Genomic DNA, 56,609 nt, shown 5'->3' with positions numbered 1-56,609 from the left:
TGCTTTCCTAAAAGCAATTCCAAGAAAACATTCAGCAACATTCAAAACAGAATATAATTTAATAATAATATAATTTAACAGTGATATAATTTAACTTTCGATATGTACATATTGAATACCATATTGCCAAGACTGGCTATACTGCCATTCTTCCTTTACTTCCGAAATCCCTATGGTCAGTCCGTTCACAGTTGATTCACAGCTGATCAATGTTGTGTGTGAAAAGTGTTAATCAGACAGAACTGATCTGATAGGAGGACCAGGATCCAGATGTTTTTCTACATGATGAACTGTGTGTGCAGTAACTCCCAATAACCACCATTTCTCACACCCTAATCTGTTTCACCTGTCTGTGATTGTCCTCACCCCCCTCCAGGTGTCGCCCATCTTCCCTATTATCCCCTGTGTATTTATGCCTGTGTTCTCTGTTTGTCTGTTGCCAGTTCATCTTGTTTGTCAAGTCAACCAGAGTTTTTGTCTCAGCTCCTGCTTTTCCCAGTCTCTCTTTTTCTCGCCCTCCTGGTTTTGTCCTGACTCTGAGCTCGCCTGCATGTCCTGACTCTGAGCCTGCCTGCCTGACCACTCTGCCTACCCTGAGCCTGCCTGTCGTCCGGTACCGTTGCCCCACCTCTGGTTTACTGACCCCTGCCTGCCTTGACCTGTCTATTGCCTGCCCCTGTTGGATTATTAAACCATTGTTAATTCGACGTTGTTTGCATCTGGGTCTTACCTTCATAGCTGATACTATTATCACTAACTCAATTTAACTCCCAGTAACCACCAACTATCACAAACTAAAACTAACTCCAAGTAACCACCACTAACTATCATAACTCAAACATACTACCAAAAACTCAAACGTACTACCACTAAGTCAAACAACAGATGTGGGATCTTAATTTGGTCACCCTTTTGCAGAAGAACTTTCCTACAATGCAGGAAATTKAAAACTTGTAGTGTTGAAGTTTGTKATTTCCACTTTGAAATTTCAGACTTGACTGTACAAAACCTTAACACCTGTTCTTTCCATGACATAGACTCACCAGGTGAATGCAGGTGAAAGCTATAATCCTTTATTGATGTTTACTTGTTAAATTCACTTCATGTTAAAGAAGGAATTTTAAGCCTTGACATAATTGAGTCATGGATAATAATATGTGTGTGCCACTCAGAGGGTGAGGGGGCAAGACAAAAGATATACGTGCCTTTGAACAGGATATGGTAGTAGGTGCCAAATGCACCGGTTTTGTCAAGAACTACAACGCTGCTGGGTTTTTCACGCCCAACAGTTTCCGATGTGCGTCAAGAATGGTCCACCACCCAAAGGACATCCAGCCAACTTGACACAACTTTGGGAATTATTGGAGTCAACATGGGCCAGCATCCCTGTGGAACACTTTGTAGAGTCCATGCCCTGACAAATTGAGTCTGTTCTGAGTAATTGACCATTAATTAACATAAACACATTTAGCATCTCCTGGCTTCGACACTGCCACTGATGCAGACCTTTGAAGCGTCTACACTTTAAAAAGTCTAATAAATCCATGTAATATAGCTTACACTTTCACAATAAATCCAGTATTCATTTTAGACAGGTCTGAAGAAACATGATAAGAAGAAAATGTTGTCTATTTCAGAAGAACAGAATAGCATACTCTGAGTTATTTTAGATCCTGATCTGACTATGCCATATGGCTGTGGGCTACACTCATGTAGTAGGCAAGATTTGCTTACAATTCTGTGGCATTATTTTAGAGTATTTTAGAGTATGAAGAATACAATTGAACAAAGCTGAATAAAATACAAAGGKTATTTTCTCCAAACGTTTTGAGGGAGTGCGCACATGCGGCTATTCTGTGTTGAGCGATTAACAAAGAAACAGGTACTCCTATATGCTTCATTTAGAGTTATTTGTGTAACTTTAGTTGTGATACAAACATTGGGTTATATATTTTATTTTYTATAAATTCTAAGGCTGCATGATGCAACTCTAATGATGATTTGAAAAAAGTTGAATGGAAGGCATGAGATCTGCTTTTTTTGTGCAGGCTGTACACACTTCATCAGTCTCTCATTCACAATTTGAGAAACACTTGATAATGCCTCGAATTAACCCGGAGGCATTGTCACGCCCTGACCTTAGAGAGACTTTTTATGTCTCTATTTGGTTTGGTCAGGGTGTGATTTGGGGTGGGCATTCTATGTTTTGTTTTCTATGTTTCTTTATTTCTATGTTTTGGCTGGGTATGGTTCTCAATCAGGGACAGCTGTCTATCYTTGTCTCTGATTGGGAACCATACTTAGGTAGCCCTTTTTCCCTCCTTTCAGTYTGGGTAGTTAACTTTGTTTGTGGCACTAATGCCCTGTAAGCTTCACGGTTGTTTCTTTCTTTCGTTTGTTGTTTTGTTGGCGACATTTTAAATAAAAAGGCAAATGTACGCTTACAATGCTGCACCTTGGTCTTKTTCCAGCATCGGCCATGACAGCATCCCCTTTGTGTTGTCGTAATGCCCACAAAATAATCCAGGCCTTTTGCAGCCAGTGGCAGTTGTGCCCTTGGGCTGAATATAATAATTTAAATTCCCCTCTAACTGCATGCTGCAAAGCACCTCTCACTCACGTGTCTCTCAATCACGTGATTGGGTCTTTCTCACAGGCTACAAGTGAAGACAAACACATTGGGGACGCATATTGAAGATATTGGAAGAACTGTCCACATTTACTTTTCGTCAGCCAACAAGATGAGTAGGCTTAACGAACAGAAAAATCACTAGCCTATGTCAATCTACCCCCCCCCCATGGTACAAAAGTAAACCTATTATTTTCTGTGCAAGAAACAAATATTCCAAACAAAATCTGGGACAGTTGTGGGGTGTGATAGATCCCAAATTAATACAACCACTAGCATCAAAAACCTTTTTTACGCAATGAGGCTGACACAACAGATCAGAATGTTTAGCTTAAAATGTAGGCTTTTTCTTCACATTATAAGCGCAACAATGTGCACATGGCAGTAGGCTATAAGCGCAAATGTTCCATTAGCGGGAAAACACCATTATCAAAAGTGACCGCAAATGCGATTATGCATGTAATGATTTTATTATAGTTGCATTTTTATGCTGAAATAATCTTCCCCAAACGTAAAACTCACGCACTGTGTATGTATGACAGTTAGACTCTACACCCATTGTAAAGCGGATTAATGTGCTTCATTTGAATAGGTTATTTGGCCACTTTAGTTCTGATACAAACCTTATCAAAACATATAGGCCTATGGGCTAGGCTACATGAGGTGTGGGACTAAGATTTGAAAAATGTGCAAAATAAAGGTATGCATTGTTTCTTGCCTTACACAAGGCATCATTCACAAGTGATAGGCTAATATTGTCACCCATCAGAATATTCTTGATTTAATCYTGCATTTACATATACTAAATAATATGTGTGAAATTTGTTAAGGATTTAGAATGGACCATTATCATGCACCTGTCTCGATACAGGGGCAGGGGGAAAAAATACATGTAATCTATGCACTTAAACAGCAAATGGAGGACACTTTCCCCGTGGTTAATTTTCATGSKAGCCAGGTAGGCRATACTCCTGTTGTAAAGACAAGCAATGTGCTTCATATTAGGAAAGTTGAGATATAAATATAGTAGGCCTAGCCTATAGAAAGCTGATGGGATCCTCCTCTTTTTAAAAGGATCGGCGTTCCGTCAACGGGACATCTTAGAGTAACAACAAATGTCGGTACATAGAAGTGTCTTATATCYGCTGAAAGCTRAYATTCTTGTTAATATAACTGCACTGTCTTATTTACAGTAGCTATTACTGCGTAAAAATGCCATGCTATTGTTTGAGGAGAGCTCCTAAAAACAAAACACTTTTTTCAACGCAATAGGTTTGATAAATTCACCTCTGAAGGTYAAATGTGTACTTACATTCTGAAATCTTGCTCTGATTTATCATCCAAAAGGTCCCAGAGATAACATGAAGTGTTGTTTTGTTAGATAAAATCCTTTTTCATATCCTAAAAAGGTCCATATATCACGCACAATCGATTTTGTATTTCCACTCGTTCAATTTGCAAACAAAGGAATCGGTGAAAATCTCACCCTAAACATTGTTTGAATGAGTCACATCACGTTCGTATCTATTCCTCAGAGATCCCAGAAGGTAACAAGACTTCACTATATCATTAGGGTGTAGTATATCCTATAGGACACCATATTTGGTCAGAGAGCGACGCCTTCATGGCACGCCAATGACGCGGGCGGCCATCTCTTGAACGACTGTATCTTGGTCAACTAAGCACTAATCAGGGTCAAACAAAGCTAGCTAGATAGCCAATTAGATGGGCTTTACGGGAGTATCCGGAAATCATATATCTGTCGTAAAATGTAGCTTCTAACGACAGCATGCCTTTTCATTTTGGACAAAAATTATAAGGATATTCAGAGTTATGAAGTTATGAAAACTGGTTGTTTTGCAAATGTTGAACTTATAATATGGCTACTACTACTTGGAAAGCTAAATCAAAGTCCAAGTATACAGATTTGACGATATTCTTGCAGAAAAATGGAATATGAATGCGAATGTCTGCTTCACGGTTTGCCCAAATGTACCTGGGGACTTCACACCAAAAGTCTTGTTGTCCACTCATTTTTCAAGTTATCCATCTGAAYATTTGCACATACACTGCTGCCAGTTTTTGGACACTATCGGAATTACAACCAGAGTGATGGCTATAACTATGACCTTTCTCTTGCATTTCAAAGATGGTGGTTGAAAAGGACCGGTTGTTTTTTTTRTMTWTTTTCTTCTACCAAATCTATTGTGTTATATTATCCTACAATTCACATTTCCACAAACTTCAAAGTGTTTCCTTTCAAATGGTACRAAGAATATGCATATCCTTGCTTCAGGGCCTGAGCTACAGGCAGTTCGATTTGGGTATGTKATTTAGGCGAAAATTGAAAAAAGGGGGCTATCCCTAAGATTAATAGAAGCCATCACTCTGTTTTCTCATGATATTGCTTAGCCTATAGAAGTGTTGTGCAACATGAGCTCATGGGCTCTCATTAAGTGTTTAATTAGATTTTCGATCACATTTGCATTGATTTCAGAGTYACAATAGAGTGCTGAGTACCAGGCATTTAGCAKGTTTGGTAGCCTACGAATTACCATCAGCAGCATCAGAGCTTGGAGAYGCTTAATTACCGTGACTAAACGGTCAAGAAAAATTTGACTGCCTTCATGCCTCTTGACCGCTGGTGTGGCGGTAATACAGTCACCGTAACAGCCCTAGGTACAACTCAATATTAGGAAGGTGTTCTTAATGTTTTGTACACTCAGTGTATTTAATATATATATATATTTATATTTTTTGTGGTTGGGGTGCCTCCTAGCGGTCAGGGGCCCTAAGCGACCGCTTATGTCAATTATGCCTGGAGCCGTCCCTGCTGCCCTCTCATGGTAAACTCCATTACTGAGGTGTGGCAGTTCCAGGTCAGTGTCTCAATCCATGCTAAATTGGCACGAYCTGGACACAAAAGAACCACTGTTGAAAAACTGGTGAGATCCACTCACTGCTGTCAGTAAACAAAGAGTGGACATTACTCTTTTTATCAATAACACTTCAATAAATAGCAGAAAAGGAGCATCCAAGTTCAGTCAGACATGATTTGACTTCTCTATCCAGCAATGTTTCTTTTTTTGGTCTACAGTCTGCATGATACTTTTAGAAGCCCTATAAAACCCCATCACTCCCACAGTAATGAACAGGTTTCCACAGGATGAATGTAAACTCGGATCCTTCTTCAGTAGCACTTGGCTGCTCAACAGAAGCCTGCTCTAAACTAACTCCCTTACGGCTCTCCAGGCCATAATTGAAACCTTATGTGCATCAGGTGGAATTCTGGGGCTTTTTGGCATCACACCAAAGAATCCCAGAGTGTGTTATTTTTATTTCATTTTTTTTCCATTTCTCTTTCCTCTAGCGAGAGAGCTTGCTTTTACATCAGCCCTTTTCCTCCTTCTTTCACAGAAAGTCTATCCCGGGAAGAAAGTATATTACAGCGTAATAGACTTTGGAATTTTATCCAGTCGATTATGGAATAATATTCCCCTGGACTACTAAGGATTTTGGGAAGGCAGTGAAAAGTAAGTGTGGTCTCTCCTCGATTACTCTTACTTTTATAGAACGTCATTTGGCATTGTATTTTGACACTGCTAGTAGCCACGTTTCGGTGACAGCTATGGGTATATTTGTCATCAATGAAATTGAAAGCTGAGAAAAMTTGAGCTGATACCTCCCAACTTGATTGACATGTAAATATAAATAAGTTGTTTGACAAAAATACGTTACTTTCCATTAGATAATAGTTCACTATTGTATCGTTGTTTTATTTGTWTGAGGAAAAAGTYMAATTCCATTCTCTTCTAATGATTGACTTTATTTTAATGTATTTATGTTCATTTTGATACTTTATTTGAAGACACTAGTAACCTAACTAGTGACCTGTCAGTGCCAGTGTCAGTATTGACATGTAAGTGACACATGGACATTAACATTATTAGTATATTAGCCATGGTGGATATGACCTAAACGCTGATTTTTTTTCTTCTAATTACACATTATTATAACTAGGGCCCAGAGTTTTCTGACCTGACCAGAGGAAAACTCCTGACCCTACACATACACACACCCAACTGAGGTAGAGAGCAGTCCGAGTTTAGCATGATGAAATAGGCCTAACGCAGGTCAGGACCACACAAAAGCACAAAGGCAGCACTTTACAGCAAGGATCCGTGGGCATCAGATAGCGTCCATGTGAATTCACCATCGCACCAGGGCTACACATAACCACACAGTCAGTACTTTTCCCCCCCACTCACATTTTTGGGGTAAACTCACCACATAAATTACTGAAAGTACAGGAGGTTAGCCATGTAGCGCATATTTGTGCAGTAGYCATATTTCACCAAGACATTTACAGGCCTTTTAAAAGATAAATAAGCATTGGGGTCTTATACTGCATGTACTGTGGATGGAGGGGTAGTCAATTACCTGAGTAGACCGTACAAGGGGGTCTCTGTGTATGTCTGCCGCTGGTTGGTACCAATGGCTTAGATAGGTGCATAATCTTAGAACGTGTTTAGGGGGTCTTCTTTGTATACTGTATGCGTTGTTTGGTTGAGGTCCGTTCCATTTCAACTCCATAAAGAGTCAATTTAAAATCCGAATGGCGAATGGGTGCCTGTTTTCATTCCTTGAATTGAATGTCAATTCATCTCCTGAATTGACTGGGTTGAAATGGAATTGACCCTGATGCATTGGATCAATCGATCTGCATCAATTATACCGAAGGGACATTTTAGTTCTTGGCAGGGGACATTAAAGTGGTCAAATATATTCATCATAAATGAAGAGTTTATTTCCAAAACGCTATATTCACAATTTTTTCATCACAAATGATGATTTTTGTGAATGAGGCGGATATATAGCATTTAGCAAAAACCATGATCATTTGTCTCCGAAATGACACCATCAAGTGATATATTTTAAACAAATGCATCTCTGTCATTGAACACCTCCATGCCTTTATTAGATGTGGGGGAAAAAAACACCAATCTCTTTCATCCTTTCTTTCAACAATAAAAGCTCATTTGCCAACATTTTTATTTCTATAGAGAAAAAGGTCGAGATTAGAGAGAAGGCTCGCATTGAACAACGGATGGTACAAGTACAACCCCTACGTAAGTGACATTACATACTGTACATATTGTGGTCGCTGCTGCTGTCGTTATACTGAACTTGTGAAACATTCTGTCAGGTGTTCAGCTCCTGCCTCTGAGATGAAGGCTCATTGTCTCCTGCTATTCCTCCTCACTGCTGTAAGGACCCAAGTCAACCCAGGTACTGTACATGGAGGTCAACTCATAGCCTTTTCACACTGTCAGAGCTGCACTGTGCTGGCTTAGATGGTCCCAGCAACTACAGTGGATGTGTAACCAGGGCCAAGACAGTGCAGCTTGACCCTGGTGACTCAGTAATCTGAAAAGGATGTTAAGTGTTTGTTTACTCATTTTAAGAGGTTACATGTTCGTGTCACGTCTCTGCATTTTCAACAGCCTTTATTTATATAGTACATATGTCTAACTGAAGGGGATATTACCGCATTGTAGTCAAGTCAAGATGTTTGACATGATCGAGATACCAGCACGCCGTAATAGCTAGGTGGGCTGGTTAGGTCATCGCCGTCAATGTGTGTGTGTGTGTGAGGGCGCGTGTGTGGGGTTTAGCCATTGGTCGATTGGTCAAACAGCAAATATGTGAGAACAGGCAAACCATTCACAGGCTGGGGGCATTCAGGAAATGTCTGAAAAGGTGTAGGGGCAGGAGAAAAGAGGTTGCAGGAGGTATGGAGTGAGCTGCTGGTGTGTGCTTGTGTGTGCGTGTGTGTGTGTGTATGTGTGTGTGTGCGTGCGTGTACGTGTGTGTGTGTGTTTGCGTGCGTGCGTGCGTGTGTGTGTCTGTGTGCGTACGTCTGTGTCAGTGCTAAGGAGCAGGGTGACAGGAGAGGCACTCATTCATAACCTACCTCTCCTGGACTTTTCCACTTGAAATAGTTTCACTGTATGAAGCATATTTTGTCCACAAGCTCTCAAAGTCTATTTCTATGTTTCAGTGTTACTCTGAGTTGTAAGCAGATCCAGAATGAAGGGTAATAGGCAGGTAAAGTAAGAGTAGGACAGAGTTAACAGTTATGCACAATAAGTTAACTACATCTACCTACTTGTACACATTACCTCAATTACCTCGACTAACCCGCACATTGACTCTGTACCGGTACCCCCTGTATATAGCCTCACTATTGTTATTTTTACTGCTACTCTTTAATTATTTGTTACTGTTATTTTTTGGCTTTTTTTTTTTTGACTTTGAATTTTTTACTTAACACTTCATTTTCTTAAAACGGCATTGTTGGTTAAGGGTTTGTAAATAAGCATTTCACTGTAAGGTCTACACCTGTTGTATTCATGCGCATGTGACAAATAAAATGTGATTTGATTTGATCACTGACACAGTAGGCGAAGAAGCCATTTGGTCACAACAGCACGCACACACACACACAGACACACACAAACACGCACACACACACACGCACACACACACACACACACACACACACACACGCACACGCACGCACACACACACACACAGACACACTCAAACACACACACACACACAAACACACACGCACACGCACACACGCACACACTCACAGACATGCACGCACGCACGTGCACACGCACACACACACACACACACGCACCTCAATCGCTGTTTTAACAGCTCATGGTTTTTCTCTTTCTTGCTATAATAAATGTTGTTTTAAACCACCGTAATAATATCTTGAGCAATTAGAGTTTTACATTTTTGGGGGAGGGTTCGTTTCCAATGGTTACAGCTCAAGTCTAAAACGATCTGTGGCTTTGGCTCTGGTACAAAAGATAGAAAAAGAGAGGCAAAATAAAGAGGAGGAAAACTGAAGAGGCCCCTCCCTACTCTTTTTGCTTGGACTGGCACCTACATAGTGATGCCTCTGTTTCAGTGGGGCCTCCCAGGCCTAAAGGAAGAAGCTGGGGGAGGGTTGTGCCCTGTCCACTTCAGTTCTGACTCAATCCAGATCCTACCAAATGCATGTGCAGTGTGGCACACTCATGGACTTCGGGAATACGTTCCCTTGCATAGATACACACACACACACACACACACACCAAACATCTCAGTGAATTGTTGATGACATGAGTTGAATCTGTTTCATCTGCCACTGTCATAGCTTTTAACTAGGTCCTGGAGTTTTTCCCTGATCAGGCCACGTGGTCAGGAAAAACACCTGGCCCCCGAAAAACATGCATCTATAACAGTGTATCTGCTTTTAGGTGTGTGTCGGTATCCTCTGGGTATGACTGGAGGACAGATTCTTGATGAGGATATCTCTGCTTCTAGTCAGTGGTCAGAGTCTACAGCAGCAAGATATGGCAGGTATGCTATCTGCATTGTCACCATACACACTCTAAACTCTTTTCCATCAGGTAATCAGAGTACTGACTGTACTGTCTTAGTGAAGGCAAGATTGCCTGCCCTTTGCCCTTCACCAATCCAACCTTGTCAGATCAGTGATTCCTTAAAATAAGGAAGGCATAAGGAAGGCATTTTTATTATTCAATTGACTAAATATTCCCTTCTACTCCTACTACTTCCCCCTCTCCTCCTCAGATTGGACTTTGACGATGGAGACGGTGACGGGGCATGGTGCCCTAACATCATGGCAGAGACGGACGCAGGCGGCCCGAAGGATTTCCTCCAGGTGGACCTGCGTTCGCTGCACTTCATCACGCTCGTGGGCACCCAGGGTCGCCACGCCGACGGCATGGGCAATGAGTTTGCCCAGCGCTACCGCATCAAGTACAGCCGTGACGGCAMCCGCTGGGTGGCCTGGCACGACAGGAAAGGCAGGCAGGTGAGCAGATGCAAGCTAGTGTCCATACTGCCAGAATCCATTCTGACATCTGCTTTCAATGTTTGTCCAATGTTGATTCAATGTCCTTTTGCTCTCTGGGCTGGGTTCAAAGAGTATGAGTTTTCTTTCAAATACTTTGAGTGTTTGATTGAGCCAGCCTGGAGTGCCAGTTGGGGCCCAACTGTTGGGCTGGGTTTTCACTTTTGGGACTACTCCATTGGTTGCACAATCTTGCTTTGATTGGCTTTGTGATTGGTGTGACTTTTCTATAACTTCCATTCTTGTCTGGCTGTGTTTGTTGGCGTTCAATGTTTAGTGACTGCAGTTTTTGGATGAGGATGATGATGCCCTTTCCTGTTCCTGTCTGCAGGTGATCGAGGGGAACATGAATGCCTATGACGTGGTGCTGAAGGACCTAGAGCCACCCATCATTGCCCGCTTCGTACGCTTCATGCCAATCACAGACCACTCCATGATCGTGTGCATGAGGGTAGAGCTCTATGGCTGTGAATGGCTAGGTCAGACACACTACAGTACATCCTATATCTAATCTCATCTCATCCTATCCTATATCTAATCCCATCCTATCCTACAGCCTATATTTAATCCCATCCCATCCTGTCCTACATCCCACATCCTATATCCTATATCTAATCCCATCCTATCCTATCCTATATCTAATCCCATTCTATCCTATATCTAATCCCATCCTACATCCTATATTTAATCTCATCCTATCCTATATCTAATCCCATCCTATCCTACAGCCTATATTTAATCCCATCCTATCCTACATCCCACATCCTATATCTAATCCCATCCTATCCTATCCTATATCTAATCCCATTCTATCCTACATCCTATATCTAATCCCATCCTACATCCTATATTTAATCTCATCCTATCCTATATCTAATCCCATCCTATCCTACAGCCTATATTTAATCCCATCCTATCCTACATCCCACATCCTATATCTAATCCCATCCTATCCTATCCTATATCTAATCCCATCCTATCCTACATCCTATATCTAATCCCATCCTACATCCTATATTTAATCCCATCCTATCCTACATCCTATATCTAATCCCATCCTACATCCTTTCCGTATGTGAAACTGAAAGAAAAGAGAATAGCCTAGATACTACCAGAGTTAGAATGTAAAGCAAAGTTTAGACCAGGCTGATGTAAAATGGCCACTGTCATTGATTGTGACCTTTCCTTTGACCTGTCCCTGGCTGTGTGTTATTGCAGATGGCCTGGTGTCCTACAGTGCTCCGGCCGGCCAGGAGATGACCTACAGAGGCCTGGACGTCCACCTCAATGACTCGGTCTACGATGGATCCATGGGTCTACAGTCAGTTGGGTTTGTTTTAGTATATTTGTACTTCAACAGTGGCATTTTCTGAGTGSAAAACTGTTAAGAAGCGTTAAATGGTCCACATCCTGAGTGACTCTGACCCGAAGGTACTATTTAACAAAGTTGCGAGCCATTCTTGGTCCATGTGAGGATTTTGTGGACAACTCTTGAGCTAAGCGGAGCCAAGCTGTCCTGCCCTGGCCTGGTTTTGTATCCACCATCGTTTTTGGAACCGTGCAGAAAAGAACAATGTGAAAGGAACATATCCAAGCCAGCACAATACGGTTCGGGTCAGTATGATAGTGTGAAATGATGACGTGTAAGACACAGGCATGATAGCAACACAGACCTCTTTTTTTCCTTTCTCCCCTCAGTATGAGTTAGGGGTTAAGTGCCATGCTCAAGGCCACAACCGTAGTGGATGGGAGTAACGGTCCTGTGTAACGGCCCTGTCTCCTCTCTCCCCCCAGTATGGAGGAAGGCCTGGGCCAGTTGACTGACGGGACATGGGGTCTTGATGACTTCCTCCACAGTCACGTGTACGGCGTGTGGCCCGGATACGATTATGTGGGTTGGACCAATGAGAGCTTCCCTAAGGGCTACGTGGAGATGACCTTCGAATTTGACCGCGTRCGCAACTTCACCTCGATGAAGGTGAGAGGTCAACGAGTACAAAAGGAGGTGGATGTGGTTTTACCATGTTCCCAACGGGAAAAACTGGGCAAAACGGGTTGAAATTCTGGTTGTGTTGATGTCATTTCAGACCGACCATAACCTTGTGTCATTGGTCCACTCAGTAGGTGTGCAAGAGATACTGTATTCAGCCATATGTGGAGGTCTGTTTTGTCCTTCAAGAGTGGCTAAATATTTAGGCATATGTCCAACAACTTTAGCCTCCAATTGTTTCGTCATTGGCTGAATAGCACCTGGACATGCAATTTGTACTTCAAACCATGCAGTGACAGACAGTATACCACAGTACACTCTACTCTCAAGTGTTATAGTTCATAGTTCTCCTCCTCTCTCCGTAGGTGCACTGCAATAACATGTTCAGCCGCGGCGTGAGAATGTTTCGGCAGACTTCGTGTTACTTCCGTACGTCCGAGTTGGACTGGGAGTCCCAGCCAGTGTCCTTACGTCTCCCGGTGGACCAGGTCAGCCAGAGCGCCCGGTTCATCACCGTGCCCCTGGGGGGCCGCATGGCCAGTGCCATCAAGTGCCGCTTTGCCTTCAACGAGAACTGGATGATGATCAGCGAGGTGGCCTTCCAGTCAGGTGAGACTTGAGATGCTTGGGTCATGTTCAGTAGGGCTCACTGTAACAAAACATTTTTCTAAGAGGGAACGCAAATCTTCTTGTGTTTTAGTTCAGGTGGTGTCTCCCCGTTTCACTCTGTTTCAAAATAGATGATGACATTTCTCCTCTTTCTCTTTCTCTCTCTCTCTCTCTCTCTCTCTCCCTCCCCCCTCTTTCAGCAGGGACAGCAGTGTATAACACATCTCCGACTCCCCGCAAACGTGGCCACCCGACAAATGTTCTTCCAGGTTAGCCCCAGCTACGTTCTTACCTATTTTGTCTTCGCCAACCCTGTCTCCTTTTGCATTCAATAGTGCCCTCTGCTGCCTGTTCTTAAAATGCTGTTGCATTAGTTATGACGAATAGAGGTTAGTTACAGTGAAATATGAGGGAAATTGCAACAGCATTAATGAATGATAAATACAACACTTACTGAGGATGACGTTTTTATGAAAACCTTACATGTGATGTGAGCACTAAACGTCTTGATGGCAACCCTTTCTTGTAATAAATATTATAATGCCATAAAATGTTTCAAGCTGTCAAATCTTTATATCCTCAACTCCTTCAGTGAGGGATCTTAGATTCTTCGCTCCAATGCGCTTTGACAGGGAGYTAAGGAATTGAGTAAACAAGGACGGAGGAAGCAACGAAGCTCTCTGTTAAACATTTMATACCTTCTGGTACATTAGGAGATAACCCCATCCACAAAGTGGATGAAAGCAACACCCGGATCCTGATTGGCTGCCTGGTGGCCATCATCGTCATCCTTTTGGCCATCATAGTCATCATTCTGTGGCGCCAGGTCTGGCAGAAGATGCTAGAGAAGGTATGTAACAGATTTTTATTCCCTGAGGTGTTTTCAGAGCGGAAATCATTAGGGTTGATCTAATATCTACGAGGAAACTTCTCTGTCTTGTTATAAAATAAATACTGCTGTCAGGCTAAAAAGGAAGTCAGAAACTAAGACTGCAAATGACACTGATCAAAGTTGTTGATGGCCTCTTAGCTAAACTTAAACACAAGATTACAACATCTGTCAATGTTTGACTTGGTGCCAACCACAGTGTTAGAAAAGCTAGAAGATGCACCTCTTATCTTTGCCATTGATTGRTTCTGTTTTCRCAAGAGCGCCCTCTAGCTTTTCTCTCTGGCGCCACCAAACATTACAACACACACAGCTTATAACAGTTGCTACCCTTCCCTCCAGGCTTCGCGGCGTATGCTAGACGACGAGCTGTCGGCCCGTCTGGCCGTCCAAACCCAGGCCTTCTCTTTCCACCACTCGTCCCAGTCCAGCGGGGACGGCTCCAACTCCACCTACGAGAGGATCTTCCCCCTCTGCTCCTCTGACTACCAGGAGCCCTCCCGCCTCATCCGCAAGCTGCCCGAGTTCGCCCAGTCCACTGAGGAGCTGGGTGAGTGGATTAAAGGGAAAGTACAATCCAAAATCAAAGTTTAACAGATGTTTTCAGACTTCAGCGATGGTGAGGGACTTGGACTAATCTTGACGTTAGACTACTTTTGAGGTGTGAAAAAAATATMACAAACTTTGATTTTGGAGTGTAATGTCCCTTCAAGCCAGTGTTTCTCAAATGGTGGGTATAGTGACCCCTAATTACTTTTGGGTTGTGGCTTATTAAGACAGGCCTGTGGCTAGAAATATCAGTGTTGTTAACTTGGAGGGTCACAAGAACATTTCAATGGTCTTGATCAGGTCACATCTTACTGAAGTGTGAACCTATGCTCTGTGTATTCCACAGCAGGGACTAGCTCCTCCTCCAGACCACCCCAGGCCTGTGGATCAGACGGGGCTCCCCACTATGCCGAGGCAGACATTGTGAGCCTGCAGGAGGGGACTACGGGCAGCAACACCTACTCCATCACGGCCGTCAACATGAGTCTGCTCTCTGGGAAGGACACGGCCATGAGGGAGTTCCCCAGGGACAAGCTCACCTTTAAGGAGAAACTGGGAGAGGGACAGTTTGGAGAGGTATGGAATAAAACTGGGGATAAAGGGAGTGTTGTGTGTTCTCTGTGTGTGTGTGTGTGTGTGGTTGTGTGTGTGTGTGCATTGTGTGTGTGTGTGTGTGTGTGTGTGTGTGTGTGTGTGTGTGTGTGTGTGTGTGTGGTGTGTGTGTGTGTGTGTGTGTGTGTGCTGTGTGTGTGTGTGTGTGTGTGTGTAGGTGTGGTTGTGTGTGTGTGGCAAAACATGCAGGAAAGCAATTAAAAAGAACAAAAGTCAGATGACTCTTGCTTTCTTGCTAGACAGATGAAACATCAATTGTAAAATGCCTTTGTTTCTGCCCACAGGTGCACCTGTGTGAGGCAYAGGGCATGCAGGACATTGTGGAGAAGGATCTGTCTGGAGAGGTCAATGACCGTTCAAATGAGGTAGAGGGCAGCGATGACACACCTATTCTGGTGGCTGTGAAGACACTGAGGGAGGATGCCAACAAGAACGCAAGGTGAGAGCACTGGATCTGGAACTGTTTCCATGACAACTGTACTGTCCTACAAGAGCCACATGATAGTACAAGAGCCACATGATTTATAGTTGGAAAAGGAATTTTGTGATCTGCATGACAACAATGCTTGTTCTTGCCTCATCTTTCACTTTGTGTTCCTGGTGTCTTGCCATTGGCCAGTTGTAACAGAGAATGTGTTCACAATAATCTACCAAGTAAGAATAGGTAAGTTGACCAATCAACAAACGGAAAGAGCACTGCATTTCCCAATTTAGCCAGGTGTCACATCGGTTACCATCKGTTGTAACAGCAATGACTTTTTGAAAGTGAAACTACATGGTGTGACAAGGTAAAGTGGGACAGGCAGGTGTCACAGACGTTATTATCTCCTCTCTAGGTTTCTTCCTAGGTTCCTGCATTTCAAGGGAGTTTTTCCTAGCCACCGTGCTTCTACATCTGCATTGCTTGCTGTTTGGGGTTTTAGTCTGGGTTTCTGTACAGCACTTTGTGACATCTGCTGATGTAAAAAGAGCTTTATAAATACATTTGATTGATTGGTTTACGAGCAGGTGTCTGTTATTGTCCAGTGTTAGTTACAAGAATGACTTATTGAAGGAGAAACGACATGGTATATTTGTGCAACTTAATGTAAAGTGTGACTGGAAGACGTCATAGCCGTTACCACCTCGTGTTACAGGAATGACTTCCTGAAGGAGATCAGGATCATGTCTCGGCTGAGGGACCCTAACATCGTCAGCCTGCTGGCAGTGTGTGTGGAGAGCGACCCCCTCTGCATGATCACGGAGTACATGGAAAATGGAGACCTTAACCAGTTCTTGTCCAGCCATCAATTGGACGAATTGGAGGAGATACAATCTAGTGACAAAGCCACGGTCAGGTACGCTACATCTGCATAATTTTACTAGATAATGACATCCCCGTTTAGGGTTATTATGAAAGGTGATACTGTAATCATAACAATAATTAATTTTCTTATTTTTTATTTATCAAGTAAATGTTTTAATCCATATAGTTCATAACAGTATGRGGAAACCCGATGCAATAGCGCAGTATTAAAAAGTTTGTCATGCAAACACTTTAAAATGAGCTAAAATGTTATTTTCTGACCACATACTCTTGCACTCTCTTTGGCATTATATAAAAAAAAGTTCAGAGTTCAATTACTTTTCAATACTCTCATATCCTCTTAGCTATAGCAACCTGATGAGCATGGCTACACAGGTAGCCTCTGGAATGAAGTACCTGTCCTCTCTCAACTTTGTCCACCGCGACCTGGCCACGCGCAACTGTCTGGTGGGCAAGAACTACACCATCAAGATTGCTGACTTCGGCATGAGCCGGAACCTGTATCGCGGTGACTACTACCGTATCCAGGGGCGGGCCGTTCTTCCTATTCGCTGGATGTCATGGGAGAGCATCCTATTGGTGAGGAGTTTTGGAGAGAGCTGATATTAACTGGGAATGTTCAGTCGCATGTAGTTTTCAACCAAACATGTTTCCCTGTGTTTAGATATGAGTCAAATGACTGTGTGCCTTTCCCAGGGTAAGTTCACCATGGCCAGCGACGTGTGGGCTTTTGGCGTGACTCTGTGGGAGATTCTGACCCTGTGTGAAGAGCAGCCCTACTCGCAGTTTTCCGACGAGCAGGTCATCGAGAACACCGGCGAGTTCTTCAGGGACCAGGGCAAGCAGGTGACTACACACTAGTGTATTTACTACACTCTTAGAAAAAAGGGTTCCGAAAGGGTTATTCGGCTGTCCCCCTAGGAGAGKCATTTTTGGTTCCATGTAGAACCCTCTGTGGAAAGGGTTCTACCTGGAACCAAAATTGGTTTCCTATGGGGACAGCTAAGAACCCTTTTAGGTTGTAAAAAGTACCTTTTGTACCGGTGTATGGCTACCACATGTTTACTATGTCGGCATGCAATCAGCACTGTTCTATGGCAGCAACATGTGTACATCCAACAAAACGGGTATAGAACCAGGTTTGTCAGTCTACATGACTAAATATTCTGTTAGGCTGCTGCTCAGCTAAATGTCTTGGAGCTAGCTTAGTCTCACACGGAACCCAAACCGGCTGCGCGCGTGCGCCATCGTGAGTTATCGTGCATACATTTATTTTGTCCCCCTACACCAAACGATCACCACAAGCAGGTTAAAATATCAAAACAAACTCTGAACCAATTACATTAATTTGGGGACAGGTCGAAAAGCATTAAACATGTATGGCAATTTAGCTAGTTAGCTTACACTTGCTAGCTAATTTGTCCTATTTAGTTAGCTTGCTGGTGGTAGGTAATTTGTCCTGGGATATAAATGTTGAGTTGTTGTTTTAACTGAAATGCACAAGGTCCTCTACTCCGACAATTAATCCACACATAAAACGATCAYCCGAATCGTTTCTAGTCATCTCTCCTCCTTCCAGGCTTTTTCATCTTTGAACTTATATGGTGATTGGCATTTACACTTTCATAGTATTACCACGACAACCGGAAAAACAGTTTGTCTTTCAATCACCCATGTGGGAATAACCAATGAGGAGATGGCACGTGGGTACCTGCTTCTATAAAACAATGAGGAGATGAGGGAGGCAGGACTTGCAGCGCGATCTGCGTCAGAAATAGGAATGACTTCTATTTTAGCCCATGGCAATGCAGACGCTCGTTGGCGCGCGCAAGCAGTGTGGGTGCAATAATTGAATAAAATGGATTTCTAAATGTATTTTGCAATGTTRGCGCACGCGACGTGTCCGGTCTGGTCAGCATGTTACAGTTTACTCATTGTTGGGGTTGACAGACATGCACTGTGTGTTGTTCTATGAGTGAAATATGTGTGACAAACATCCCAAATCTGGTCGTTTTGTAAAAATGTGTTTTTCCTGTAATATCCTAAAATGTTGTTTCTTCTCAGGTGTACCTGCCGAGGCCTGCCTGTTGCCCTGATGCGGTCTATAGCAGCCTGATGTTGGGTTGCTGGAGGAGAAATGCCAAACAGAGACCCACTTTTCAGGAGATATACAGCCAGCTTGGGGAGAGCCAGGAATAGCAGCTCATATATAGACCATGATTATATAGAGTGCTGTGGGGTAAAAGTTCCCCTAGGTACAGATCTAGGATCAGCTTCCCCTGAAAAACTAACTGAAGATCAGCATTTAGGGGCAACTTTATCCTACACTTCACCCTTTTTTGTAACATGGACCAACATCTACAGTCCTTCTACATTCAAGGGAAGGCAAAAGTATGGTCCTTCCTCCTTTGAGGACCCCGTAAATTAGAACTAGCACGTGAAAACTGACTGAAAACTGCACGCAATGTTCTATTCATCTCTCTCAGCCTTTTTCTCTGAATTTGAGTTGACTTCCTATCTCTATTCGCCAGAGCCATGTATATTTATATTAACAATGTCTATTGCACACTATGAAAACACCACCTCTCTCTCTCCCTCTGTCTCGCGCCATCTCGCTCTCTCTCAATCTAGTTTTTAGGGTGGTGGACAGTTCTGTAAAAAATGATTCATTATGTCTGTGATGATAAAATGTAGGAATGCTGTGTCAGATTGTGCACACCAGGAAATGTAATGTTGTTTATAATCTTCTATTATGAAGATGATAATAATAATGTGTAGAAAGTCTCCTTTTGGACTCAGATATTCAAGCATGTATCTGTTTGATAGGTTTTTCTTTATTCAGTTGATGTTGTGAAATGTGTTGTATTTTGTCAAAGCTAAATAGTCCTTTGAGTTAAATTTGTGCTTTGAAATAGTGCAACTTCATACTTAACCTGCATTTCTTATTGTTCATGCAAGTTTTATACTCTAATTAGACAAGTAGGCCTACTTATGGTTTCAATTCATTTACTGAACATTCTTCAATGTTCAAAACCATTTTAAAAACGACAAAATGTTCAAATAAAAAAAGATGATGCAGATTATTCCTCTTTTCCTCTGCCTTCAACTCAGTGAGCCTGAAAAAGAAAGACAAAAACAGAAGTAGCAAATAAAACCATGTAATTCACAACTTTTTCTTTTCTTCAACATTCTGTATTGACGGGATGTACTGCTACAATATTTGAGAAATGAAATGCAGAGTAAAAGTACAACCGAGTGCTTAGTAATGCTTAAAGTCTTCTTCTCCTTTCCTCTGCCCTCTCAGTGCTCTCCGGAGTCCCTGGAAGTCCTGTAATCTTCTTCCTCCCACCTGTAGCAGTGGAAAGGCTAGAGGGGGTCATCACTGATAAGAATCTGTAGTTTACCAGGGGCATCAGCCAGCAGTGTGCAATACTGAGGGGCCACAGAGCTCACTGGCAGCTCTCCTGGGGAGAAGGACTTGGCCAATGATCTAGTTAGCCAGACAGATTATGGAGTCATGTGAAGCACAATAGAATAGTCTTGAGGTTGCTTATTGAAGTGAAGCTTCCACTGAGTGAGGAAGGCAGGGAGCTATCAATGTCATATGCGGCATACTCATCACCCAATGACCTTGTTGGTGAGAGAGAAGATGGTYCCATGTTGGGCCCCAGATTCTACATGTACCTCTGTCTTAGGGAGGTCCATGGCAGACAGATTCAGTTGCATTTTGAGAAGTTGGTTCCCACATGTGAAACTCATCAAGGTAAGAAACCTTCCAGTTGGTAGGAGTGGATCTCAGGTGAGATCTGGTCTGAAAGAAACGTCATGGCAACACAAACAAAAATCTGGATACGAGAAATGATTTGGGCATTATAAATGGGGTTATTCTCATTCATGGCATGAATTGTTTTACTATCAGATATTATCAACTCAAAAAAAGTGTTGAAATACTCTACCGTTCAAAAGTTTGGGGTCACTTAGAAATTTCCTTGTTTTGAAAGAAAATAATTTTTTTGTCTATTAAAATAACATCAAATTGATCTACAGTGTAGACATTGTTAATTGTTGTAAATTACTATTGTAGCTGGAAACGGCTGATTTTTAATGGAATATATACATAGSTGTACAGAGGCCCATTATCAGCAACCATCACTCCTGTGTTCCAATAGCATGTTGTGTTAGCTAATCCAAGTTCWTCATTTTAAAAGGCTAATTGATCATTAGAAAACCCTTCTGCAATTATGTTAGCACAGCTGAAAATTGTTGTCCTGATTAAAGAAGCAATAAAACTGGCCTTTAGACTAGTTGAGTATCTGGAGCATCAGCATTTGTGGGTTCGATTACAGGCTCAAAATGGACATAAACAAAGACCTTTCTTCTGAAACTCGTCAGGCTATTCTTGTTCTGAGAAATGAAGGCTATTCCATGCGAGAAATGGCCAAGAAACTGAAGATCTCGTACAACGCTGTGTACTACTCCCTTCACAGAACAGCGCAAACTGTCTCTAACCAGAATAGAAAGAGGAGTGGGAGGCCCCGGTGCACAACTGAGCAAGAGGATAAGTACATTAGTGTCTAGTTTGAGAAACAGACGCCTCACAAGTCCTCAACTGGCAGCTTCATTAAATAGTACCAGCAAAACACCAGTCTCAACGTCAACCATGAAGAGGCGACTCCGCTGGCCTTCTAGGCAGAGTTCCTCTGTCCATTGTCTGTGTTCTTTTGCCCATCTTAATATTTAATTTTTATTGGCCAGTCTGAGATATGMCTTTTTCTTTGCAACTCTGTAGCTAACGTAGCTAGCACAACATGCCATTGGAACACAGGAGTGATGGTTGCTGATAATGGGTCTCTGTACACCTATGTAGATATTCCTTAAAAAATCTGCCGTTTCCAGCTACAATAGTCATTTACAACATGAACAATGTCTACACTGTATTTCTGATCAATTTGATGTTATTTTAATGGACAAAAAATGTGCTTTTCTTTCAAAAACAAGGACATTTCTAAGTGACCCCAAACTTTTGAACGGTWGTGTATATCAAGGCTATAACAGCAAATGTAAAATGCAGTGGTATAGTTTACAGCAAACACAGCCAAAAGTTTCRTGGACCAAATTGTTCCACACTTTGWTATTTTACATATTCTCTTTCTAGGCCTACTCAAAATGCTATTTTCCAATTAATTATAATATTTTATTTTTTAGATAATTCAAATTCAAACGTTCTCACCCGTCATGAAATCATTCTCCATATTTGAAAGTAAAAATGTTTGGTGTAAAAGTCGCTGTCTTCGTTGTTAGTAAAGAGTTAGGTAGACTGCTCTTTAAGTAAATGATTCCATTCCTGATTGTGACGGTCATTGTCATATAATTCTGACCAGAGCCATACAGTACACACTGAGTGTACAAAACATCAGTAACACCTGCTCTTAACATGACATAGACTGACCAGGTGAAAGCTATGATCCCTTATTGATGTCACCTGTTAAATCCACTTCAATCAGTATAGATGAAGGGGGGAGACAGGTTAAAGGAGGAGTTTTAAGCCTTGAGACATGGATTGTGTATCTGTGCCATACAGATGGTGAATGGGCAAGACAAAAGATTGTGCCTTTGAACTTGGTATGGTAGTAGGTGCCAGGTGCACTGGTTTGAGTGTGCCAAGAACTGCAATGCTGCTGGGTTTTTCATACTCAATAGTTTCCAYTGTGTATCAAGAATGGTCCACCACCCAAAGGACATTCAGCCAACTTGACACAACTGTGGGAAGCATTGGTGTCAACATGGGCCAGCATCCCTGTGGAACGCTTTCGACATCTTGTAGAGTCCGTGCCGTGCCCCGACGAATTGAGGCTGTTCTGAGCGAAAAAGGGGGTGCAACTCAATATCAGGAAGGTGTTCCTATTGTTTTATACACTCCGTGTATTTAGATATAGACTCTAAATACATGGCTATGGCTCTGATGGCCCTCTGTCATGCAGAATTCTAAAGGTGCCCGCATACTAGGTTCGGTTAGCTCCTAGCAGAACTCGGCGAGGCGAACGTCTGTGCCTCGCATACTCCCTTTGTTGAAAAATCTAAAAAAGCTGCAATATTACTGTTTGTCCCTCATGAGATACCATAACAACAACATGGCCAGTATACACTTCCTCAAGATAGTCAGAATTCATCTAAGCAAAATCTACAAGCCTGAAATGCATTTTGACGTTTTTGCTGAGGTCTTAGTCGCGAAATTTCACATCTCACCAAGATGTGTGGTGCAGTATTTATCAAGTGAAAAAAATTGCATAGAGACTATTCGGCTCGTTGAATAACAAGAAACACTTAATTGAGGAATCCGAGCTCCCAGTTGTTTTGAACGTGCATTCGTTACAGAACTTCGACTTGTCTCAAGAAAAAATTACGTGCTCAAATACCAAAACGAACAAAAACATCACAAAATGTCAACATAAGATATGCGTGAACTGTTTCTACTGGGAAGCTTGCGACAGGCTATTGCACAACTATTGGAGGCGTTCATGCTGTCAAGAGTAATCTAAAGTTCGGAGTTCCGACAGGGAAGTTTTACTTGAACAACCCTCCAAGTTGTAGGGCGCGTTCAATCAGATCATTTTTGTCAAGTCTTTGTAAGTATGTTGAGCCTACATGCTGATTGCATGAACTTTACAAAAATAATGGAATCAAAGGTCATGAAGTTTTGACTGCAAGTTTCTGCAGCTGCTCTTCACCAACTTCATCGCCTGCATTGTGGGAAGCTCAATTGCCAACCAATCATTAGGGTATATTTTTGTTTGAGCCACGCAAATGTGACCAAAGTGCGATTCAGTGGATATATACAAATTCATGTGATATTTGAAGCTCTCACTCACTGATTGATTGTACACACACATGATTTCAGTTTGTGAGTGTGGGATATGGGGGTTGGAGACATGTTTATACAAACATTATAAAGTAAAACTTTTATAAACAATGGCAACACTGCCATGTTGATCTGAGCCTTGCTGTTGGAAGACCACATTAGTGTCAGACTTCCGGCTGTCGCAGATACACCTCCCCCGACCTCAGTCCTCAACTGTCGTCTACAGTCAGTTGCATTCGCCTTTCCACTCAAACGCGCCCATAATTGCAAGTGGGACTCTGGCATGAAATTTTGGCAAAGATGGTGGAAAAATTGAAGATAGTTCCCTTAGGCCGTTTACCACTGAAAATAAATAGCCAGTTCCAGTTTACTTAATAAGGGGATGGCTCTTCCATAGTGATAGCAGCTGGGTCTGTCTACTACTTAGTTCACTGACTTCCATTGAAACAGAAAAAACGACAAGAGTGGGATGTCTCGCTTCCTCTTCCGTCTCTGTCGTTGCTGAGTTGTGACGTTTCACCTTTCACCTTTTCAACCCAAAAGATTACAACAAATCCGCCTTGATAATTACACATTTATGTTAAGCTAACTAACTTTATTATTGGCAACGTTAAAATCTTATTGGTTTAAGAATTGTTCCGACTTCAAAAGCACTTGAACACAACCATGTTGGACTTACAAATTTGCACTTCCCAATTTCACACTTCCCACCAGCGCATGAAAGCCTAAATAGGCCTACATACCAAGCAAAATCTAAATACAAAAATCTAATGCGCACTTCACAAGAATTACATGCAAMAAATGTACTTTTTGAAGAAAAAAAAATGCATTAGGTAAAACCAAAATGTTGCGACAAAGAAAGCATTTTGATCATAGAATAAAACACATTTTGCATTCCTTGTTCTACATTTCTATTTGAGGTCTTTAAATTGCTTCAGATCTTGAAATGAAACAGCACTTGCAAAATGATTAAAGAAAATAAAAGTGTATTTCCTCTGCCKCCTCTCCTCTGTAGTCCTACAAAACTCCGCATTCGAGATTTTTTTATTTTGCGCTGATGGGAAGGATGATCCGCTTGGCTCTCTGTAGTTAAATCTGATTGGCCGACAGTGATGTGTCGTCATCCAATCACACCATGTAGCCGTGTCTGCATAGGCTATCGTTGTGTTCATAACATCGGACCAGAGTGTTGTACATTGATAGTATTCTTTTCTGTTATCTTTTAACATTCACCAGTTTCCTACAWTTGAAGAAGTGCCATCATGGAGAAAGTGATTTTAGTGACCGGTGCGAACAGGTAGGCAACGTACATTATTCATAAATCGGCTGACTGTCACTGCAGTTAATCTTGTCTAGGCTACTTGATGTGATAGGATAACGTTATTAATGCGATAACGTTACAATTTTGCCAATCATTGCCTGTCGGAGAATTAATGTGTTTGAAAAAAGTTAGGGTAAGCATTTGCAACAACGTTTCAAATGAAGAACCACTTGACGCAATATGGCGTTGTAACGTCATATTGTGGCAAATGTAGGCTACATGTTGACAAAGTTGCTGTTAGTGGAAATACTGCCAAGTTACATTCACATGTCTCACTTGTAATGAAGCTATTGCACTAATAGCCAAGTTACTCTCTACTCTATCTCAGGCCAGCTTGTTGTCATTTAGTCTGACWAATCCATAAACTGACTGATTCACTGATTGTCCACTGACTGTGTAATAACAGTTGACCTATGGAATTAAAATAAGCTTGTGTGTGCGTGCAATGCATGCACATGCAACACGTGTGTACATGAGGGCGTTTGTGTCCTACTCCTACAGTATATGTAATCTCCTATCTATGACCTCTCCATCTCCACAGTGGCATCGGCCTAGCCCTGTGTGAGCGGCTGCTCTATGAGGACAGTCGGCTGCAGCTGTGTCTGGCCTGCAGGAACATGCAGAGGGCTGAGGCGGCCCGCTCCGCTCTGCTGACCTCTCACCCCGACGCCCACATAGACCTGCTGCACCTGGATGTAGGCTCTGTTCGCTCGGTTCTCCACGCCGCCCACAAGATCAAGGCTAGGTATAGACCATCAGACCATTACCCTGTTAACACCTCACACACACGTACACACACATACCGTACACACACCAGTGGAGGCTCCTCATAGGAGGAAGGGGAGGAGTATCCTACTCAGTGAATTTCAGAAAAATGTAAAAAGTGAAGACTGTAAAAAGTGATGCTTTTAGATAAAACTATACAAAGTATATTCACGTCACCAAATAACTGACTAAAACACACTGTTTGCAATGAATTTACAGGAGCCTCAACAAGCATCTTCTGGGGTAGCCACATGTGTAGCCGAAGACAGCTATTTTCATCCTTCTCTGAGCACATTGACTTCGATACAAAACATTTAGGCTCATAACTGACATGTTGCCCACCCAATCAAAGATCAGATAATTAACTATACTGAAAGCATAAGCTACAGCTAGCAGTGCAGTGCGTAAAATTGTGGTGATAGTTGACTCAAAGACAGAGAAAAACAATACTTAACATTTGAACAAATTATTTTCTCAAAAATTGTATTAATTTATGCCACTGGGCCACAGGTGTAACTGCTAAACTGCTTGCTGTACACTGTACTGCGTGATTGTAGTGGTTTACTAACGTGTTAGTTCTAGTAGCTATGTTGACTTTAACTAATATAGTGACAATGATGTAGGCTGGTTGTTGGTGGTTTATGGTATGAAGGTTTGGCTTGAAAGGTTTTTTCCAACTAGTTCACAGGAGTGTGTTGTGCACTGAAGTCCACAAGCGAAGGGAAAAGGTGAGAGGAGGAGAGCACGTTGAAATACCTTTCTTAAATGGAAGCAAACTGAATYAAAATGGGATAAACCTACCAGAATATTCTAGATCAGCTAGATGCAGACAAAAGTGTGCAAGGTGGTATTGAATGTGTCACTGTCTGTCACCTTGATTACTACGAATTTGTCTCTCGACATGTGCACCTGCATTAGAAACTTTAATTCGTAGGCTAGGTTGTAGAAACCGCATGATGGGTAAAGGGAAAATTCAAGTATCATGTAGTAGCCTAAACCTATCAATGTTACATTGAGCTGGGTGAATGGAAAATGAATGACAGTCATCCAATATGCTGTAATAGAAATAAGACCATGCTCATAAAAAAATGAATATATATATAATAAACAGCACCGACGCTGACACACAGACACACAAACACATCTGGATATGGGCTCTGTCRGCTAGGTGGTTTGTGCTGCCACACAGTAGAAGTAATAGTCATTAACCAGTTAACCCCTCACACATATACGTATAGACACACACACACAAATGCATACGTACTTTACATCCTTTTCAATGTGACATCAATAAATAATTTTACTAATACTCATTCCACAGGTACAACAGACTTGACTACCTATACCTTAATGCCGGGATCATGCCAAATCCACAGATTGACATCAAAGCCTTTTTCAAGGGCCTATTTTCTAGGTAAGGTAATCGCCTTCAAGCATTACTCTACTCTAACAACACGCACCATTTAATTTCTCAAGGAACCCCTGCAGTTCCCCAAGGAACCATTGCTAGTCAATGGTTCATGTTTGCACCTTCAGTTAGTTGAGGGGTTCTTGGAGGAACCTTTAATGGTTCAATGTAGCAACGGGTTCCTCGAGGAACCTTGGGGTGGAGGTGTTGCTTAGTAGGGTCATGGCTTTAAGATAGATCTTTTTTTGGAAACCTGTTAGAGTAAATGTCATTACTGTTCATCTGTTGTGTTGTCATCAAATTTTATTGGTCACGTACACATGGTTAGCAGATGTTAATGCGAGTTGTTCAGTTCTAATTCTCGGAGTAAAAACTCAGAGGACATTTAAGAAAGCTTAACCAAGTTTATTCTGCCCAAGGTCAAAACAGCTGCATTCCGACAAAAACATTTTCACACAAGCACTGATATTTAACCGTTCCTCATAGGCTGAGTCTCCTCCTACCCATCTGTACAAACATCATTCTTCACTGCTAGGCAGGACACTAGTGATACGGGCATAAACTTTTATTTCTTCCTTTATTTGACCTGACCTCAACACCCCTCCATCACTAATCCATGGCTCTCTCCCCTTATCAATGCCTGCCACATGTAATCACTTCCCTGCACTCAACACATTCCAAGCTTAGTTGCACACACGATATACCTTCCTCCTATAACCATTAACTTCTGGTGTAGACCCTCTAAACCTCAGCACTCCATCCGTGACATGAATAAGTATATTTCATATTCTCAGAACCCAACAGAGTGTAGAGAAATGCTTGTGCTTCTAGTTCCAACAGTGTATGTACATATAAATATATGGATGAGCGATGGCCGAGTGATGGCCGAGTGGCATAGCCAAGGTCCAATAGATGGTATAAAATACAGTATATACATATGATTAATGTTTTATAACTCGTTTTTCAACCACTCCACAAATTTCTTGTTAACAAACTATAGTTTTGGCAAGACGGTTAGGACATCTACTTTGTGCATGACACAAGTAATTTTCCCAACAATTATTTACAGACAGATTATTTCACTTATAATTCARTGCATCACAATTCCAGTGGGTCAAAAGTTTGCATACAGTAAGTTGACTACAGTTCGGAAATTTCCAGAAAATGATGTCATGGCTTTAGAAGCTTCTAATAGGCTAATTGACATCATTTGAGTCAATTGGAGGCCTACCTTCAAACTCAGTGCTTCTTTTCTTGACATCATGGGAAAATCAAAAGAAATCAGCCACGACCTCAGAAAAATAATTGTAGACCTCCACAAGTCTGGTTCATTCTTGGGGGCAATTGCCAAACGCCTGAAGGTACCACGTTCATCTGTATAACAATAGTACGCAAGTATGAACACCATGGGACCACACAGCCGTCATACCGCTCAGAAAGGAGAAGTGTTCTGTCTCCTAGAGATGAATGTACTTTGGTGCGAAAAGTGCAAATCAATCCCTGAACAACAGCAAAGGACCTTGTGAAGATGCTGGAGGAAACGGGTACAAAAGTATCTATATCCACAGTAAAACGAGTCCTATATTGAAATAACCTGAAAGGTCGCTCAGCAAGGAAGAAGCCACTGCTCCAAAACCGCCATAAAAAAGCCAGACTACGGTTTGCAACTGCACATGGGGACAAAGATCGTACTTTTTGGAGAAATGTCCTCTGGTCTGATGAAACAAAAATAGAACTGTTTGGCCATAATGACCATCGTTATGTTTGGAGGAAAAAGGGGGAAGCTTGCAAGCCGAAGAACACCATCCCAACTGTGAAGCACGGGGTGGCAGCATCATGTTGTGGGGGTGCTTTGCTGCAGGAGGGACTGGTGCACTTCACAAATAGATGGCGTCATGAGGAAGGAAAATTATGTGAATATGTTGAAGCAACATCTCAAGACATCAGTCAGGAAGTTAAAGCTTGGTCGCAAATGGGTCTTCCAAATGGACAATGACCCCAAGCATACTTCCAAAGTTGTGGAAAAATGGCTTAATAAGGACAACAAAGTCAAGGTATTGGAGTGGACATCACAAAGCCCTGACCTCAATCCTATAGAAAATGTGTGGGTAGAACTGAAAAATCGTGTGCGAGCAAGGAGGCCTACAAACCTGACTCAGTTACACCAGCTCTGTCAGGAGGAATGGGCCAAAATTCACCCAACTTATTGTGGAAGGCTACCCGAAACGTTTGACCCAAGTTAAACAATTTAAAGGCAATGCTACCAAATACTAATTGAGGGTGTGTAAACTTCTGACCCACTGGGAATGTGATGAAAGAAATAAAAGCTGAAATGAATCGTTTTCTCTACTATTATTCTGACATTTCACATTCTTAAAATAAAGTGGTGATCCTAACAAACCTAAGACAGGGAATTTTTACTAGGATTAAATGTCAGGAATTGTGGATAAACTGAGTTTAAACGTATTTGGCTTAGGTGTATGTAAACTTCCGACTTCAACTGTATGTAAACATTATTAAAGTGGCATTATTTAAAGTGGCATTGTTTTAAAGTGACTAGTTATTAAAGTGGCCAGTGATAGGGTCTCAATGTAGGCAGCAGCCTCTCTGAGTTAGTGATCGCTGTTTAGCAGTCTGATGGCCTTGAGTTAGAAGCTGTTTTTCAGTCTCTCGGTCTCAGCATTGATGCACCTGTACTAGAGGTCGACCGATGATGATTTTTCAACGCCGATACCGATTTATTGGAGGACCAAAAAAAGCCGATACCTATTTAAATCGGCCGATTTTTCTTTTTTTAAATGTATATATATATATATTTTTTTATATATATTTGTAATAATGACAATTACAACAATACTGAATGAACACTTATTTTAACTTAATATAACACATAAATCAAAATCAATTTAGTCTCAAATAAATAATGGAACATGTTCAATTTGGTTTAAATAATGCAAAAACACAGTGTTGGAGAAGAAAGTAAAAGTGCAATATGTGCCATGTAAAAAAGCMAATGTTTAAGTTCCTTGCTCAGAACATGAGAACATATGAAAGCTGGTGATTCCTTTTAACATGAGTCTTCAATATTCCCAGTTAAGATGTTTTAGGTTGTAGTTATTATAGGAATTATAGGACTATTTCTCTCTCTACCATTTGTATTTCATATACCTTTGACTATTGGATGTTCTTATAGGCACTATAGTATTGCCAGCCTAATCTCGGMAGTTGATAGGCTTGAAGTCATAAACAGCGCTGTGCTTCAAGCATTGCGAAGAGCTGCTGGCAAACGCAGGAAAGTGCTGTTTGAATGAATGCTTACGAGCCTGCTGCTGCCTACCACAGCACAGTCAGACTGCTCTATCAAARCATAGACTTAATTATAATATAATAACACACAGAAATACGAGCCTTWGGTCATTAATATGGTCATATCTGGAAACTATAATTTCGAAAACAAAACCTTTATTCTTTCAGTGAAATACGGAACCGTTCCTTATTTTATCGAAAGGGTGGCAACCCTAAGTCTAAATATTGCTGTTACATTACACAACCTTCAATGTTATGTCATAATTATGTAAAATTCTGGCAAATTAATTACGGTCTTTGTTAGGAAGAAATGGTCTTCACACAGTTCGCAAGGAGCCAGGCGGCCCAAACGGCTGCAAATACCCTGACTCTGTTTGCACAGAACGCAAGAGAAGTGACACAATTTCCCTAGTTAATATTGCCTGCTAACATGAATTTCTTTTAACTAAATATGCAGGTTTAAAAAAATATATACTTGTGTATTGATTTTAATAAAGGCGTTGATGTTTATGGTTAGGTACATTGGTTCAACGACAGTGCTTTTTTGGCGAATGCGCTTGTTAAATCATCACCCATTTGGCGAAGTAGGGTGTGATTCGATGATAAATTAACAGGCACTGCGGTTTTGTAGTTTCAATGAGGCTAACAGAGGTGTATGAGTTCCTCAAGAGCCTATGCAAATCCCGAAGTTGGAGTAGTTACCACTTTATAAGGTTCTTTGGGCTCCCGAGWYGCGCAGCGGTCTAAGGCACTGCATCTCAGTGCAAGAGGRGTCACTGCAGACCCTGGTTCGATTCCAGGCTGTATCAAAACCGTCTGTGATTGGGACATAGGGCGGCGCACAATTGGCCCAGCGTCATTAGGGTTTGGCTGGGGTAGGCCTTCATTGTAAATAGTAATTTGTTCTTAACTGACTTGCCTAGTTAAATAAAATAAATACATGTATTACTATGTGTAATCAGCAATGTTAATATTATATTTTAATATGTAATCTGCATAAATATTCAAGGAAAGTTGTAGAAACTTAACATAATGAAAAGGAATGACATTTACCCTGACGGGTGGCRAAAAAGCCACAACGCCAATAAGCCACATCTCCAATCTGATAGGCTGCCATCTCTACAATKATTTATTAAAAAAGTTCCAAATTTAACCCATCCCATGACGAAAAGGTTCTGGTTTTAAACTTTACACAGGGGTTCCTCGAAGATCCTTTTCAGAGGGGTTCCTCAAGGAACCTTTTTGAACTGGAAAGGTTCCACCAGTGTGGCAACCCATAAGGTTCTTCCAGGCACCTTTACTTCTCTCACAACTAGACTCCAAATACAAATCAGTTTGACCCCCTGAAAAAGTTTGAACTTAACCCTTCAGATATATATGTCTAGTAAGTGTTTAGCGTTGCCCTGTGCTCTGATGTGATGTCATCTTTGTGCTGCAGCAACGTCATCAAAATGTTTGCCACAGCAGAGGGCCTCCTGACCCAGCAGGACCATGTCAACAAAGATGGACTACAGGAAGTGTTCGCCACAAACCTTTTTGGTCACTTTGTGCTTGTAAGTCACTTATCTTATTTTATCCTATCGTATCGTAATGTTTCTCAACAAAGAGAGGTTTGTTTCAAATGGAAACAGAGCCTGGAAATTAAAACATAAGCTAGTTAGAGCCAGGTGTTTTTTCTTKCCTACGTAACCTGACCCGGGCCCCTGTTACAACTAAGGGATAGGGCCTGGGGTTTCCCTGGTCAGGTTTCATGGTCACATGGTGAGGAAAAAGGTAAAGGTGGGCTGAACTCACTGATTTCGCCTCGCTTTTCCACGTCCTTATTAAGAAATGATAGAAGCCATAACGAGAGTTGTCTTGAGGCTTTGGTATGATGTTGGTTGTGTGTTCCTCTTTACTCACCATAGTTGKAATATCCCATACAGCCACTTTACTRTCAACAAGGGYTTGRGTGAKTAATGGCTTTGCAAATGCCGGGTCATGTGCTGATGTGCTCCTAATCAATTCTATATTTTTTTGGGTGCTGCCAAGTAGCGGTCTCGTAGTAGGCATGTGGGAACAATTGAAATCTAAAGCCAACCCAAGAAACTGTGACGTCCGGGATTCCTTAAATCTCACAGAACAATTTTTGGAAAACACTGACATTATGACTCAAGTTCTCCTACTTAACACTTTTTTTGCCAATTGTGGGACTACTATTGATGCCACATTGGCCATTTTCAACCAGATAAGTTGTTTTTTGAGTTGGCCCCTTTGTTAGAGGAAAACCACAAAGGTATTGGAAACTTTAAAAACTCATCTACTTTTCAGAACCACAGAGAAAATGATACCCAGCTCACTGTAACAGGTAGTAACCTCTAGAGACTCYTGCCATTAACTATTAAACGTTTGTTTCTATCTTGTCCATTTTGTTTCCATGCTGTACCGTCCATGCACCTTACTCTCTAGTCCCTTGGACTGGCATTAGACAGTCTCAGTGATAGGACACGCCAGATGACAGGCAAGGGCTGGAATTCAATCAAACCAGGCATTCATTAGCTATGTTTACTTTCATGTACTTTTTCATAGTTCTTGGGGTAATTTCACTCATCATATTTCTTGATTCCCAATTGAACACGAATTTTATTCATTTTCCACAAGACACAAAGACAAAAAAAAATAAGAAAAAGTCAAGTCCAAATTAAACCTACCGTATATGAGAGAGTAATCTTACCTGTCCAGGTCTCCAGACTAACATTTTCCAAGTTTTTTCAGTTTGTGACAACAGCCATGATTTGGTCGCACAGAAATATTTTGCAGCGTCACCAATAGAAACAAATTGGTATCGTTACTGAGATGGTAATAGGGCTGTGGCAGTCATTACATTTTGTCAGCCGTGATTGCCATGCAAATAGCTGCCAATCTCATGGTAATTAACCGTTAATTAAACATAAACACATTTAGCATCTCCTGGCTTTCACGCATAGCCTAAAAGCCATTGGAACAATCTACTTTAAAAACATTTAGTCTAATAAAATCCATTTAATAAGCCCACACCATCACAATAAATCTATTTATTTTAGGCAGGTCTAATAAACTCAGCAAAAACATAAACGTCCTCACTGTCAACTGCGTTTTATTTTCAGCAAACTTAAACGTGTAAATATTTGTATGAACATAACAAGATTCAACAACAGACATAAACTGAACAAGTTCCACAGACATGTGACTAACAGAAATTGAATAATGTGTCCCTGAACAAAGGGGGGGTCAAAATCAAAAGTAATATCAGTATCTGGTGTGGCCACCAGCTGCATTAAGTACTGCAATGCATCTCCTTCTCATGGACTGCACCAGATTTGCCAGTTCTTCCTGTGAGATGTTACCCCACTCTTCCACCAAAGCACCCGCAAGTTCCCGGACATTTCTGGGGGAATGGTCCTAGCCCTCACCCTCCGATCCAACAGGTCTCAGACGTGCTCAATGGGATTGAGATCCGGGCTCTTCGCTGGCCATGGCAAACACTGAGATTCCTGTCTTGCAGGAAATCACGCACAGAACGAGCAGTATGGCTGGTGGCATTGTCATGCTGAGGGTCATGACAGGATGAGCCTGCAGGAAGGGTACCACATGAGGGAGGAGGATGTCTTCCCTTTAACGCACAGCGTTGAGATTGCCTGCAATGACAACAAGCTCAGTCTGATGATGCGTGTGACACACCGCCCCCAGACCATGACGGACCCTCCACCTCCAAATCGATCCCGCTCCAGAGTACAGTCCTCGTGTAACGCTCATTCCTTCGACGATAAATGCGAATCTGACCATCACCCCCGGTGAGACAAAACCGCGACTCGTCAGTGAAGAGCACTTTTTGCCAGTCCTGTCTGGTCCAGCGACAGTGGGTTTGTGCGCATAGGCGACATTGTTGGCGGTGATGTCTGGTGAGGACCTGCCTTACAACAGGCCTAAGAGCCCTCAGTCCAGCCTCTCTCAGCCTATTGCGGACAGTCTGAGCACTGGCCACATCTGCAGTCCTCATGCCTCCTTGCAGCATGCCTAAGGCACATTCACGCAGATGAGCAGTGACCCTGGGCATCTTTCTTTTGGTGTTTTTCAGAGTCAGTAGAGGGCCTCTTTAGTGTCCTAAGTTTTCATAACTGTGACCTTAATTGCCTACCGTCTGTAAGCTGTTAGTGTCTTAACGACCATTCCACAGGTGCTTATTCGTTAATTGTTTATTATTCATTGAACAAGCATGGGAAACTGTGTTTTTAACCCTTTACAATGAAGATCTATGAAGTTATTTGGATTTTTACGAATTATCTTTGAAAGAGGGTCCTGAAAAAGGGACTTTTCTTTTTTGCTGGGTTTATTAAGAAAATGTAGAAGAAGAATAACATATGAAGAACAGAATAGCATATTCTGAGTTGTCCTTATGTTAGGCCCTGAGCTGGCTATGCCATATGGCTATGGGCTACAAAAGTTCATTTAGCAGACAATATTTGCTTAGAATTCCATGGCATTATTTTATGTTATTTTATAGTATGAAGAATAGGCCTACAATTGCACATACAGTGCATTTGGAAAGTATTCAGACCCCTTAACTTTTTCCATATTTTGTTATGTTACAGCCTTATTCTAAAATAAAAATCCTCAACTGTGGGACCTTTTTATATAGACAGGTGTGTGCCTCTCCAAATCATGCCCATCAATTGAATTTACCACAGGTGGACTCCAATCAAGTTGTATAAACATCTCAAGGATGATCAATGGAAACAGGAAGCACCGGAGCTCAATTTCGAGTCTCATCGCAAAGGCTCTGAATACTTACATGAATAAAGTATTTTTGTTTTTTATTTTTAATATATTTGCAAACATTTTTTAAAACCTGTTTTCACTTTGTCATGAAGTGGTATTGTGTGTAGATGAATGATAAACATTTTTAAAATCAATTTTAGAATAAGGCTGTTTCCTAACAAAATGTTGAAAAAGTCAAGGGGTCTGAATAGGTTTTGAATGCACTGTACACACATACTTTTGTGTTATATGTGGACACCCCATCAAATGATTGGATTCGGCTATTTCAGCCACACCCGTTGCTGACAGGTGTATAAACTCGGTTGCAGCACTCACAAACTTCCTCTGGAAGCAACGTCAGCACAATAACTGTTTGTCAGGAGCTTCATGAAATGGGTTTCCATGGCCAATAAGCCTAAGATCACCAAGCGCAATGCCAATTTGGATTGTGGTGCAGTGGAAAAGTGATAAATTAGCTACACCATCTGCCAGTCCGACGGACGAATCTGGGTTTGGCGAAAGCCAGGAGAACGCTACCTGCCCGAATTCATCGTGCCAACTGTAAAGTTTGGTGGAGGAGGAATATGGTCTGGGGCTGTTTTTCATGGTTCGGTCTAGGCCCCTTAGTTCCAGTGGAGGGAAATCGTAACGCTACAGCATACAATGACATTCTAGACGATTCTGTGCTTCCAACTTTGTGGCAACAGTTTCAGGATGACAATGCCCCCGTGCACAAAGTGAGGTCCATACAGAAATGTTTTGTAGATCGGTGTGGAAGAACTTGACTGGCCTGCACAGAGCCCTGACCTCAACCCCATCGAACGCCGACTGCAAGTCTGTTCTAATCACCTAAAATCAGTGCCCAACCTCACCTATTCTCTTGTGGCTGAATGGAAACAAGTCCCCGCAGCAATGTTCCAACATGGAGGCTGTTATAGCAGCAAAGGGTTAACCAACTCCATGTTAATGCCCAGGATTTTGGAATGATATGTTCAACGAGCAGGTGTCCACATACTTTTGGTCATGTAGTGTTCCTAAATAAAATATAAAGGGTAGGCTTCAAATAAGGGACTGCATACATGCGGCTATTCTGTGTTTGAGTGGTTAACAAAGAAACAGTTCCTCCTATATCCTTTATTTACAGTTATTTATAGAAATGTAGTTGTGATACTAATGTTAGGCTATGTGTTTAGATTTTTTTATACATTCTAAGGCTGCATGATGCGACTCTAATGATAAGAGGCATAAGCTCTGCTCTATTTCTTGRGCAGGCTGCACACACTTCATCAGTCTCTCATTCACAATTTGACAAGCACTTGATAATATTCACACCCATCAGACTATTCTCAATCTTTAATCTGGTCTTTACATATAGCCTACTAATATACGCTACCGTTCAAAAGTTTGGGGTCACTTAGAAATGTCCTTGTTTTTGAAAGAAAAACACTTTTCCCCCCCCATTTAAAATAACATCAAATTGATCAGAAATACAGTGTAGACATTGTTAATGTTGTAAATGACTGCTGTGCTTTTCTTTAAAAAAAACAAGGACATTTCTAAGTGACCCCAAACTTTTGAACGTAAATGTATGTGTGGAATTATTTTTTATTTAGAATGGCTCACAATTTTTTTTTTATCCGTAGCCTGCACATAGCAAATGGAGGTTATGTAGTACGTTTTTTAATATGCAGGCATAGGCACTATGTCCATAAGACTAGGGGAAGCTTTCCCTAAAGTAAATAGAATTAAATTGACAAAATTATATAGCCTAATTAGCCTACTCCTGTCGATACAAAAATAAATAAAATCATTCAAAATAGGCTACTAAAACATGATTTGGCCTCAGACGATCATTACTTAAAAAAGAAATAMTTGGTCAGGTTATTGTTTAGTTGTGACTGTCTGTGAAAAGTAGAGAGGCCAAGCCAGGCATAATAGAATCGAGGGAAAACATAGTTTGGAAAGCAAATGGTCATTGCTGTAAAGATAAGACAATGAAGAGACTAGATGGACGTCATATTCTATTTGTCTCCCCTTCTTGTAGGCCTATTATATGGATCAGACATAATTTTTATTGATCTGTTTGTCAGTGTCAGCAGAGTAGGCTGCCTTGTAATTTGTTGTAATAAAAAAATATTCTGCTAATGTCTCCAGTCATATAAAATGTAGTAGAATTGCATGAAATGTGTTTAAAATGCCACATTTTTCCCATGCAAAGAAAGAAGAAATATATCTGATATCGCCTAGGTCTACGCAATACGTGCTCAGCCATGCATTGAACGCTTTTTTTCAAACAGTGATTGAGTTCTGTTATTAGCCTAAATTATGACTATCCAATCTACTCATCACATTGTGAATAGTAGGCTATCTTACATAAGTCTGCAAATGCCATGATGCATGGAATGCTTTCACAAGCCGCCTGCAGTGGCTTCAGTTCTTGGGTATGCCGCTACAAGCATGGCACACCTGTATTTGGGGACTTTCTCAGGTTGGATAGTAGCTGCGCAGCTATTTTCAGGTCTCTGGAACAGGTTTTCATCAAGGCTTCCTTTTTGTGCTTTGCTCTGTTCATCTTTTCCCTCGATCCTGACTAGTCTCCCAGTCCCTGCCGCTGAAAAACACCCCTACAGCATGATGCTGCCACCACCATGCTTCACCGTATGGATGGTGCCAGGTTTCATCCAGATGTGACACATTCAGGCCAAAGAGTTCAATCTTGGTTTCCCATGGTCGGAGAGTCTTTAGGTGCCTTTTGGCAAACTCCAAGCGGGCTGTCATGTGACTTTTGCTGAGCAGTGGCTTCCGTCTGGCCACTCTACCATTGGTGGAGTGCTGCAGAGATGGTTGATTGGTGGAGTGCTGCAGAGATGGTTGTCCTTCTGGAAGGTTCTGTCCTCTGTCAGAGGACAGAGGACTCCACAGAGGAACTCTAGAGCTCTGTCAGTGACCATGGAGTTCTTGATCACTTCCCTGACCAAAGCCCTTCTCCCCAGATAGCTCAATTTGGCTGAGTGGCCAGCTCTAGGAAGAGTCTTGGTGGTTACAAACTTCTTCCGTTTAAGAATGATGGAGGCCACTGTGTTCTTGGGGACCTTCAATGCAGCAGACATTTTTTGATACCTTTCCCCAGATCTGTGCCTCGACACAATCCTGTCTCGGCGCTCTACAGACAATTCCTTCGACCTCATGGCTTGGTTTTTGCTCTGACATGCACTGTCAACTGTGGGACCTTATATAGACAGGTATGTGCCTTTCCAAATCATGTCCAATCAATTMAATTTACCACAGGTGGACTCCAATCATGCTGTAGAAACATATCTATTTATTTAATKAATTTTAGAATGAGGCTATAARGTAATAAAATGTGGAAAAAGTCAAGGGGTCTGAATACWTTCTGAATGCACTGTATATGTAGGCTACACCGGTTGTAAAATYGATTAATGTGCTTAATTTWAAAAATAATTGTTGCTATTGTTGTTATATTTTACTGTTKAAATTTGGCTCCAGAATTTTATGATTTTTCCTTTGTTCAATAGAGATGAATCTTTATGTGCACTAATATCATATGCAAGTTTATTTTGGGATAACTCCCCAACCGAGTAAGTGGAAACCCAAAACACATTAGCTGGATCACTAACTAAATATAATACCTACTGCTAGTAGCCAAAATGAATTTAACTAGCGCTTGTATTTCGTCTCGCTACGCCCTCCTGTGGGTGCTAGCAATCCAGTAGGASCTGGYAGCTACAGTGAACTTCGATTGTTCAATAGTGCCGCAATATCACAGAGTATTTGCATAAAGTTAAGCTTTCRCCAACTTAGGTTCCGCACTGTTCACACTCCCTTGCCCATGCTCGCATCGCCTAATGGTCCCCCTGTTTTCCCCGCAATTGGATTTTTAAATGTTATACAATCAGAAATATATTGTTTTTCTTCTTCCGGAGCATTTTTTACTGCGGGAAAGTAGTGGCTCGCTCGACTCAGCAGCAGGCCCKTGCAAAACAGGATGGAGACTTTCATTACAGGAATAATGAGAATTTACTGTTTGACAAACTCATGGTTTTAGCCTCCTAAAAAAATAGGACGTTTTTAGTGAGGTGAGCATGTACAARGTGTAGCTCGCACCAATGCGGTGTCAGAGGGTCGCAAAATGGAATTAAATGGTCGCAGTCTGGAGCCCTGCTGTCTCATTGGTCCAGGTTATCTGTCCCTTCAAACATTGTCATACTTTCCGTCTCTATGTTCCAGGTCAGGGAGCTAGACTCTATCCTTTGCCAGGCTGGTCAGACCTCCCGGGTAGTGTGGACTTCGTCCAGCAATGCCAGACGCTCGGCCTTCAGTCTAGACGATGTCCAGCACAGACTGGGGACCGAGTCCTACGCGTCCTCCAAGTATGCCTCCGACCTCATCAGCCTTGCCCTCAACAGACACAACAACAGCCAGGTGAGCCAAAATGTTCACTCAGTTACACATGGCAGTATTGGGCTATGAGCCACTGGTGGGTTGTGGCAGATCCATTTTGGATCCTTGCAAGAGATGTGTACTAGTTTAGGTTCACACTTATTCAGTTGCACATGGCTTTGTTTGCCTAAAGGCTTCTTTATATTCCAAATGTTGCATGCGTACGCACAGCAGTCTTCTAGAATATTGGACCGTTGGCTTACTTTTCACATTCTCAGAGCAACTCAAGCAATTTCTCCAACTGTCAACACGTTCAAATGAATAGAGGACGCGTACCGGGGTCGCATTGGTTGGGAATTGTGGGAGGTAGGCATTCGGGCTGTGCGTCCCCCACGGATGTTGGTCTCAAGAGAAGCGTAGCTATGTCACAATGGGATGCCGGACTATCGCGTCTCAGCGTCTATGGACTACGGTTTACCCTTAATCATAATTCAGGAGCAACTGGTGGGTTGTGGTGGGTTCGTTCTGGGTCCTGGCCTGGTGAGAGACTGGATTGTCTATGCTTAGATCCTAATGCAATTGTGAATGCTGCCCTCTCTTTGTTCATAATGTCAAGTTGCATGACATTTTATATTTAGTWAAACTCTACCTCAAAAGTCAGTGCATGTATCGGATAATCAATAATAATACTTTTTTTTTTTTTTTTTACACGATTGACAGGGGCTGTACTCATCAGTGATTTGTCCAGGGCTGGTGATGACCAATCTTACCTATGGCATCCTCCCCTCCTTCTTCTGGACCCTCATCATGCCTATCATGTATCTTGTAAGTTGGTTTTACCCTTTAGTCTTCTTTTACTGTTTTGACATAATTTTTTGTGGTCTTGTGATTTCATCAGAAAATCTCATTTGTACAACTTGTATTGTTACTTAACATGTTTGTCTTTATGAACAGATAAGAATCTTCACCAACACGTTCACACTGACACCGTACAATGGAGCTGGAGCATTGGTGTGTCTCTCAGAAACGAATCTAAACAGTTCAGATATGTATTATTTACATATTAACATCTAATATTATACATATTTATGGGCTGGTTTCCCAGACACAGATGAAAAGCTTATTCCTGGACTAAAAAGCATAATCTGTGTCCGGGTAACCGAACATGTATCGTCTTTTTTATGTAATGTTACTATCAATTAACTTGTTTTTACATTCTGCATCTTTGATCTGTTTGGGCAATTATTGGATATTTTACAGCATAAGAATATTTAAATATGAAATCAGTATTTTCTTAGTATTTTACAGTTAATTACAACTGCGTCCTTACAACAAACATTGCGGTATATTCATAGTATTACTGCATTATCACTCTAGCCATGCTTATCTGATGGTTTTTGTGTGTTTATCCGGGAGATGCTTTTACGGTTGAAAATGTCACTCTCAACAGCTTGAAATGTTTAGATAATACATCCTTTGAGTCATATTTCATAARCTGATATGTCATCCTGCCTTTAATAGCACTCGCTGTTTCTGAAAAAACCAGAGTCCCTGGATCCGAGGGCAAAGTATCACAGTTTGACGTCAGGCATGGGGAGCAACTACACGCAGCCTCGACAAGTGAGTGTGTCTTTCACGGTCTTTATATAATCATACCCCCCCCCCCCCCCCCCCCCCCCCCCCCCCCCCACCAAATCATATTCAAAAGACAGTAAGCAAACACTATAGAAAGCTAGGCCCCAAGATAAACATCTATAATATTAAAGTTGAGAATAGATTCTATATTACTGTTTCGGTCTGATAGGGTTGTTCTAGCTTTAGGGGCGGCAGGTAGCCTAGTGGTTAGAGCGTTGGGCCAGTAACCGAAAGGTTGTTAGATCGAATCCCCGAGCTGACAAGGTAAAAATCTGTCGTTCTGGCCCTGAACAAGGCAGTTAACCCACTGTTCCTAGGCTGTCGTTGTAAATAAGAATTTGTTCTTAACTGACTTGCCTAGTTAAATAAAAAAAATAGGTTTATTTGATAGAAAAAAGTAGCCTTTTTCTCATGGCTTTGGTGTTTTCTGTTTTTAGATGGACATCGATGACGACATGTCAGAGGCCCTGTATGTGAAACTGCTGGAAATGGAAAAAGCTGCTCGTAAGAGATTGAAAGAAGAGGATGACAATGAACAAGCCTACAAAAAGTACCTCAACCAGACAGAGTAGTATTTTGTACGGCTATTCTCCTTGACTGACTAGTTAAGGCCTAATCACTCAACTTTTATTCTATAGCATATAATCTACAGTGCCTTCGGAAAGTACTCCGACCGCTTGACTTTTTACACATTTTGTTACGGTACAGCCTTATTCTAAAATGGATTAAATAAWWWTTTTAAATCCTCAGCAATCTACACAATACACCATAATGACAAAGTGAAAACAGATTTTTTAAATTGTTTGCAAATGTATTAAAAAATAAAAACAAATACCTTATTTACAAAAGTATTCAGACCCTTTGCTATGTGACTCAAAATTGAGAGCAGGTGTATCCTGTTTCCATTGATCATCCTTGAGATTTCTACAACTTGATTGGAGTCTGCCTGTGGTAAATTCAATTGATTGGACATGATTTGGAAAGGCACACACCTGTCTATATAAGGTCCCACAGTTGACAGTGCATGTCAGAGCAAAAAAAAACAAACAGGCCATGAGGTTAAAGGAATTGTCTGTAGAGCTCCGAGACAGGATTGTGTCAAGGCACAGATCTGGGGAAGGGTACCAAAACATTTCTGCAGCATTGAAGGTCCCCAAGAACACAGTGGCCTCCATCATTCTTAAATAGAAAAAGTTTGAAACCACCAAGACTCTTCCTTGAGCTGGCAGCCTGGCCAAACTGAGCAATAGGGGGAGAATGGCCTTGGTCAGGGAGGTGACCAAGAACCTGATGGTCACTCTGTCAGAGCTCCAGAGTTCCTCTGTGGAGATGGGAGAACCTTCCAGAAGGACAACCATCTATGCAGCACTCCACCAATCAGGCCTTGATGGTAGAGTGCCCAGACGGAAGCCACTCCTCAGTAAAAGGCACATGACAGCCCACTGAGTTTGCCAAATGGCACCTAAAGACTCTCACAACATGAGAAACATGATTCTCTGGTCTGATGAAACTAAGATTTAACTCTTTGGCCTGAATGCCAAGCGTTACGTCTGGAGGAAACCTGGCACCATCCCTACGGTGAAGCGTGGTAGCAGCATCATGCTGTGGCCATGTTTTTCAGGGGCAGGGAATGGGAGACTAGTCAGGATGGAGGAAAAGATGAACGGAGCAAAGTACAGAGAGATGGATCCTTGATGAAAACCTGATCCAGAGCGCTCAGGACCTCAGACTAGGGCAACGGTTCACCTTCCAACAGGACAACGACCCTAAGCACACAGCCGAGACAACGCAGGAGTGGCTTCGGGACAAGTCTCTGAATGTCCTTGAGGGGCCCAGCCAGAGCCCGGACTTGAACCCGATCGAACATTTCTGGAGAGACCTAAAAATATCCATGCAGCAACGCTCCCCATCCAACCTGACAGAGCTTGAGAGAATCTGAAAAGAAGAATGGGAGAAACACCCCAAATACAGATGTGCAAAGACTGTAGCGTCATACCCAAGACGATTCGAGGCTGTAATTGCTGCCAAAGGTGCATCAACAAAGTACTGAGTAAAGGGTCTGAATACTTATGTAAATGTGATATTTTAATTAGCAACAAAATCTAAAAACCTGTTTTTGCTTTGTGATTATGGGGAATTGTGTGTAGATTGATGAGGGGAAAAAACAATTTAATCAATTTTAGAATAAGGTTGTAACTGAACAAAATGTGGAAAAAGTCAAGGGGTCTGAATACTTTCCGAAAGCACTGTATATAAACGAAACTGTTTTATTCAGTGTGTTTTACTCCGTGTGAATGAAGAGAAATGGTATGCTCTGTATAAGTTGACCATAGCCATGACGAGTAGTGGTTTGAATTATGTCGCTCTGAGTGAATCCTCTATAGAATCAGCTGTATGCATTGACTTTTTATCAGCCATCATTTTCAATAGCCTCCCTAGTTGATTAGAGGTTTCCCATTTTTCAAGCACTTGATCTTGGTTAGAGTACGCTAGCTAGGCTACACGAGTGTTGTTCCTTTTGTGACTATGACAGGAACATGTACAGTAGGCACTCAAGTAGATACAATATGGTTTAAAGAATATATTAAAACAGAGACTGCAACTTGAACACTGAAATCCACTGAAAATACTGGAACACTAAAAGCAAATACTGAAACTGATGCACTTGAAATGGTTAATGGACATTTGTTAATGTCTCAGAAAGGGACCATGCAGCCTGTACATTCCTGCTGCTAACTCAAGGAGCTAAATGTGGAGGACTGTCAAGAGCATTTGTGAATTATCAAGCACAAATAGCAATAACTGACCAGAACTAGGCAAAGCATTCCTTTGTGTTTGCTTGGTAAGATGAAGAGTTGTGAGCTGTTGAACTTTTATTGAAATGAAAGTTTAAAATGAAAGATTTATTTGCATTATTTAATGTGTAGCTTGTTGGAATGAAACGTTGATCGACGCCACCACTCTTCAAGCTAATGCTGACTTTGGCTCAATTTCTGACGTGTTCTTATCTGCAGTGCCTTTCGTAACCTTTTCCAAATTGTGTTGTGTTACAGCCTGAATTTAAAAATGACTAAATTGAGATATTGTGTCACACAATACCCTATAATGTCAAAGTGGAATTATGTTTATAGAAATGATTACAAATTAATAAAAAATGAAAAGCTGGAATGTCTTGAGTCAATAAGTATTCAACCCCTTTGTTATGGCAAGCCTAAATACGTTCAGGAGTAAAAGGTTGCTTAACAAGTCACTTAATAAGTTGCATGTGTGCAATAATAGTGTTGAACATGATTTTTTTTAAATGAATACCTCATTTCTGTACCCCACACATTCAGTCGAGCAGTGAATTTCAAACAGATTGAACCACAAAGACCAGGGAGMTTTATGAATGCCTCGCAAAGAAGGGCACCAATTGGTAGATGGGTAAAAAAACAGACATTGCATATCCCTTTGAGCATGGTGAAGTTGTTAATTACACTTTGGATGGTGTATCAATACACCCAGTCACTACAAATAATGTTTATTTTGTATTTTTTTCTCTTTTTTTTTCTCTCCCCAATTTGTAGTTGTAGTCTTGTCCCATCGCTGCAACTCCCATATAGACTAGGGAGAGGTGAAGGTTGAGAGCCATGTGTCCTCCGAAACACGACCTCGCTTCTTGACACAATGCCTGCTTATCCCAGAAGCCAGCCACACCGATGTGTCGGAGGAAACACCGTACACCTGGCAACCGTGTCAGCGTGCATGCACCCTGCCCACCACAGGAGTCGCTAGAACGCGATGGGACAAGGACATCCCGGCCGGCCAAACCCTCCCCTAACCCAGATGACGCTGGGCAAATTGTGCGCCGCCTCATGGGTCTCCTGGTCGTGGCCGGCTGCGACACAGCCTGGAATTTGCGATGCAGTGTCTTAGACCACTTCACCACTCGGGAGGCCCCAGTCACTACAAAGATACAGGCGTCCTTCCATGAGATTTCACCATGAGACCAATGGTGTCTTTAAAACAGTTAGAGTTTAATGGCTGTGATAGGATAAAACTGACGATGGATCAACAACATTGTAGTTACTCAATAATACTAACCTAATTGACAGAATGAAAAATATTCCAAAACATGCATCCTGTTTGCAACAGGGCACTAAAGTAGTACTGCAAAAAATGTGTCAAAGCAATTAACTCTTTGTCCTGAACACAAAGTGTTGTGTTTGGGGCAAATCCAATACAAAATATTATTTAGTACCACTCTCAACATTTTCAAGCATAATGGTGGCTGATTATGTCATGGGTATGCTTGTAATTGTTAAGGACTGGGGAGTTTTTCAGGATAAAACATCAACGGAGTGGAGCTAAGCACAGGCAAAATCCTAGAGGAAAACCTGGTTCTGTCTGCTTTCCACCAGACACTGGGAGATGAATTTGCCTTTCAGCAGGACAATAACCTAACACTTAAGGCCAAATCTACACTGGAGTGACTTACCAAGAAAACAGTGAATCTTCCGGAGTGGCTGAGTTACAGTTTTGACATAAATCTACTTGAAACTCTATGGCAAGACCTGAAAATGGTTGTCTAGCAATGATTAACAACCAATTTGACAGAGCTTGAAGAATTTTGAAACTATTAATGYGCAAATGTTGCACAATCCAGGTGTGGAAAGCTCTTAGAAACTTACCCAGAAAGAATCACAGCAGTAATCACTGCCAAAGGTGTTTCTACAAAGTATTGACTCGGGTGTGAATACTTATGCAAATGAGATATTTCTGTAATTTCATTTTCAAGAAATTTGCAAAAAAAATCTAAAAACATGGTTTCACTTTGTCATTATAGGGTATTGTGTATAGATGGGTGAGGGAAAACAAAAACTTTTTWATCCATTTTTCTTCAGGCTGTAACACAACAAAATGTGGAATAAGTCAAGAGTTTGAATACTATCTGAAGGCAGTGTATGTAGTCAAAGTCTAAAATCAACATGGCCAAATTAGAACGTGTTCAAATGGATATTTCACAGGTTGAATTGTTCAACAACAGGGCAACAGCAGTTGGTCTTGTCTGTTTTGCAGAGTATGTGAGCTGTGTAGGCCTAGTTCACTGGTGTAACAAAGACACCAGCCCTGTTGTTACCTGATACCTGTATCATGTTACACACACACAGGTTGCTGTGGTGTGGTGTAGCCTTACAAACCATGATTAGGGTTATTTGGGTGGCGTGGTTTGCCTTAGGCCCACACCAATTATCTCAAGCCAGTTATATGTGTTCCTTTTGTTATGTCACTTCATTCATAAAAGATGATGTGGTGATGGATAGTGTCACTCACACCAAATGTAACAGTATTTTCAACAATGAGGCTAATATAGGAGTAATATCCCACTACTAAAATGGGTCTCGGGTAAAATGTGAGTCATATTGTACTGTAGGTCTAAAGAGAAATACAGTAGCACATAGGATATATGTGATATATATGTACATATATACATATGATATATGTCAGTTCCAACATGACGCGGATACTTCCAATAAGTTTATTGGTGCAAGATGCTTGTAATGTCACCGATATCTTACATGGCACACATTTCATTGACACCACTTTAGGGCGTTATGAGGAGAGGCATTTGCTTGCCAAATTGCTTTGTCACAGTTGAGTCATGTGAGTGTCTTGCTCATGCCTTAATCTCTGTAGTAGACTTATGTACACACAAATAATATGATACCTTCTACAGGGGCTAAACTATTACAAAGATATTGTATTCATAGAATAGAAAATTATAAAAGCTAAATTAACTTGGCATCCAATATGTGACCTTGTCGCCAACAGCTGTGTTTGGCTGGATGGTTGAGTTCCCAAACTTCCCATTCWGATAGGTTACAGAGAAGTGACTAGTCAGATAAAATCAACTCAAATTGTATTGGTCACACACATATTTAGCAGATGTTATTGCGGGTGTAGCGAAATGCTTGTAAATAGACAGCTGCATGATACTACCAGCAGTTCACAACATTTCCCTGCCCGCCCTCTACACACAAGTTTATTTTCTGCTTTTTATAAACCTATAAATCCTCCTTAATCTTCAGAACACACAGAGAGAGAGAGCTGCTGTATATTGGGATTAGGAAATGCTTCACTTGGAAAAAGGTCCCCTCCTTCCTCTCTCTCTTCTCTTCATTTCCTGAAAAGCATTAACTGCATATTGGGTATTTATTATTCTCTTCTAAACAATAAGGAAATAAAGGTTTTTATTGGTCATCAGTATATTTATTGTTACCGACCTACAGTGCATAGGCATTTTGTTTTTGTCAATTAACGTATCAATTAAATTTAATGGCTAATGCGCGATATAGGAATAATTCAACAGTTATCACCTTCTGACACGTGAGAAAATGTGCATGTGTTTACAAACAGCATAGTTTGACACCTTGCTTGGCAAGACAAGTCATACCCCATATCATATGGCGCACTACTGAATGTCCCGGATATTCCTCGCGCCGGAAGAGAAGGGGTACATTTCCCAGCCATCTTGTGGCAGTATCTAGCGAATTGTTCGCACCCAGCCTCGTAGAATCGGAGGTAAATCCCGCTGAAGGGGCGCCATCATGCCCGGACAACTGCAAGAAGGCTTCGGCTGCGTCGTAACGAATCGGTTTGACCAGCTATTGGATGATGAATCAGATCCGTTCGAGGTGTTAAAGGCGGCGGAGAACAAGAAGAAAGAYGCGGCCGCAGCTAGTATCACCAAGTCTGCAGCCCAAGCTGCCAAGCAGCCCAAGAAAGAGTCACAGAAGGACAGGAAGAATCCGCTCCTTGACAAAAAAGATGAACCTCAGGCTCCAGTACCTCCGAAGAAAGAAGGTGAGGTTCACACTCACAATTTGGTATTGCGTTTTTTTATATTTCTTAACCTGCAAAAACCTAGCCAGCTTGGTGACAACAGCATGATGAGGGTCAACATGGTACCTGTCCTGTTGTGATCAATTTAGACGGCAACAGAACCCACTGCAAACATGCACATATCCAATGCATGATTATTGGACAGGTTAATCATGCATTGGATATGTACTGTATATCTCCCAACAGTGCACTCAGGCTAACCTGTATCAGAAATGAATTCCACCTGCAGGATGTGGATTGTTTGTAAATGATACTCCAGTGGTAGTTGCGCAGTAAAATGTGTTTGTCATGAAACAGCTCGAGTTTGGTTAGCATATATATGAATTAGATAACTTATTTCTTAGCTGAGCAAAAAGGTAGATGGCTCGTCTAGGATTTGAGGGGCATGCTTGCTGCGCAGTTAGCTAACGTAGCTATTCTTCAAAACAACACTGATGCGACTAAACTGTAAAAAAAAAAAAAACATCTTGAGTTTTTAACGTCAAGGCCCGTGCGTTATCCTGCAAGTGCATCATTAGGTAGGTAGCTAGCAAACCAAAGTCCCATGCTGGTTGTTGTTGTTCCAGGATTTTGGTAGAAACTGGCCAACACAGGTAGCAAACATTGCACCGTTTTATTTATCTAGTTAATGCATAGTTAGCACGGTTTATATTGTCTGTTCAAACGGTTTATGGTAACGTGTTGTGACAGTCGTTGACAGAGCGTGCTGGCGTTTATATTTGCAGAAGCATTTCCATACAGATCATGTTAGCTAGCTAGCTTGCTTAATTAGTAGCTAAGTTACTAGGATGTTGTCTACGTGRATGCGCTGTATTTTTGTAAACAAGTGATTTGGCCGGATGTCCTCAACTACACAAGTATAAATACCATGTCTACATGCATTGACAGCAGGCGTGTCTGCCTTGAGTCAAGAGTGCATGCTGTCAAAGTAATAAACCATGACAGGGCGTAGCTAACACTCCACACCCTCATGAGATAGCTAAGCAGCTTCGTTTGGTATGACCTAACACATTTGCTGACAACTGACCCACATTTCATGTTAAATGCTTACTTGAAGCTCCTCGTGCAATTCGTCTCTAGTGTAGACACCGGTGCATTATACCACTCTTGGTTGTATTATACTTTTTGGTTACACATTATTTGGCTCCAACACCCTTTATCAGGCCAAAGCATGTTTTAATCAAAAGGTATTATTGATTGAAAGAGTGGTGAATGTTCATGGGTTTTTTCACTGCCTAACCATTTTCACTTGTCTCTGTAGTCATCTCTGGCCAGTGCTGAGTGATTYGCCACATCTAAAGCCTCTGTGTGTTGTTGTGGTAGCAGTTATCAGGCGGGTGGGCCGGAGGCCGGACCAGCAGGGCCAGCCTGGCACCCAGGGCGGGCAGGGGGAGGGGCGGCCCACCGGCGACAGGAGGCTGGACAACAGGAGACCCCCACGCGAGCGCCGCTTCGACAAACCCCTTGAGGACAAGCCCGACGGTGGAGAAAGAGGAGAGTTCTCTGCAGACAAGTGAGTAATTGCTGTAGTAAATGACAATGGTCAGCAATTTTTTTGATAATTGTTGGTAATGTAAATCTGGTTGTCTAGGGATTGTGGGATAGACGGATGTCTGGGACGCACTGCATGCTTCAGTTTGTGTTACTTTGTAAGTGTCAGGTGGCACCAGACTTTGACAGTGGTGTAAAGGATTTTTTTGTTGAAGGTCAAAATTCAAATCATACCGATCCTTGCATGTTTTTTTTTTGTTGCTTTCAATAAAGTATTATTCATAAGAGCAGCTCAGGACTATCTGCCCTCCTTAATGCAAAGTCTGTGTGTGTCCTTCATCAGGCCTCTAGGAGACCGGCCACCCAGAGGGCGTGGTGGCAGCCGTGCTGGGCGTGGTGGACGGGGACGGGGCATGGGCCGGGGCGACAGCTTCGACTCCCGCGGCAAACGGGACTTCGACAGACACAGTGGTGGCGACAAACCGTGAGTCATTTCTGCTCCGAGTCCTCAAAGGATTTTTTTTTTGAGGGGGGGGGTAGTATTTGAGCTGCAGATGCTCTGTGACTAGTGATGGTGGCGCATTTGGTTTCATGTTTGTCTCAACAGTCAGAAATCCGAGGAGAAGCGTGGCGGGAGTGGTGTTCACAACCGGGGAAACCCCAAGGACGAAACGAGGTGGGTGTTCAAAAAATCAGAACCTCTTTCCTTAAATGGAGACCGATCAGACCCATTATGTGTAGGCAAGGTCCTACACGGAGGAAATCCTGGCTTTGTTGATATTGACTGGTTTCTGCTTTTGCCCCGGAGGGGATAATTKAATTCAATTTCTGTTCCCAGTGGTGATGCCGAACAGACTACTGCCCCTGAGGAAACTCCTGAGGGAGTGGAACACCCCCCTGCTGACTCTGAGAATAAGTGAGTYCCCTCCTGGACCTGTCCAGTTAACCCCCCCCCCCCACCTCAGTGCAAAACACCCCAGGACTGCTGCTCTGACTGAAACAGGACAACCAACTCATTTCTCTCCTTTTTCATTTAACCTTTATTTTTACAGGTTAAATCTAATTTTTGCAAGGGAAACCTATTCTTGGAGTTAACATCACTGTACCGGTTCACTAGGGTGCTCCATTCATACTGCTTCATTCAGTCTGATCTCAACGTTCAATTCATCACATGGTCCACAACGCAAGTAGGACTACAGTCAATCTAGATGACATCTAAAACAACAAACCCAATTTGAAAGCTAACAGACAATGGCTGGTAATAGCTTGCCGTAACAGATGCGTCTCCGTCTCTTCCAGGGAGAACGAAGTAGAGGAACCTAAGGAGGAGGGCCCCAAGGAGATGACCCTGGACGAATGGAAGGCCATGCAGGACAAGGAGCGTGCCAAGGTGGAGTTTAACATCCGCAAGCCCAACGAGGGCGCCGACAGCAAGTGGAACAAGGGCTACGTGCTGCACAAGTCCAAGAGCGAAGARGTCAGCGACGAAAAGCCTAAAGATGTAAGTGACACGAACTGCCAAATGTTTGCTTTTCTATTGCTGTGCTGTCATGTATATTTTATGTTTTGCCATTGTATTTAGTTGTATTTTTAACATTTAATTATTTTTTRCAACCCTATATTTGAGCAAAGTATGTGTTATTTAGGTTAAGGATGTAACTGAATCGATTAAATCATTTGTTTTCATTTCAAATCTATTTGAAGTCAAAACATCTACAGATATACCCTACTCAAGTAATATTGGTGAATGTTCAAGAAGTGTAGGATTAGCTGTACTGTTGCGTTTCAAGTTTGGAAAGAAGTTGCAATTAGAAAAGTTTGATWCTTATTGACTGATCAACGCTTAAGAAGTATGCACATCTTTAAGGTACTGATCCATTGTTGTTCTGTATTTTGTTTATGTATTAGCCACCAAAAGGGCTGATATAAACCAGATCGTAATGCAAACCAGCTTAAAACCCTCCCCATGAGGCTATGTCATTACAAAAGTGCTTGGTCTTATTGTTGGTCCTTTCTCTTGGATGTTGCAGAGACCAGCTGTGATTGATACTCCGGAGATTGAAGACATGACCCCCTTGTTCAAGGTACCTGTTTCATATATTCAACCCTACACAATTCTGATAAAACAAGCCTTCATCTACACATGCATACACATTGGCATAGTAGTTAAATTATGTTAAACAGTAGTTAGCATGTTGGCTATTTGAGTTTACATGGTTGCATGAGTGGACTCTGTCTAAATGTGAAACTCTAGCTCTGACTAAATGTAAACCAAGTCAAATCTCCTCCATCAGGGCAACCCTGATGAAATCGGCCCGGACCACCACTTCCGCAAGCCCGCCAACGACATCACAGCCCAGCTGGAGATCAACTTTGGAGACCTGGGCCGCCCTGGGCGKGGGCGCGGGGGAGCCCGTGGAGGAAGGGGAGGCCGCGGTGGAGGAGGCGGCCGATCCGACCGTCCYGTTCGCGCAGGGGGAATTCGACCCGAAAAGGTAACGCTAATTGAGGCTGTTGTAACTGACCACAAATGGTTGTAAATAATGATCACAAAAGGTTATGGTTACTAGGGCCCTATAAAATCAGTTTTCTTTTTTGCCTGATTCCGTTTTCTTTTTTTCCCAAGTCCCATTTTCCAGGTTTCCGTTTTCCCAGTTTTTTAGTTTCTCTCAAAATCGCACTTGTTGATTTAAAAAAAAATGTTTTTTTTAAATGGATGTTCTGTTCTAAATTCACAACAATGCTTAAACCACATCAAGAGACCACTTTTGAGGTATGGGAAAAATATAATACATTTAGATTTTTGGGGTGTTAAACTTAATGCAAGTGAGCACCAGCAAGAGACCGTTGTTTGGTTAGCAGTCTTTCTGTAGTGCTCCTGTGATTTCAGAGTTTGCAAAACAAATTACCGCTGATGCAAATAATCACAATATCATTCTGCCAAGTAGGCATAGGGTACTTTGTAGTCAACATTTAACTGAGATGGTTTTTGGGAAAGCCTTTCCATCTCTACCAGAAGGTTAATATTAGCATCATCGCTATCGGCTACACGAAGTGTAGACATACGTGCACACACCGACAGGAGCATTCCTGTGCTGTTTCAAATTTGCAGAAAAATAAGAATCCCTAATGTATTTTGTTCATGTCTGATTAACTTGGGCTAATGTAATGCATTTCTGAATAAGTTCAATACATTTAGTTGATTTTCTACAAAATTCAATACATTTTTGAATATTGTTGATTTCCGGTTTAATGTCTGGATTCTGTGACTCCGTCCGCGTTCTCCGCAACGCAMCTTGTATAGGACCCTAGGTTACTGACCACAGAAAGCTGTTTTCWCTGACCACAAAGTGAAATTCTGTGCTGAAGTTGACTAATTATTGTTTTGAACTGTGTTGTTAATCTATAATCTCTCAACTGCAAAACCATTTTCTCCCTACTGAACATGACCCAGTATTCTCTGAGCTTTTATAAATGCATTATTTTTCTRTCTCTTGGTCCCCAGCCAGGTGGAGTGTCTGTTCCCAACGTTGACGACCCAGAGGCCTTCCCAGCCCTGGCCTAAGACTTCAGCGTCGCCACCAGCCCGCCCCGTCAGCGCCTCCGCCCCCCCTCCTATGAGGCTTGCATGCTTACAACTTCAAGTATATGAGAGAAAGAAAAAAAAGGYAGTGATTTTAACGACAAAAAGAAGACAGTCATCCATACCATTCACAGCTGAGGACTGAAATTTTAACCTGTTTTGAAAGGACTGATAAAAAGACCAAAAAAAGAGGAAAAATTACTTCTCTTGTTACACTGAAGCAAGTTATTGGTAGAAGTTTTGTATTTAGAGACAAGATAGCAGGGATGTTTTCATATATTATTTGTTTTTTTCAGAGATTATGCYTATATACTTCATGGATATTTTTTTGTATTGCTGCTTGAATATATGCATTTCCAAGATTGAGGTTGAAGTGTGTGTGTGTTCCTCAGGCTTTGGCTAGCTTTCCTCATGACTTTACCTGAATATTTTGTGGTCATCTTAGACAAGCTTTTATTTTGAAGGGGTGACTTTTAAGTCATGCATTACTCCGATGTTAAACTTAAAATACATTTTAGTACCTTTGTACTAAATAAATCTATGAACTGTGTTTTTAAAAGTAGTGACTCCTTAAGTGTAATGTTTCTGCTTGTTATGCAGTGAAAGTTGATGCCTCTGGTTTCCTTTTATTTTCCTATAGACAGCTTGGCTCTTTTTTCTGGTGGACCAGTGGTTGTTTTATCCCTGGTCCAGATGTTACTACCTGTGTCTTTGGGGCAGCCATGGCCCAAATGTGTATCTAGGCTGGTCCTTGTAGGTTGTACAGGCTATACTATTAGTAACCTTAAGACCACTATGTGAATATATTGTTGTTTTTTTTGTGTGTGTGTGAGAGAAAGTGTGATTGGGTTGAATGTGAACAATAATTACTTAAACACTTGAAGTACTCCCACGAACTTGACATTCTCCAGGAACTTGACCACAAGTTCAAAAGCAGCTCGGTTTGGCCTGAAGTAGTTTTTATTTCTGAGAACATAGAAACGACTATCTAGGTAAGATTGTGGACATATCTTGCAATTAGAGTATTTGATAAATGTAGTATTTGTAGTCCTATCTTTTAGAGTTTGCAAAGCACTTGTTCCTATCAGCCCCTGAACTCTGAAGTAAATCCCTGTTTTTTTTCCTCTTGTGATCATCTTTGCTGTTTCATTTAGCATTTTGTTATCATTACTACAGCAGCACTACTGCATAATTTCTCTGAAAGAAATGGGCCGTTAAATGTGGCGCAATCGAGTGCTACAGAATGTATGACTGCTAATCGAGCTTGTAGTCATCTGTGTCTTGCATTTCCAGGCAAGGTTTTATTTTACCGAAGTAGGTATACTTCACACATTGGGTTTGGGGAAGGGGTACATTTTACTATTTTAAATGACTGAAAGCTTTATATTCCAATGCTCTGGAAAGACTTGCTGGTAATACAGGGACACAGGTGACTGGAGCAAACCTTTTGTAAGACTGTTTGAGCCATTTGACGGTAGACTTTTCTGCAAACATCCCTGTTCTAATAAATTGCTTAGAGGTGTTAAATGTATTCTGCCCCTGGCAGTGAGTTGTGTGAGATCATTACTGTGACTTTTAAAAAGAACACTTAAAAAAAAAAAGTGCTTTTCTATATTCAAGCTCTGTGTGATTTTTCTTGGGGGGGGGTGGTATTATTTCAATGTTATGTCGTAAGATTGATAGGACTGCTTATGGCAGTGGATTACATTGTCAACACATAAATTATGTTTTGGGTTATATCCAGATAACACATTTTAYAGGCCCAGTGCAGTCAAAATGTGATTTTCTTTCTGTGTTTTTATATATTTCTACACTGAGGTTGGAATAATACTGTGAAATTGCAGAAATTATGATAATGCCCCTTTTGGTGTAAGAGCTGTTTGAAAAGATGGCATGAAAATTGTTACCCAGTAATGATTTTATATTGAGAGAAAAACATCTGCATTGGACCTTTAAAATTTGATAAATGATTCAAGTGTTATACTATTACTATTGGAAGTCACAACACACACAAGATGATGCAAACCATAGATTACATAAATGTTCAATTTCTTAGGCCAGGCAGGCTTTCCTTATGACGTGGAATATTGATGTGAAAKCCTGGTTTTAATGTCTATGATGAAATTATGGGAGTGTGGGCGCGTTCGAGCGGATCACTTCTGTCAGGTCGTCGACCATTGWTGGTCACCGCTTTTCAAAGTGTGTTGCAATATGGTTATAAAAATTGTCTGACTTGCAACTACATGTCAACTGCATCAACTTTACAAAAGTCATGTGATCAAAGGTCATGCCGTTTTTGATGAGGTCGCCGCAGTTGCTTCTCACCATCTGCACACGCTGACTCAAATAATCAAAGCTTGAGTTTAGGAAACTCTACTCTAACCAATGAATTGTACACACATTAGGTTTTCAGTTTGTGAGTATGATATGGGGGGGTATAGAAAAGTGTATTATTTATACAGACAAACATTTATAAACAATAGTAGCTATGTTGACACTGCCATGTTGATCTGAGACTTGCTGTTGGAAAACCCCTACAGTGTCGGTACTTTCGGCTGTTGTAGATTCACGTCCAACGACTTGCAGCTACAGAGGACAAACGGGTACACGTAACGGTTTAGAATTTACATTTACAAGGATCGACTAGCAGCTACTCAATGTTCAGTCCTCCCACGGTTTTCTCTGCTCAACTCCATTGATGTGATGTACATTTTGGAGTTGAGAACAATTTGGGTACATTCTGGCATGACACTTTTGCATACTATAAGGTGGCTACATTGTAGCAATGGACACGTTCCAGTGGATTACTTTTGTCAAGTCATTGACCATTGTTGGTCACCGCCTTTCAAAGTGTTGCATTATGGTTAGAAAAATTGTCTGACTTGTGACTACATGTCGACTGCATGAACTTTACAAAAATGTGATCAAAGCTCATGCAGTTTTTGATGAAGTCGCTGCACCATGTAGCCATCACCTGCATTGTGGGAGGCCCTATTTGTCAACCAATTATTAGGGTGCTTTTGTTTGACCGATGTGAATGTCTAAATACGTGACTGAAACAGGAACCATTTCAAATATAAAGCTACAGGTAATACAAATGAAAAGTCATATGAGACCTCTCTCTAACCAAATAATTGTACACACATTGTTTCCAGTTTGAGTGTATTTTGACATTTATTCAGACAAACTTTTATAAACAATAGCAGCTATGTTAACACTGTCATGTTGATCTTAGCCTTGCTGTTGGAAAGCAACTGCAGTGTCCGACTTTTAGCTGTCGCAGATGCATCTCACTCCTTACCACTCAAACGAGCCCAATGCTTATCGCATTGGAAGACAACCCCTCTGACATCGTCACAGCGTAGTATTTAGTGAATTATGGCGGAAGTTCGGAAACGTCAACATGTGCAAATTGAAGGGAAAACCTCGGATAAAAGCTCAGTATCCAAAAATGACAGTAAAGGGATGAAGAGCGTGAGGTCAGCCGTGTTTCTGAAGCTTTTTGCTGCCGGATTTTACGGGCTGAGCTCGTTTTTAATCGTTGTTGTGAACAAAAGCGTCCTCACCAGTTACAGGTATGCCTACAGTAATCTATGCATGGGCAGTTGGTTGGACTTTGGACACGAATGAAAGTGCTAAAAACAGAGTGGGGTTGTTTG

The 56,609-nt window shown here is 41.6% G+C and overlaps 4 protein-coding genes across 6 annotated transcripts in view; all 4 read left to right on the top strand.

Moving 5' to 3' along the window:
• Positions 1–5,854: 5,854 nt before the first annotated feature.
• Positions 5,855–19,606, top strand: LOC111957149 (discoidin domain-containing receptor 2). Of its 2 annotated transcripts, none has more exons than XM_023977888.1 (17): positions 5,855–6,162; positions 7,836–7,918; positions 9,949–10,051; positions 10,286–10,529; positions 10,900–11,047; positions 11,787–11,889; positions 12,363–12,546; positions 12,924–13,167; positions 13,368–13,436; positions 13,881–14,017; positions 14,399–14,606; positions 14,952–15,181; positions 15,502–15,656; positions 16,354–16,554; positions 16,868–17,102; positions 17,220–17,369; positions 18,588–19,606. In XM_023977888.1, the coding sequence occupies exons 2-17, from the start codon at positions 7,858–7,860 to the stop codon at positions 18,720–18,722; spliced, it is 2,607 nt and encodes an 868-aa protein (XP_023833656.1). In that variant the 5' UTR covers positions 5,855–6,162; positions 7,836–7,857; the 3' UTR covers positions 18,723–19,606. The 2 variants fall into 2 exon arrangements, with proteins under 2 accessions (XP_023833656.1, XP_023833655.1); XM_023977887.1 differs by having other exon boundaries at positions 11,787–11,898.
• A 4,937-nt stretch (positions 19,607–24,543) lies between these two features.
• Positions 24,544–41,998, top strand: hsd17b7 (hydroxysteroid (17-beta) dehydrogenase 7). Its single transcript, XM_023977852.2, has 9 exons — positions 24,544–24,679; positions 25,245–25,448; positions 26,790–26,882; positions 31,621–31,735; positions 39,207–39,401; positions 40,080–40,184; positions 40,314–40,370; positions 40,881–40,979; positions 41,432–41,998. The coding sequence occupies exons 1-9, from the start codon at positions 24,645–24,647 to the stop codon at positions 41,564–41,566; spliced, it is 1,038 nt and encodes a 345-aa protein (XP_023833620.1). The 5' UTR covers positions 24,544–24,644; the 3' UTR covers positions 41,567–41,998.
• A 5,525-nt stretch (positions 41,999–47,523) lies between these two features.
• Positions 47,524–53,509, top strand: LOC111956581 (SERPINE1 mRNA-binding protein 1). 2 transcript variants are annotated; one of them, XM_023977073.2, is made up of 9 exons: positions 47,524–47,837; positions 49,203–49,389; positions 49,711–49,851; positions 49,975–50,043; positions 50,206–50,283; positions 50,667–50,868; positions 51,398–51,451; positions 51,662–51,862; positions 52,873–53,509. In XM_023977073.2, exons 1-9 carry the CDS (start codon positions 47,582–47,584, stop codon positions 52,930–52,932), a joined length of 1,248 nt encoding a protein of 415 aa, XP_023832841.1. In that variant the 5' UTR covers positions 47,524–47,581; the 3' UTR covers positions 52,933–53,509. The 2 variants fall into 2 exon arrangements, with proteins under 2 accessions (XP_023832841.1, XP_023832840.1); XM_023977072.2 differs by having other exon boundaries at positions 49,200–49,389.
• Positions 53,510–56,286: 2,777 nt separating this feature from the next.
• LOC111956530 (nucleotide sugar transporter SLC35D2) overlaps positions 56,287–56,609 on the top strand; it is an 8,890-nt gene continuing 8,567 nt past the window's right edge. Inside the window, exon 1 of the mRNA XM_023977002.2 lies at positions 56,287–56,525. Coding sequence (XP_023832770.1) covers positions 56,329–56,525 — 197 coding nt within the window. The 5' untranslated portion in view covers positions 56,287–56,328. The remainder of the gene's footprint in view (positions 56,526–56,609) is intronic.

Source organism: Salvelinus sp. IW2-2015, linkage group LG32 (assembly GCF_002910315.2).
Source record: "Salvelinus sp. IW2-2015 linkage group LG32, ASM291031v2, whole genome shotgun sequence".
NCBI classification, from domain to species: Eukaryota; Metazoa; Chordata; class Actinopteri; order Salmoniformes; family Salmonidae; genus Salvelinus; species Salvelinus sp. IW2-2015.
Note: the sequence above shows the minus strand (reverse complement) of the source record. Positions and strands in the feature narration are given on the sequence as shown.

Excerpts from the sequence above, each read along its gene's own strand:
- hsd17b7 (XM_023977852.2), top strand. The coding sequence starts at position 24,645 with ATGGAGAAAGTGATTTTAGTGACCGGTGCGAACAG. Across the intron at positions 25,449-26,789 it reads GCCCACAAGATCAAGGCTAG|GTACAACAGACTTGACTACC; the intron begins GTATAGACCATC and ends CTCATTCCACAG. Across the intron at positions 40,185-40,313 it reads TCATGCCTATCATGTATCTT|ATAAGAATCTTCACCAACAC; the intron begins GTAAGTTGGTTT and ends CTTTATGAACAG.